The 72,089-nt window shown below is 40.6% G+C and overlaps 1 protein-coding gene across 1 annotated transcript; it reads left to right on the plus strand.

The window, feature by feature from the left end:
* The first annotated feature begins 751 nt into the window (after positions 1-751).
* TSEN15 (tRNA splicing endonuclease subunit 15) lies at positions 752-30,440 on the plus strand. The gene is made up of 5 exons (XM_047076894.1): positions 752-874; positions 3,649-3,730; positions 3,974-4,109; positions 28,456-28,597; positions 29,122-30,440. The coding sequence occupies exons 1-5, from the start codon at positions 752-754 to the stop codon at positions 29,140-29,142; spliced, it is 504 nt and encodes a 167-aa protein (XP_046932850.1). The 3' UTR covers positions 29,143-30,440.
* Positions 30,441-72,089: the final 41,649 nt, after the last annotated feature.

The raw sequence follows: 72,089 nt of genomic DNA on the forward strand, positions 1-72,089 counted from the left end.
TGCGCCCTAAGATCTATTCTCAACACCCCAGTCACAGGGATCCTGTTCAAACGTAACAGGAACTTCCAGTGTCTCCCCATTTCACTCACAGTAAAGCCATAAATGCTTAAAATGTCCTACTCTGCCTATCTGAAACTCCTCATCCTTGGCTTCCACGTCACATACTCACTGCGCTTTGCATCTTACTTTTCTGACGGCTCATTCAACAAATCTATGCTTCAGGCTCTGCTCCTCTAAACCTGAAAGGTGGATCCAGCCTAAAAACATGGCCCTTGGCAGTCTGGTCTTTCTTCTTTCCACTTTCTTCTACAGAGATCTCATCGACTTTCACACTTTAAACTTACATGACAGGGCAATGAATGAGGCTTCTCCTTTTCTCAGGAGAAGGAGCCCTGGAGCCAATGCTGAAGGCAAAGAGGCCTGAAGTATTCCCCACTTTCTCAACGGGGCTGCAAATAGCTCTGCTGTAAGGAGAATTAAGAGCTTCTGGGCTAAGGGTATTCTTGAACTTTCTTCCCCCAATCATCTGCCCAGATTTGAGTGAGCGCAGAGGGAAACTATAGAGCGCATTTGATCAGGCGCTAGCTCCGTTGGCCGGAGGGAGGGGCTGATGGAACTTTCCTCCTCTGAGGATCTGCGCCCCTCCGACAGGAGGCAGCGCACGCCGGGGAAGCGGAACCCAGCCGCGCGCGCCACTGCTTCCGGCCGGGCGCGGGGCGCGGTGCACCACCGGCTCGCCGCCCAGCCCGGCATGGAGGAGCGCGGCGGTGCCGAGCCCACGCCGGGCTGCAGCGGCCTGGGCCCAGGCGGCGTTCGCGGCGGCGGCGCCCACTCATGGGCCCCGGAGGACGCCTGGATGGGCACCCACCCTAAGGTCAGAAGGCGCGAGAGGAGCAGGGCGCCGGTCCGGGCCCCTACCCCAGGTGGAAGGCCGCGCCGCCCCTTCGGCCCTCGACTGCCTTGGGGGCCCTGGCGCCGAGTTTGCGCGCGAACCTCGCGGAGGGGGACCCGTGTGCACACTGCCTGTTGCAGCCTTTTGTTGTTTTTGTTGGTTTCAGTGAGTTGAACTATTGCTCTGACACCCCACTCCGACACACACACACACACACCCAGCCAGAGTTGAACTATTGCTCGGACACCCCACCCCCGACACACACACACACCCCAGCCATTCCAGGGCAAGACATTAAATCCAGCGCCTCTCAAGGCAGAGCCCAGTAATAACGTAGGGCTCCTCCTGAGAACGGGTCTCATTTAATCCTTGCAGTAACCCAACAACCACAGCAAAAACAGTCTGCGAGCCTTGGATGCATAAGAAGATAAAAGTTTAGGCACAGCTACGTTTGCACTTAGCATTGAGCCGAGAGTGTGCCCTTGTTGATTTTGCTGAAGTGCGAATTCCTAAGTTTTCTGATATCTTTTAAAATTTGAATACTTCCCCAAAGCAAAACTGCTTAACAATAAGGGTGTATTTTTTGGTAAAGCAGCAAAGAAGATAGAGCACTTTGCTTGCTTCTGTTTGGCAAATTGCTGCCTTGGACCAGTAATGTCCCAAACAATGAACGGACAGTGAATGGAGATGGGGGTTTTGTAGGAATCTCAGAGAGGGGTCTAGTAACTTTAGTACCATTGCAGTCTTCTGCTGGGGAGCAGTATGTCATAGATAATTATCTAAAAACAGTCAAGGGAAGAAACATTTTTGAAGATAGAAGTCTGAAAAGAGTTCACCCCTTTTCATGTTCTCTTTCTTGATTTTATCCTCCTCCTCTGTCCCCTTATTCCTGGTCAAGGTGAGAAAAACAAACATGGAGATGTTACTCAGTGCCCTAAAAAGAGACAGATATCATATGTTTTCACTCATATGTGGATCTTGAGAAACTTGAGTGGATCTTGAGAACAGAAGACTGTGGGGGAAGGGAAGGAGAAGAAATATATACAGAGAGGGAGGGAGGCAAACCATAAGAAACTCTTAAATACAGAGAACAAACCGAGGGTTGGAAAGGTGGACGATAGGGGAAAATGGGTGATGGGCATTGAGAGGGCACTTGTTGGACTAAGCACCGGGTGTTGTATGTAAGTGATGAATCACGGGAATCTACCCCCAAAACCAAGAGCACACTGTATACCTTGTATGTTAGCCATTTTGACAATAAATTATATTTAAAAAAAAAAGGAATAATCATAACACCCTTAAGAAGCATGAACCCAATAGTTCTCTGCCTGAGACTTTGAGTAACTGCCGGACTCTGAAAACCTGTTATGTCACCAGCTTTGTGATTTTTTGAGGGGGGCCAGGGGGAAGTTTTCAAATTTCATTGTTCCTCAGTTTCCTCATCTGTAAAATGGGGATAGTAATAGTACTTACTTTAGAGGGTCATTACCGGATTAAATCAGTTAATGTAAAGCACTGAACATTTAGTAAGTACTATATAGTATATATAAAATATATATAGTATGCAACATCAATTTCATTATATTGGTCTCATGCTTAGAAATCCTCAGTGTTTCTTTATGGGTAAAATTCAAACTTTTGGTTTGACTCTCAAGACCCTTGCAACCTGGTCTCCAGTCACCTTTTCATTGTCATTTTCAAACACATCTGAGGTATGAGGGGGACAACTAATAAAACCCCTGTTCTCCCGGACCTGTACACACTTAGGACAAAGCTAGTCGGAGAAAGGACTGAAAGTTTATACCCATGTGGGTCTGCCGATGCCTCACCTCTACTTTAGGCCTGCTCACCCACTGAGTCACTGGGATAGTTGGAAAACCTCAGGCTTCCCTTGCAGGCATAGCCCACTGAAGAATGCTCCCCGAGCGCTGACCAGCAAGTCTGAATGAAGCGGGAGTGGTATTTTAGCAGACTTTCTTCACAGGCAAACAGAGACCATGGAAATAGTGGCTTCCACAAACATGCTGCAACAGAAATCCTATTTAAAAAATATTTTGGGGCGCCTGCGTGGCTCAGTCGGTTCAGTGTCTGACTCTTGATTTTGACTCCCATGGTTCATGAGTTCAAGCTCCACATCAGGCTCTGCTCTAACAGAGTGGACCCTGCTTGGGATTCTGTCTCCCTCTCTCTCTGCCCCTCCTTCACTCACACTCACTCTGCCTCTCTCTCTCTCTTTTTCTCAAAATAAACATTTAATGATTTTTTTTTTAAAGTCTCTATTCTTGGCAGATAGGTTTCTTTAGAGGCCCTTGAGTATGTGTGGCTTATTCCCACCTGTGTGTGATTATTCATACTGTTACCCTGACTTCTCTATTTCCTCAAATCATATCTGCCTTTCAGGGCCCAACTTGTATCCATCTCTGCCATGAAACATTCATGAACTGATGCACCTGAGTAGAGCTCTGACTTGTGTCATGGTTTCTTTTTTATTCTACACACTGGTTTTTCATCACTTACTGTCATGAGTTCTTATTTGCCTAACAGTTGCAAGTGTGCATGTGTTTGCCTTAACAATTTCAGGGTTTTTTGTTTTTTTTTTTTTAGAGATGGGGATCAGGTATTAATTGCCTTCTAACTTGCACTATACCTAGAAGAAAGTCTTCTACTTTTTTGTATATGTGTAATGAGTAATTGATCAAGTGAAAGAAAATATTAAGACATTCTTGCCTCTCTGACAATTGCATTTTCATTTCCAGTATTTAGAAATGATGGAATTAGATATAGGAGATGCCAGCCAAGTTTACATAGCATTCTTGGTTTACCTGGACCTCATGGAGAGTAAGTTATTTGTTTTATTGTTTTGTTGTTGGGCCTGTGGTGGGGGGGCTGGAGGGTTGGGTTGGGCTATGGCATTTCTTCATTCATATACTTTGGGAATTACTGGGTAACAGAAAATACTAGAAAGTGAAGAGAAGATAATATTATGGGTGATGTTTGCTCAGCAGAGTATTAGGTGGAAGTTTAGAATTTTATCTTTTATTTTTGATTAACATTATTGTCCATTCAATGATGTACTTTCAGGTAAAAGTTGGCATGAAGTAAATTGTGTGGGCTTACCAGATCTACAGCTCATCTGCCTTGTCGGTACTGAGATAGAAGGAGAAGGATTACAGACTGTGGTGCCTACACCCATCAGTGCTTCCCTCAGCCATAACAGGTAGGCGGGTGATTTTGGTCTTTATCAGGTTGTTTCCTTTCCACCAGGAATCATTAAATTCACAGTAGTAAATATTTTTAAAGGAATATAGGGTACAGAGATCATAGCTTTACTCTGGGCTATTTGAGGACTGAGTTAAATATAAACATTTAACAAGTATTTAGCACTTATTGTATGGTCAGTACTTTTTCAGAGAAGGAATATATATGTTAGAAATACTGTCCTTAAGGAAACAGAAAATGTCTTCATTCTTTTTTTTTTTTTTTAATTTTTTTTAACGTTTATTTATTTTTGAGACAGAGAGAGACACAGCATGAACGGGGGAGGGGCAGAGAGAGAGGGAGACACAGAATCGGAAGCAAGCTCCAGGCTCCGAGCTATCAGCCCAGAGCCTGACGCGGGGCTCGAACTCGCGGACCGCGAGATCGTGACCTGAGCCGAAGTCGGACGCTCAACCGACTGAGCCACCCAGGCGCCCCGAAAATGTCTTCATTCTTATAAGGAGGCAAGACCTTACAGTTGAAACACAGATATTTTAAGATATACCATAATAATTGGTACGGGTAATATTTGCTTTAGATGTTGGGGAAGAGTGTGATTAACCTGCAAGTTGAAATCAAAGAAAGTGTCATGCATTTCTAAACCTTTTTTAAAAATCTTACTTACACATAGTTGGAAAACATATCTTTATTTCATGACACATTCTCCAAATCAACCTCCCAAAACAAAACTAGATTCTTGGCAGTAACTTAGAGCTAACTTTGTGGGTCTCCTCCTTCTCTGTTTCCCAGAAAAAGGCATATGTATATATGCCTTATATAAAGGGCATGTAATCTTTTGAGGTTGACTTTATGCACTCTATATTATACTGCTGAAATTCACCTATTGTTCTGTATGTGTATTATATTCCATCGTGTGATGGTACCATAGTTTTCACATCCACCCTCCTGATGATGGAGTGTTGTAATGTTCAACTTTAGGGGATAATTTCAAACTGTTTTCCAAAGTGGTTGCCTCACTTCACTTTCTACCTGCAATGTAAACAAGATATTTTGGAGTAGTATTGTCTCTGACATTTAGTATTGTCAGATTTTGAGATTTTTGCCAGTTGAATGAGTTATCTCTTGGTAGTGTTCATTTGCATTTTTCTGATCTCTGATAATGAACATTTATTTATATATTTATTTTTTCTTTTCTTGAGAAATTCCTGTTCATATCCTTTGCCTATTGGATTATTTGTAGTTTTCTCATTGACTTGTAGGAGTTCTTTATATATTCTTGATAATAATCATTTTGGTTGTTTCCCGGTTTTTAAATCTGTTTTCAGGTATTTTTTTGATGAATAACAGTTCTTAATTTGAATATAATCATATTACATATTTTTAATAATCAATGTCTTTGTGTCTGGGTTAAGAAATATTTCCTTTCTAGACAAATATCATATGACTTCACTCATATGAGGACTTTAAGAGACAAAACAGATGAACATAAGGGAAGGGAAACAAAAATAATATAAAAACAGGGAGGGGGACAAAACATAAGAGACTCTTAAATATGGAGAACAAACAGAGGGTTACTGGAGGAACTTTATTTTCATGTGGATAATCATTTTTTTCTACTTGCATTTGCTGAATAGTCCCTTCTTTCCTCATTATCTGACATATCACCTCTGTCATTTTCCAAAGCTCCATCTGTGCATTGACTTGTTTCTGGGCTCTCTTTATATTCCATTTGTCAATATACCTATGCTTGTGCCAGTGCCACATTTTCGCAATTTCTGCTTGAGAAGTCCTGGTATCTGGTTATCAAGTTTCCCCTTCCTGCTTTTTTTCCTTTAGAAGCTGTAGCAGGCACCTTCTAACCTGGCTTCCTGTACTCCGGTAGTCACACCCTTGTGTAATTCCCTGTCCTTTAGTGTGGTCTGTGCTTATTGACTGGCTTGTAACAAATAAAATGAGACAGAAACAACGGGATGTTACTTCTAAGATGACATTACAAATGACCATGGCTTCTATCTTGGGCACTCTGTCTCTCTTTCTTGTTCTGAGGGAAGCCAGCTGTCCTGTGAACTGTCATTCAGAAAGGCTGAAAATAGAAGAGTAAAAAAATTATTGATAGAGTAAAATTCTTAAAAAAAATTTTTTTTTAATGTTTATTTTTGAGAGAGAGAGACAGAGTGTGCAATGGGGAGGGGCCGAGAGTGGGAGACACAAATTCAAAACAGACTTCAGCCTCTGAGCTGTTAGCATAGAGCCCATCACGGGGATGGAATCCATGAACTGTGAGATCATGACCTTAAGTCGGACACTTAACCGACTGAGCCACCCAGGCACCCATCATGGAGCAAGATTCTTGAGAGATGGGAAGGGATGGATTCAAGGAAATAGTTGAGATCAATATTGAGCTAAAGGAGGAGGATCCTAGCTTCTGAGCTTGTGAGTCAGGAAGAAAGGACAAATAAAAACATAGCTATATTTGGGTAGGTGTATTAAGCATGGAAGACGGCATAGCACCTTAAATTCCAACATGAAGGACTTTGATAAATACCTGTTTTTTCTATTTCACTACGATCGAGGTAAAAAGAGCACTGGACTAAAACCTTAAGACCTGGGTTCTGGTCTTGGCACTGACACTTAATATTTTGTGTGATGGTTGGTGACATACCTAATTTCTCTGGGTTTCAGTTTCTTTGTCCTTTATTGAGGGGTCTAGATTATCCATAGATAATATGTAAGATCCCTTCCAAATCAAAGCTATTATAATTGGTTATTTTTATTGTTATATTCCATGAAACTGTACTACACTAATTTTTAGATTTCTATTAGTATTTTTGTATGGCTTTGTATAATTCGTTATGAGAATAGTGTTTTGATATATCAGGCTATTCACACCCTTCTCTTAGAGGCCCTTTATTGTGAGATTTTTGTGTGTGTTTGGATCACAAATAGTTGATAGAGTTGACATCAAATTTGATCACTGATACTTTGTATTTTTCACTAGCATGATTTCCAAGCCTTTCTATATCTAAAGGACTTAATAATTCATTCCTTAAAACTCCCCCCTGTGTCTTTTAGTTATTGCAACAAATACTATATTATCTAGTATTATTGTTATATTATTTGTTTGGACAAGGAACTACCATTTTTAATTAACCTGAACTTAATCCTAAAAAATAAAATCAGTAGTCTCTTTGAATCAAAATGATTTCATAAGTCTAGAGGTACAAATTTGAGTCCTATTAATTTCTAGTTCTTGCCAACTGATGATTATTGATTTTCCAGCTTTATTGCATAAAGCTTGTTTTCTTCTTAAATAGAATTAGTTGAAAGGATAACTTAGTAAGCCATTTTTACACTCTTGCATTTAATAACTCAGAGGGCTTAAGTCTTTGTGTATTAGTTTTTATATAAATATTCAGTTATATTATGCAGTAGAATAATAATATAGAAAATAGCATAAATGAGGCTCAGCACCTATTAGATTTATTATGCCTTTTATGGCATAAAATTTTCTCAACTCAAAGTATGCAAATAACTTTTTAACAAATAAAGATTTGTGTGTGTGAATGAGAGAATGTGTGTTTGGTATGGTTCCTCGGTCTTTAGCAGGAATGATATTTTAGGTAGTAGGCATACTTTTATCTGTTTTTACTTCCATGAATGCTTTATATATAAAATGTTATGTATCTAACAGTAATGCTGTAATTTCCGACATTTGTGGTTAATGTAGGAATTTTCCTTCATTAGTAACATAGAGGAGAAAATTGTTGGCTTTAAATCTTTGGCAGCCTCGCATAGGTAAGAAATTCATTGAGATATGTCCAAAAAGTATTTGGGTAGGGCCTTGTGAGGGTAGCTCACCATAAAAATATATATAAGAGAGCTAACAGCTCTTACTTTTCTCAATAATAAATCACTGTGTTTATTTTTAAACATCATTATTTGTCATATAATATTGCTGAGGCTTTTTAGTCTTTACTTACCAAATATTTATTAAGTGTTATGTGTCAGGCAGTGATCTAAGTACTGGGGATACCATGTTAATCAAGACAACTCCCTTTTTTGGTATAAGTGACATACAACATCATATTAGCTTTCAGAAGTACAATATAATGATTTGGTATTTGTATATATTGTGAAATGATCACAATAAGCCTAGTCAAGATCTGTCACCTTATGTAGTTTACAGAATTTGTTTTCTTGTAATGAGAACTTTCGTGATCTACTCTCTTAGCCATTTTCAAATATGCAATATAGTATTATAAACTGTGGTTGCTGTGCTATACATTATATCCCCATAATTTATTTATTTTATCAGAACCCTGTACCTTTTGACTCCCTCAACCCATTTTGTCTACTGCCTACCCCCTGCCTCTGACAACCACCAATCTGTTCTCTGTATCTAGGGACTTTTTTTTTTTTTTTTTAAGATTCCACATGTAAATGAGATCAGATGGTACTTAAGACATCTCCTTAAAAATAGTGTTCTAGCGCTAAATGTTGGCGTGGAAAATAAATTTTATTTCACTTTTTGGTAATTGTTGGATGGAATCTAATAAAAACAATTCTCCTTTGTTCTGAGATTTCATTAAATGTGTAATTTGGGACTGTCTCAACTTATTTTATTGTTAGGTAATTGAATAACAAGGATAATGGAGTACGAGTACGGAAAAGTACTTTATAGAAGGTTGTAGCAGGATCCAGAGGAAGGACAGGAAAAACCTCCTGAAGGTGGTAAGAGGCCATGTTTTAGCAGGACAGCTACAAGTAATTAAGCATGATTGCCTGGCTGTATGCATGGTGTCTGGTTCAGAGTAGATGCTTAATAATGTTGGATAAGGTAGCTGATGAACAAATGAGTAAATAGAACTCATGAGAAAATAGGGAAGTATGGGAAATGAGGTGGAAAAGGTTACCTAGATTATGAAAGCCATCACTGATTTCAATTTTTTGCTATCAAAGGTTGTACTGTAATGAAGAGCCTCATAAGTATATCTTTGTTGTCATGTATGAGAGTTTCTCTGGTGAAAGTCTAGAGGTAGAATGGCTGGGACTTCTAGCATTTACACCTTCCCTTTTACTGGTTGTTAGTAAATTGCTCCTGCATACGCTGTATGTTAGCCAACGTGACAATAAATAATATTTAAAAAAAATAAAGTTCAAAACTACAAAAAAAAGGCTATTGGTTTATAGTCTCATAATATGTAAGTTTTCATGAGTAGGAGAAGACATTTACTGACACATAACTGACAAATTCATAGTATATGAATAACTTATGTGACTCCAGGGAAAACAACCCAACAAAAAACATGGACAGAAACAGACAAGTCACAGAAAAGGAATTCAAATGGCTCAACTCCATTTGTAGCCAGGGAAAGAGAAACCTAAAATGTGCTCATTGGAGGTTTGTCTTAACTATGCAGAAGCTTTTCAGACAGTGCACATTGTTACTGTTTGACAAAAAAGAAGGTATTAACTTATGGGGGAGTCTTTGAATAGGGCTACACCTAGCTCAGAGAGTGCCTTTGAATTAGAGATACTCCTCCTGGACTGACAAAAGTCTCTTCACCAGGACTTAAGGCTTGGCAAGCAGCATAAGCCGGATTTCAGACCTGCTTGCATCAGGCATTCTTGTGCAAGGCACAATCTGTGCAATGTACATGAGTCCCTGACCCTGAAGCATGTCTGTTGAGTCCTAGGTTCCACAAAGAACACTGTAAAACTTGCTGCCAGATGGATGGTGTCACTGAAGGGCTTTAAGCAGGGGGAGTGATACTGTAGATTATAACTTGTGGTTGTAAGAGTATTTTGCATTGTAGACATTACAATATTTCAAAGTATATTCCTAAGTATACTCTCATTTCATCAGTATTAAAATTCTAAATAGTATATAGAGAACGTATTTTATCCCAATTTCACATATAAAAAGCTGAGGTTAAAAATGTATCTTTAGGGGCGCCTGGGTGGCGCAGTCGGTTAAGCGTCCGACTTCAGCCAGGTCACGATCTCGCGGTCCGGGAGTTCGAGCCCCGCGTCAGGCTCTGGGCTGGCTGATGGCTCAGAGCCTGGAGCCTGTTTCCGATTCTGTGTCTCCCTCTCTCTCTGCCCCTCCCCCGTTCATGCTCTGTCTCTCTCTGTCCCAAAAATAAATAAACGTTGGAAAAAAAAAAAAGTATCTTTATTTATACTCTGCTGTTTCCAAAAGATAATGAAGGATTAAGTGAGTTGAACCAAGGTTTCATAGTAGGCAGCGAAGTCTCATAGCTATTAGAGTTCTTTCTATTTTATTGGTGTTTTTTTTTTTATTGAAGTATAGTACATATAGTATTATGTTAGTATAACGTAGTGATTTGACAGTTATATACATTATAAGATGTTCACCACGATAAGTGTAGTTACCATGTGTCACCATACAAAGTTATATAATTATTGACTGTATTCTTGATGTTACACTTTTCATCCTCATGGCTTATTTATTTTATTACTGGAAGTTTGTAATCCCTTTCACCTATTTTGCCTACCCTCCACCCATTTCTCTCTGGCAACCACCAGTTTGTTCTCTACTTATGAGTCTATTTCTGGGTTTATGTCTGTTTGTTGTTTTGTTTTTTAGATTCTACATTTAAGTGAATTCATGTGGTTTTTATCTTTTTCTGACTTGCTTCATTTAGCATAATATCTTCTGGGTTCATCCATGTTGTTGTGAATGCCAATATTTCATTCTTTTTTTTATGGCTGAGTAATGTTCCATCATTTATATTACATATATATGATGTATGTATACACACACACACACACACACACATCTTTACCCATTCAGCTATTGATGGACACTTGGGTTACCCCATATCTTGGCTATTGTAAATAATGCTGCAGTAAACCTAGGGGTGCATATATCTTTTTGAATTAGTATTTTCATTTTCTTTGGGTAAATACCCAGTAGTGGAATTACTGGGTCATATGGTATTTATTTTTAATTTTTTGAGGAACCTCCATACTGTCTTCCATACTGTTTGCACCAGTTTACATTCCCACCAACAGTGCACAAGTGTTCCCTTTCCTCCATATCCCTGCCAACACATTGTTTCTTGTCTTAAATCTTTGTTGTAAAATAAAACCAGATACAGAAAACTGCACAATAAAAATGTATAGATTGAGTTATATAGCAAACATCTTGAATCCTTGTAACTACCATCAAGCAAAGAAATAGAACTCTTTTCAGCTATCCCCAAACCCCTTCCATGTGCTTTGTTCCAAGCATAACCCTCTCCTTCCCACAAAAGTAGCTGTTATTCATAGTTTTATAGTAATAATTTCTTTGTGTTTCCCTGTAGTATAGTTGTGCCTTTTTTTAAGTCAATCTTACTGAGGTAAAATTTATATATTGTAAAAATCACTCATTTTATGGAAATAGACCTGTGAGTTTTTAATGAATGTATAGTCATGTAACCAATACACAATTCTCCCCAAACTTCCCTCATGTTCCTCTGTCATCAATCCCTACGGTTTTGTCTTTTCCAGAATGTCATATCAATGGAATCATAACCTTTGTGTCATGCGTCAGTCCCTTAGCATAATGCTTTGGAGATTCTTCCATGCTGTTGCCTAAAGTAGTGTGCCCCTTTTTATTGCTGAGTAGTGTTCCATTATGTGGATGCACCACCATTTGTTTATCCAGGTGCCAGTTGTTGGGCATTTGGATTGTTTCTAGTTTGGGGCTTTTATGGATGAAAACACTGTACATATTCTCATATAGGTCTTTGTGTAGACATATGCTTTCAGTTTTCTGGAGTAAACATTTAGGCATTGAATTACTAACTAGTTCATATGGTAAATATATTTTTAATTTTATGAGAAACTGCCAAACTATTTTCCAAAGTGACTGTGTTACTTTCTATACTCACCAGCAAAGTATAAAAGTTCCAGTTGGGTGATCATTTTGGATGATCAGTTTATTTAGTTTTAACCATTTGGATGATCAGTTTATTTAACTTTAGCCATTCAGTTAAGTAGTGATATCTCATTGTGGCTTTAAATTTGTATTTCCCTAATGACTAACGATGCTGAGCATCTTTTCATGTACATATTTGCCACCCATACCTCTTCTTTGTCAAGTATCAGCTCAAATCTATTGCTTAAATTTTAAAGGTTGTATTGTGTTCTTCATAAATTGTAAGAGTTCTTTATGTGTTCTAGATGCAATTCTTTTATCAAATATTTTTTTGAAAATATTTTCTTTTAGTCTATGACTTTTACTAATTTCTTTAGAGGAACAGAGGTTTTAATTTTGATTGATGTTCAATTTAATCTTTTTATTTTCTTTTACAGTTTGTCATTTTTGGGTTCTGTGTAAGAAGTGTGTGCTTATTAACCCACAGTCATAAAATTTTCAATTATGTTTTCTTTTGAAATTTTACAGTTTTAGTTTTTACTTTTAGGTCCGTGGTTAATTTTGAGTTGAATTTTATATGTGGTGTGAGCTAAGAGTCAAGATTCTTTTTTTCTTTTTTTGTTTTTGCAAATGCATGTCCCGTTGTTCAGTGTGATTTAATTACTGTGACACCTGTGTTGAAACTCAGTTGACCGTGTGTGTGCTTCTCTTTCTGGACTCTCTAGTCTGTGCTATGCTCTGTGTGTCTGTCCTTATGTCAGTGTCACACTGTCTTGATTACTGTAGCTTTATAGGAAGACTTGAAATCAGGTAGTGTAAGTCTTTCAACTTTGTTCTTTTTCAAAGTTGTTTTTTTTTTTTGCTATACTAGTCCTTTTATTTTCCATATAAAATTTAAAATCAACTTTATCTCTGCAAATAAATTTGTAGAGTTCTTTGTGAATTTTGCCCATTAAATTTTTTTGTCGTATCTTATAAATCTCCATTAATCTGCAGTAGAGATTGGCACACTTTTTCCATAAAGCTCTGGATAGCAAAGGCTGTTTGTTTCACAGGCTCTTTTGTCTCTGTCACAACTCATCAGCTCTGCCATGTTAGTGTGAAAGCAGCCATGGACAATACATAAACAAGTGGGTGTGGCCGTGTTCTTATATAACTTTATTTACAAAAACAGAAGTTCAGATTTGGCTCACAGACCAGTAGCTTACTAGCCCTGATGTATTGGTTCTGCCTCTATCCCTTTCTTAGCAATTTTCCTGTTAAAAGAATCTGGGCAGTTGGACCTGTGTACTTTCCCATAGTCTGGGTTTGCTAATTGCTCACTCATGGTGCATTGCAACATGTTTCCCTGTCCTCTGTGTTTGCTGCAAAGTGGCAGCTGCAACCAGAGGGTTTATAGATTTAATTTGATCACATTAGTAAGACTATAGCTGGTGGTCTGTTCTTTCATTGGTAGGCATATAATGTCTGGTTATGTCTCTGTGTGATCTTAGTAACTATCGATACTTAGTGCTTAGCTTTTGCTGGTGGTTTTAACCTTTGTTATTATAGTTGTTTTGACTCACTATTCCAGTTCACTTTTGTTGGATTGCTGCATAGACACATAGTATTAGTATTATAGGCTTTGGTCCTGTATTGTTCCCAGGACTTCTTGATGCTGACTTCTCTCTTTCACTCTCACTTAGGAAAGCATGGTGGAATGTAAATGGATGAGAATGATGATTATTTAATTTTATATTGAATCATAACCTGCCAACTTTGGTACTTTATTGTTAGAAACAAATTACTTGTCACACATTGCACAATCAACCTGAGCACACCCAATTGTAAATCACTATCCTAAACTATGCTGCTTAGCTGCTTGATTGATGGTATGCATGCATGCATGTATGCGTGTGTGTGTATGTGTGTATGCTCTGTATCCCTCAAAAACATTAAATCACATTTTTATTACTAGGGAATCTGGGTAGTATACAAAGCATGAGAGCCAGAGGAGTTAGTAATTTGCTGGAGGTGTAAGCCCATGCTGTCTACAAATGACATATAGCATAGAAGGCATGATAAGCTGTCTCCTTTATTTACATCCTAAATTTTGGAGTCTGTTGTTTGTAAAACTGGCCCAAAGTCTATCATTTACATAGGTAACGACAACTTAGTTATAAAGCATTTCCCCAGTGATGATAATGAACAATCTCACTGTATCTCTTAAAATCACTTCAGTAGGTACTTTGCTCCCTAACCACTGAGTGCAGAGTAGCATGGGTATTTGCATAGCTTATTCTTTCCATTATTTATTTTTGGTGTATATATATATTTACTGACACCTTAAAAGTTAACAGTTCTAGTCAATATCTAATGTTTTATCTGTGTGAATTTATAAGAATGCCTGAACAGTTTTTTTATCCATTTCCTAATTGTTTTCCCAGGCTTTGGACATGATTTAATTTACACAGTTTCTTGCAAGAGTGAATGTGTATTTGAGTAGAAGTGGGTAAATGCATTACTTTGAGCAAAAGTACACTTTGCGACCTGTAATTTCTGTAAAGCAGTTATATATGATATATGTCTATAGTTAAAACACTTTGATGTATATTTCAAGTCTCAGAAGGTCTTGTGTATAATAGTCCCTTGTGAAAATATTGATTCAATACTAATTGCTGATCTCCAGTGGGGAAGTAGAATTGGTAAAGTGCCCGCATCCGACTATGTAGTGGGAAAATTATGCTGATGGAGTAGGAGGTTGTTTGTGTCTCTTTCAGGAAAGGACACATCTCCTTTTTCTCTCATCTAAAAATACCTCTTAAAGCTACTGTAGAATGATTTTTAGCTTACATTTTAAAATACTATATTAAGTTATATATTTGGATGGTATATGCAAATGGGAAGTACTCCATGTTATTTCTTACTAAAGTGAAGCTAGGAATCCATGTAGCAAGATTGGTAAATGACAGCAAATGTTCTGAGTAGAGTTTCCACAGACTCAGCAATGGTATAAAATCATATTAATGAATTCACTGAGGTCAAAGAGATCTGATGAATTTAAAGATGAGGTAACCAGAGGAATCCTAATGAAAGCCAGAGACCTTTTTCAGTGCTACGGTAGCAAATGAAGTCGAATAGTTTGATTAGCTTCTCTTTGGCCACTGATATTTGTTGAATGTTCCTAAATGGGAGAAGTATATTATAACAAAGTTAGGACAATGGTATGACAGGTTTCTGTAGTAGTATTATAGGTAGCTGTAAATGTGAAACTAGCTTTTCTTTTTTAAATGTTTATTTATTTTTGAGCAAGAGAGACAGAGCACGAGCAGAGGAGGGGCAGAGAGAGAGGGAGACACAGAATCCAAAACTGGCTCCAGGCTCTGAGCTGTCAGCACAGAGCCCGGCGCAGGGCTCAAACCCGTGAACTCTGGGATCATGACCTGACCCAAAGTCAGACACTTAACCGACTAAACCACCCAGGTGCCCCAGTGTGAAAGTATCTTGATTAATTTACACCAGGACACATAGCAAATTATGAGGAAAAATTTTTTTTCAAGTTTTTTTTTTTTTTTTTTTTAAAGTAAGCTCTATATCCAGTGTGGGGCTTGAACTCACAACCCCACATGCTCTACTGACTGAGCCAGCCAGGTGCCTGTTTTTTTGTTTTTGAACTATGAGTTTTCTTTTCTGAGAGAGCCTGTGTCATCTCCCAATTTCAATGTCAATTTAGTTTCTTCAGTAAAATATGAGAGATGTGCTGAAAACTGAAACCACAGTTGCCATATTTTATGCTTATCTGTGTTTATGGATATTATAAGTTTAAAAAAAAGCTGAGTGAAGTATTTTGTGCAATTATGAAAACCAAGGATAGTTAAGATACTGTTTTTTGAAACGATCTGTAGATTTCTTATATTACAAAGAATTGTAATTCCTTGCTTAGTAATATGAATTAATCATTCATCCTTTGAAACCTGACTAAATTATAAACGGTCCTCTCCTCTTGGTCCAGGGGATAGTGGATAGCTCGTGTGAGGATAGATTTTCCAGCGGCCATTTCATCCCTCCACTCCCACAAATTAGTGGCATTTATTTTGATTTATGGTGATTGATAACCTCTCTAAAATGGGTACCGTCAGCCATTTTATCTGAGAGAAAATGTTTCTGAATGTTCTCTTTCTTAGTACCTTCCAATCTGAATATTACTCTAGAAACTTAGAAGAAGGTTCAACATTCCATATACCAAATTGGGCATCTGCTAGTTCAGCAGCTGTAAGGCTAACAGTCTAAGAACTGTAGTCATTTGGTTTCATCAACACTCTTCCGTCAAGATCCTTGATCCTGGTACACTTAAGGGAATTTATGTGGTAAGAGAGGTGAAAACAATTCATTACACATAGAAATGAGTGTCAGAGCCAAAATTAGGATTTGTAGTCTGTGATTTTTTTAAATTTGATGCTCAGCTTATTAAGCCCTATCAACCTGTTTAGTACAACATTATTTTCTTTTTAAAAATATTTTTAAAAAAATCTTTATTTTTGAGAGAGAGAGAAAGAGAGAGAGAGAGAGATTGTGAGAGGGAGAGGGCAGAGAGAGAGAGGGAGACACAGAATCTGAAGCAGGCGCCAGGCTTGAGCTGTGAGCACAGAGCCCAATGCGGGGCTCGAACTCACGAGCCATGAGATCATGACCTGAGCCAAAGTCGGACCCTCAACCGGCTGAGCCACCCGGGGGGGCCCCTACATTGTTTTCAAAAGAATGCACTCACCTTTCTTCCAACATTGAATCAAAAAAGCTGCAGTTCTTTTTTCTCTGTTAGAATTAATACAGCTTTTAAATAATTCTGTTTAAAAACTATTGATAGTAATTTTCTCTTTTTAAAGAACATGATTACTTTAGAAATATTAGCTGTTTATGTGTTTTCACAGCAGTAACCCAGATAATAAAAATGGACCAAACATTTATATTTAAATATGTTATGTCAGTGTTTTTTTTTGGGAGAAGAAAAAGAACCCATATTTTAAAACACTGAGATGTGTAGGGAAAAATTAATATTTTATTTATTGTTCTTATACCAAAATAATGTACCTTTTAGTAAAAATGTTAAAAATGTATATAATTATAGTTTTATTTAACATTAAGTATAATGAACATAAATGTAATTGTAGACTAGAGCAAAGTAGAAGCAGGTTTTGCCTTTAGAGGTACTTAAAAAGGCAGTATTTTCTAGGTTTTCTATTCATTTACCAGGTGCCTGTTATGTATTGGACGTAAGGGGTACAAAATATCACAGACCTTGCCCTCATAATGCTCACAGTCTAGAGCTGAGATGGACAGGCGTTTATATCCAGTGTGAGAGATGTAATGAGAGATGTGTACATGGCACTGAGGAAGACTGCAGAGGGAGAAGATCCAGCCTCAGCTGGTGGTGTGGGAGGTGGGGGAGTCTGAGAACGTTCTTGCAAGACCAGTTGTTTGAAATATGTGTAGGCGTGTCATATGGAATGGGGATAGGAATGCAAGTTCCTGGCAGAAGTAACATCATGAGCCAGGTATTGAAGACCGAGAGCCTGAAAATTGCAAATGGTTTATTATGACAGAGTATTAGTAACGGCAGAAGGAGTACCTGTCTGCAACTGGTGAGAAAGCCCTAGAACAAGGGTGTGCGTGCGTGTGTATTTGTGTATGTGTGTGATGTGAGAGAGATGAGGGTTGGAAGAATGAGGAAGAAGTGGGGGGGAAGGAGAGACAGACAGAATATGAGAAAAGTAACCACCCTCCAGGTAAGCAGTAGTAGATCAAGGGAGGCAGAATGGAATCCAAAGACAAGAGAAAGTTAGAGCAGGGGTTTTGCCTCTTTGAGGCCTTTGAGAGACACAGGTATATCCTGACACAAAGGTGGGAAATTATTTGAATGAGAATATTAGGAATTGTAATGTTTGTTTCCATTCTCTCTAAAGACTCCAATTAAAATACACACATCTGAAGAGATAGGAAATGATAGGCTATTAGTGCAGAATATAACTTGGGGATTTGAGGAGGTTAATAACTCTCTATCACTTGCCATTTCTTTGCCTCCTGTGCTGAACTTTTTCAGGTTTCTAGCCTCTACATGTTAAAATGCTCTAAGGCTTAGATCTCTGAGCTTTTCTCTTCCTCATACTCACTCCCTAGAAAACCTCATCTGGTTCCAGTTTTAAATATCATTGATATACTGAGGACCCCCAAATTTATGTCTCCAATTCAAACTCTCCATGTTTGACTGCCTTTTTGATATCACCACTGAGATCTAAAAGGTACCTCAAATAACATGTCCAGAAAGAACTCAGTTTGTCACCTAGACTGGTCCTTCTGCAGTTTTCCCCAAGTCTGTCAATGGCAACTCTATTCATTCTGAAGCTCAGGCCAAAACCCTTGGAGCTGTTCTCTGTATAGATAGACTTTAGTTTTGAGAATAATTTTAGATTTACAGAACAATTGAACAGATAGTGCAGAGGTTTCCCATATAAGCCCCAGCCCAATGCAGTGTTTATTAGTGTTATTTTTAACATCTTGCATTAGTGTGGTGCATTTGTTATAGTTAATGAACCCATATTGATACATTATTTTAACTAAATCCCATGGTTTACATTAGGGTTTACTCTTTATTGAACACTTCTATTGATTTTGACACATTCATAATGCCATGTGTCCACCATTACATACAGAGTAGTTTCACCACCCTAAAAATCCCCTATGTTCCATGTATTCATCCCTTGGACCCTACCCTGAACCCCTGGCAGCCCCTGAACTTTTAATTTCTCAATGGTTTTGCCTTTCCCAGAATGCTGTATAGGTGAAATTACACAGTATGTAGCCTTTTCCTATTGGCTTCTTTCACTTAGCAATATGCATCCTTGCCACCATGGCATTTTTTGTGTTTTGAGTTTTAGCTATGCTCATAGGTGCATAAGTAGTATCTTGTGTTTTTAAATTTGCAGTTTCCCAATGACATATGATGTTGAGCATCTTTCATATGTTTATGTGCCACCTGTGTATCTTTTTTGGTGAAATGCCTGTTTAGATCTTTTGCCCACTTTTTTTTTTTTTATTTGGTCTGGTTGTTTTTCTTTTTGTTGAGTTTTAAGGGTTTATGTATGTTGGATACGAGTCCTTTTGTCAAACACGTGTTTTGCAAATATTTTCTCCCACCGTGTGGCTTGTTTTTTCATTTTTTTAATAGTGTCTTTTGCATAACAGAAGTTTTAAATTTTAACAGAGCCCAACTAAGTAATTTTTTCTTTTGTGGGTCACACTTTTGGTGTTGTATCTAAAAACTCATCACCAGGGGCTCAGTTGGTATGGGTGGTTCAGTTGGTTGAGTGTCCAACTCTTAATTTTGGTTCAGGTCATGATCTCATGGTTCGTGAGTTCAAGCCCCGCTAATAGTGCAGAGCCTGCTTGGGATTCTGTTTCCCTCTCTCTCTGCCCCTCCCCTTCTTGTTCTCTATCTCTCTCTCAAAATAAATAAAAATAAAATTTAAAATAAAATTTTAAAAAACTCATTGCAAATTCCAAGGTCACTTAGATTCCCTCTTATATTGTCTTCTACAAGTTTTATGATTTAGTGTTCTACATTTAGATCTATGATCATCTTTGAGTTAATTTTGGTGAAAAGTGTAAGGAGCGTATCTAGATTCATTTTCTTTCTATGTTGATAGTCAATTGTTCCAGCACCATTTGTTGAAAAGACCGTTCTTTCTCTATTGACTTGCTTTTTGCTCCTTTGTCAAAGATCAGTTGACTGGATTTTTGTGGGTCAGTTCTGGGCTCTTTATTCTAGTCCATTAACCTATTTGTCTATTCCTTCACCTATACCACATGGTCTTAATTTACTTAATTTACTATAACTTTATAACTCTTGAAGTTGGGTAAGTCAGTCCTCTCACTTTGATCTTCTTCAGTCTTATGTTATTCTGGGTCTTTTGCCTTTCCATATAAACTTTAGAAACAGTTTGTCCATATCCACAAAATAATTTGTTAAAGCTTTGTTTGGGCTTGAGATCTGTAGCTCTCTTTGGGAAGAATTGGCATGTTAACAATATTGAGCCTTCCTATCCAGGAACATAGACTGTCTATTTATTTAGATTTCCTTTGATTTCTTTCATCAGAGTTTTATAGTTTTCCTTATATAGATCCTGTACATATTTTTGTTAGGTTTATGCCTATTTTATGCAAGTATAAATGATGTTGTCTTTTTTATTTCAGATTATAGTTGTTCATTGCTGGTATATAAGAAAGCACTTACTTGACTTTTCTATATTAACTTTGTATCCTGTAACCTTGCTATAATCTCTTACTAGTTTTAGTCCACCTAATTCTCATACCCCAAATTAATACATCAACAAATTCTGGCAGTTCTGTCTTAAAAGTATATTCCAAATCTGTCATTTCTCCCCACTTGTGCTACACTGTCCTTACTCTGGTGTAATCTATCACCCGCTCTACAATTGCAGCCGATAAAGTAGTCCTCCTTTAGAACACTTACCACATTTATTGCTACTCAATATATTATATATTTGGTAGTCTTTGATTGTTTCCTATCTTCCTTCCTCCACTAGAAAATAACATCCATGAAAGCAGGAACTTTGCTCTTTTTGTTGCTATTGCCCCAGTGTCTAGGTAGTACTTGGTCTTAATTAAGTATTTGTTGAATGCGTGAATGAATGAATGAATGAATGAACTCTCAGACTACTCAGTTCCTGCAGCAGAGACTTGCTAAGTAACATTATAAAGAACATAAAGATACGCTACAAGCAACCTTCCAAGAGTTTCCAAAGAAAATTAGAATGTCTGAAAAATCCATCCATTTGCAAGGTTTATTACTGTTTCCCACACTTTATACTGTAACTATAATATGCATCTGCAAATAGAGAACACTCACAGGTCTGAAGAGGCACTCAGCCAGTGCTATGAATAGCTTCCTTACTTCTTGGTTAAATTCTTTTTCATTTATATCCTCATTGCGCACCAACCACCTTTCAACCCTTCTTTTTCCTTAGTGTCTTGAGGAAAGGACTTACATTAATGGTGGAGTAAAAGGTTACTAAAAATAATTGAGTTCCTTTTTTAGGATGTTTGAAAAGATGTTCTTAGTTATAAGATTTAATCCTAAAGTGCTACATATGTCACTGAAGGATACTCCATTATTTCCCTGTAATCAAAAAATATTTCTTCTCTCCAAAAGTATATACTTTATTACAAATGCATTTAATGACCATTATTTTATTTGAGGCCTGAAGTCTAATAACTGATAAAACAATTTCTGTCATTTGGTTCCCTGCATATCAAAATGTGTGTCCTCATACTGCCTCTGCTGGAAATCTGTTGCTGGAAACCCCCAATTCCAGCAGTGTCTTTCAACTGACACAGCATTTTTTCTCTTAGCCTCAAAAAAAAAAAAAAAAAAAAAAAAAGAGCTTGAAGTTTATTTTAGCAGAATGGCTTCCCACTGGGGTGAATGGCCACACAGGAACTTAATTATTCAATAATCCAACCTTGGGACTTAAGCTGCCTTGATTTTTTTTTTTTTTTTAAACTAAGAAGACATTGGCATCATTCCCAAGGAAGTGGTCTGTTATCCTTGAAACTTTTCATCAAGGTCGAGCCTGTGAATGAATAAGGCTTCTTTGGTACCCTTGGGCACCAATTTAATTTTGTATTGTGTTTCAGAGTTGCATTATGACGTGTTGTTCCAGTAACGAGGCAGATCAAGGAGTATGGCTTGATACAGTTACAGTATGTACCAGTTTGGCCACCTTGAAGAGGACAGGACACACTGCTTTCTGTGGATTGAAATTAATAATAATTTTAACCTGTTATACATTCTATTTTACAACATTTGAGCTAAAAAAACGTTTTCAACTTGTTTGTCCTACGTACAGATCTTCAGAGATCACTCAGTCTCTGTTAAGGAATCGTCACAGAAAAATGAATGCTAAGATTTACAGAAGGCATTTACATACCTTGGAGGAAGGGCAGTAGCCAGATAACGTTACCTATGTGTTTGCCTCAGACTTTTTCAAGTGAGCTCTTATGAAACTGCAGAATTACTCTGTGTCCAGTATGTTTAGCTCTTCTCTGAAGTTATGAGAAGGAAAACCTGTCATAAACCTCAGCTTCTGTTACTGCTGATCAACAACTGTCATTATTACTTATTTCTTTCTTTAGGTTTTTCCTTTGAAATACAGTGAACTTGAGACCGGGAACTTCTTATTATGAATGCATAGGTTATGTTTTTCATATGTGGATTTCTACGAAATAAGAACTATAAATAATTTTCTTATCTGAATTATTTTAGATTTGTGTGATGACACATCTCCCCAATATATTTCCAAAGAACTGAGCTTTAAAAATTTTCACATATAGGAAACTTTGTTCTGAGCTTTCTGAGTTAAGATTTCAGGCTGCAAACTTGTTAGAAGTCAAGTGAGATTATAGTATTTTAGTGCAGCTTCATTGTTCTCAGCATCTTTACAACTGTGTGTGATTTTTAAAGTAGAACTTTGGAACCTTTTGTTATATTGTTGCTGTTAGATTGAGAGAGTGCAGTCTGTTGACTTAAAGGCAAAGTAACATTTTTAGGAGTTTATCAGGGTCCCATAAAGGAGACAAACAATGAAGATCTCCAGTAGGGAAAAATGATAGCGTTGCTTTGATGGCGTTGCTTTAAACATTTGCTAAAAACAGACCAGAAGAGATCCTGAACAAGAATCTTTGTAAGACTTCCCTTCAATGCTTTTAGTTTTATTCTGTTACTACTGAGAAAATTCACTGGTAGTTTTCCCCCAACACACAAACAAGTAGGATAAACAGAGCTCTGAGATGGGAACTTCCATTTCATTTTTGACAGTGATTTCCCTCAACTCTGAAGACAAAACCCCTTTTACAACTCTGAGCTAATTTTCACATGTTAGGTTTCCCACATAGGTGTTTTGAGTAAATTTGAAAATGTTTTGCTGTTTATATTAAAGAACTCTGGAAACAAATATGAATGAGATGGAAATTTCTATCCTAAAGTTTAGTATATGGGCTAGAATTCGCAAACAGTTTGCCTTAGGAAAAAGCCACACGCATACATGCACGTGCACATGTACATGCACACATGTATATGTTTCTGATTCAAACGATACCATATCTTAAGAAATGGAAACTATGTAAAAATTGCCTTAATAGGTTGTTTTTTTTCCCCCTTCCATCTGTGTCCCATCCTTGTCATACTCTGCCAATTAGGGATATTTAAAGAAAATTAATTTTTTTGGTTTGTATTTTAATTCCTGTTAGTTAACATATATTAGTTTCAGGTATAAATATAGTGATTTAACACTTCCATATATCTCCCAGTGCTCATCACAAGTGCACTCCTTACTCCCCGCCACCTATTTAACCCATCCCCCTACTCTCCTTCCCTCTTGTAACCACCAGTTTGTTCTCTATAGTTAAGAGTCTGTTTCTTGGTTGGTTTTTTTTTTCTCTCTCTCTCTTTTTTTTTTTTCCTTTGCTTGTTTGTTTTGTTTCTTAAATTCCCCAAATGAGTGGTATCATATGGTATTTGCTTTCTCTGACTTATTTTGCTTAGTATTATACTCTCTAGCTCCATCCATGTATTGCAAGTGGCAAGATTTCATTCTTTTTTATGTCTGAATATTATTTCACTGTATATATATATATATATACCAAATCATCTATTCGTCAGTCAGTGGACACGTCAGCTGCTTCATATCTTGGCTATTATAAATAATGCTATGATAAACATAGTGGTGCATGTATCCTTTTAAGTTAGTGTCTTTGTATTCTTTGGGTAAACACCCAGTTGTATGATTGCTGGTTCATAAGATAGTTCTATTTTTAACTCTTTGAAGATCCTCCATACTATATTCTTCAGTGGCTGCGCCAGTTAGCATTCCTAACAACAGTGCAAGAGTGTTCTTTTTTCTCCACACCCTTGCCAATACCTGTTGTTTCTTGTGTTGTTTCAAGGTACCCGCATGGTCTTGTTCTGGTGGAGGTCCTCTTCCTGTTTCAAAGCCAGCATCTTCTCACTGTGTCCTCACATGGTGAGGGGCAAGGGATCTTCATGGGGTCTCTTTTACAAGGCACTAATTCCTTTATGAGGGCTCTACCCTCGTGACTTGGCCTCCCAAAGGTCCCACCTCCTAATATCATCATCATTGGGGTTAGGATTTCAGCATAGGAAATTTGGGGGACACATTTAGAATCTAGCAGTATAGAAGAAGTAGCTGAAACGTTTCCAAAATTGGTGAAGATCCTTTGCCCCTTGTTCCAGGACAAGACCATGCTGGTACCTTGATCTTGGGCTTTCTAGCCTCCAACTATGAGAAATAAATTTCTGTTGTTTATAAGCTACCTAATGTTGATACTTTGTTATAGCAGCTTGAACAGATTAAGGCATATGCCATTCTCTTTCCTTCTGTAATTCTATTTACACATATGTTAGACTGATACTGTACCAAAGTCCTCTCATGTATTTTTTTAATTCTTATTTCTCTTTGTACTTTAATTCAGTTTCTTGTGACCTGTTTTCAGCTTTACTAACTCCTTTAGTTAGCCGTATGTAGTCTACCACTAAGCCTAGTTGATACTTTGAAAAAACATATATATTTTAATTTTAGAATGTCTATTTTCTTCAGAATTTTCATTTTTCTACTTAAATTTTTTTATCTTACCCATTTTGTTGGTGTTTTTCCCTCAATAGTGTAACATTTTTATAATGGTTATTTTAAGAGTCTTTAGCTATTCATTCCAACCAACATCTGAGTTTTTCAACAACCTTAGTTTTCTGAAGGTCTTCTTATATTGACTTTTTGTGCTTGATTATTAGATACATTGTTTTTTTTTAATTAAAAAAATTTTTTAATGTTTATTTATTTTTGGGGGAGAGAGAGAGAGAGAGAGACAGAGTGCAAGCATGGGAGGGGCAAAGAGAGGGACACAGAATCAGAAGCAGGCTCCAAGCTCTGAGCTGTCAACACAGAGCCCGATGTGGAGCTCAAACTCACAGATCATGAAATCATGGCCTGTGCTGAAGTCGGACACTTAACTGACTGAGCCACCCAGGCACCCCTATTAGATACATTTTCTTGCTTCTTCACATAGCTTAGAATTGTTCACTGTGTCTGGACATTGTGTATAAATAAGAGACCCATGTTGTCTACTCCATGCCCCCAAGGAGCTCATCCTTTCCTCTATCTGGCAAGTAGAGTCAGGGCCTGATTTAGTCAATGTAGTCGGAAGTCAAGATTAGTCATGGCTGAGTTACAACTTTAGTTATCTCCATTCTCTTCTAGTTTCCGATGTCTTGAGAATGGAATCAGACCTCTCTCTTCCTGAGGCCTTTGTGATTAGAGCTTGCTTGCTATTTTCCAGTCCCTTCCCTAACTTCTCATGCTGTCCCCTAAATGCAGCATTAGTCCTATAAAGGAGAGTTGGTGAATTGGAGGGACTGGTGTCCCTACAGACTTCAGTCCACCATGCTAGGTCATGTGTGGCTCTTACAGGTATTGATGGCTTCTCTTGTCAAAGTGAAGTTGCTCGCCTGTGACTGGCTTCCTCATCTAGCCACTGTGCCCACACTTTGCAATTGCCCTCAGGGATGGAAGTGGCTTATCTCATGTTCTCTACTTACCTGAGAAGGACTCAGTTCTCATTAAAGTGTATTTCCTCTAAACTCTGTGTTCACATTTCTTTTATGCCTTTAAAGAAAAATGTGATATTTTTAAAAAATTCAGGTGTTTTTTCTTTGTTATGGTAGGAATGGCCATTTTTTGAGGTCTTCTACATTCTAATTAGAAGTAGAGCCTCCTTCTGCTCTTCCTTTTGAATAAATAGTTTTGAAAAAAAGTACACTGCCCTGATGGTCATTTCTTACAATTCGTATTTTTAACCTTTTTCATAATATACAGTAGGGGTCAGCAAATCTTTTCTGAAAGGGCCAAGTAGGAAATATTTAGGCTTTGTGGACAAAGTAGCAAAATCGTGGCTATTGTGTAGATACTTATATGACCATTTATTTTTAAAAAAAATTTTTTTTAACGTTTATTTATTTTTGAGACAGAGACACAGCATGAACGGGGGAGGGTCAGAGAGAGAGGGAGACACAGAATCGGAAGCAGGCTCCAGGCTCTGAGCCATCAGCCCAGAGCCCGACGCGGGGCTCGAACTCACGGACCGCGAGATCGTGACCTGAGCTGAAGTCGGACGCTTAACCGACTGAGCCACCCAGGCGCCCCAATGACCATTTAAAATGTACCATTTAAAGACAGAGGTCATTCCTAGCTCATTGGCCATGAAGAAACAGATGACTATAGTTGGCCAAGTTCTGGTGTGGAGACAAGTGATAAAATAATTAGAATGTTTTGATGAATAAAAAGCAAGCAAATAGCAGATACTTTCAAGAAATTCTAGGGAGTTCTTTGATACACCATCTACCATGGTATCTACAGTAGTAAGTACCAAAAATGATCGTGATCTTTCAAGACCAGGTAAACTTTTATTTAGTACAATAGAATTGCATAGTAAACTTTAGAAAAGTATTTGTCAGAAATATATTTAGCCATATGAAATCTTTGTTCAAAGTTTCATTCATTCATTCTGCCCAGATATTCTACTACAATATTGGGCATTGGGCTAATGTGTTTATCTTCAGCACTGAAAATGGGTACAGTCCAATGGAAAACAGACACTGAGAGGTATAAATACAAGGTAGCAATTACAGTAGTATAGGTTTGCACAAGGTGCGTCTGTAGGGTAAGATACATGACTTTGCCTAGATGTTGGGGAAAGGTGACAGGGAAGACTTAAGAGAGAAGATGATGTTTTGCTAATTCCTGAAAAGGAATTAAGATTTTGCCAAGTAGACAGATTTTATATATCCAATAAATGTTGCCTGACAGTTATGCTTAACAACTCAAGTATTACCATATTGTTGACTTGACTCACTCAAGGTCGTTTTAGAAATGGCTTGACTCTGAGGAAAAAAAGTTAGAAACACATTCCCTCCTTATATCATTACATGCCTGTGAACACTTAAATGAGAGGTAGTAGGTAAGCACCCTTTAGCAACTGTTTTCACAAACCACTTATCACTGGGTGACATAAAGTGATTAAGTGATATTTTAGCAAGAATAATTTAGTTCCAGCTTTCTAAAAGTTTATTGCTGTTTTTAAATCACTAAATTCTCCAGTCTCTATAATGTTTTTTTTTTAAATTATAATTATTGTAGTAAGAATGCTTCAAAGCAGAGACTTTTCTTTTTAGATTGTTTATAGATTTAATAGCTAATAAGATGAGTGAAGAGTGACCATAAGAATTTTTACTTAGGGATGGGAAGTAGAACTTAAGGGGATAAATTACACTTGTGCTAAAGAACACAAGAGTATTGAGTTATTTATGTATTCACTTGTAGCATGTTAATATGCCAGTAAATCTTTTTCCAATTTCTGGAGAATTGGTTAGCTTAATGAAAAAAACAACTGATCATTTTTTATTTGCCTTTTTAAGAAAGCTCCTCTGGAGGATGCATTTTACTGAATTATTGAACATAGGCTTTATTGAGTAGGTAATAAGGATTTTTAGTTTGTGGTAAACAAAAGCTAATAGAACTTTGAAGACCTAGATATTCGATTTGGTACATTATTTTCCATAGCAGGCAAACTGAAATCCTTTATAAAATTGATGCTTGATATATAACCTTATAAGAAAAAAGTTTTATTCCTCTCTATATTTTTCTCTTAGCTTCTGTTAAGTATCAGAATACATATTGAGAACCATAAAAATATTTATATTCATATATAATAATTCCAATCCTTGGAAAGACCCAACAGAAACAACTAACCTCATAACCACATCTTTGTTAGTACCCTCCTCCCCCTAAAAGGCCTCAAAGAACTTTATAGAAATAGGGGGATGATTGGGTAAATTTTGAGTCAACAGATACTATATAGCCATTTAAAGGTAGAAATGATTAATACCATGTAGAAACTTGGAAATGTTTATTATAACCTTTTTTTTTTTTTTAAAGCAAACCTGAATACCACATTGTTCTGCCATATGATACCAAGTTGGAAAATTGGACAATGAATGCCCAGGATCCCTAGACAATGTAGACTCACCGAACACTGTTAGTACCCTATTCTGTAGGTTCCAGAATGCAGTAATTCTCTCATGTACGATGATCAGGAGAGACGGGTAAATACAAAAGGGACTGAAAGATGGCTTTCAGTAAATGGCTCTTAGTTAGAGGATTTTCTGTATGAGATGGCAACTTTAGATGTTTATATTTGAGCTTTCAGACATTTCCTGAGTCAGCACTGTGGATATAATGTTATTGACTCTCTCTTCCCCAAGATTTTACAGTGTTTGATCTTATTATTAATTGAGTGACTATGAATCCTAAACGTATTATGGCTTTATTTTCAGGATAAGGGAGATCTTGAAGGCATCTCGAAAATTGCAAGGTGATCCAGATTTGCCAATGTCTTTTACTTTGGCCATAGTGGAGTCCGATTCCACAATAGTCTATTATAAACTTACTGATGGATTTATGCTGCCAGACCCTCAGGTCAGTTTTGAGGCAACTATCAGTAAACAGTGGAAAAAAAAAAAAAGAAAATTATGACATGTTTTGAAGTGTGAATCAAGCCATTCAACTTCCTTTGCAATATGAAAATTCAAGGAAAAAATGACCTGATTTTCACACCTCAGAAAACTGGCTGTTTTGTTTAAAGTAATATGTTCCTAGGTTTCACAAAAATAATTAGATTTACTTATTCTTTGGAGAATTTCATCATTTCCTAGAGTACTTTATAAAGTCATGATATTATTTGATAATTAACTAATGTGGAATATAAAGGCTTATAAAAGTTTCAGCCAAAAGAATACATCTTTAGAAAATGTTAAATGGGTTGGCATTTTGATAGGAATATTTTAATAAAGTAAATATGTTGTATATGGTTTCTTTATATATTTTGTTGGTGTAATTGGGATAATTACATTAAATATCTATCTGATTTTGCTTTTAAGTTACCTTCCATATTGGGGAAAAGGTCCATCCTGATCTTTTTTTTTTTTTTTTTTTAATTGCAGAATATTTCCCTTAGAAGATGACACCTATTCTTCCTGATGCTTACTTTGGGATTGGATTTGAGATCCGTCAACCTGATTCATCCTTTATCTCAGAGATAGTTAGGGTTGACTTAGCTGGTCCCATTCCATAAGTTTTTCTTTTTGAGGAATAAAACTTTCCCAGATAGAAGAATTTTTTGTTGTTGTTCCTAGGTATAGGATAGTTGCTCTAGAACTTTCTTATCTGGAGACAGTTTAATTATAGTTATATACAAATTTATGCTTAGGATGTGTTCAGAGGGGTAGAACACATGTGTTTCTTCTGTTTCCCCCACTCATAGCTGCCTCACTGTTCGTTGCTGCCACTGCTTACACGTTGTTGAGACTGTCACCTTTTTCTTATTCAACGCACTTAGTGCCTTTTGGCCACTACAGCTAGCCTGGAATGGCATTTCATGGACACCTTGACATCTGGAGAGTTTGCTCAGTTTACTTTTAAATCCCCAAGTTTTCTTCCAGTTGGTTTTTATGTGGCAATTACTGTTGACTTTACACCAAAAGTAAAAATATGCTCATTCCAACCGTAAAAGTACATGCACAGGTGGATTAATAGGGACCAGAGAAGTGCTACCTATGAAAGTACGGGGCCGTGCTTTCCATTCTTATTACCATTGCCATTATTGTATCCTGGCTAGAATGTTAGAGAGATGGTGAGGGACAGTGCCAGCCGTAGAAACATCTTTGTTAAGTAGACCCAGTTATTCCACTTTTGTTTAATACCTCCCAATTATGTTGCCTAGAGTATACAAAATTATATGCACAAAGATATTCTAAGTGGTATTAGTTGTAATAACCCAAATTGTAAACCACTTAAAAGTTTAAGGCAGCGGTCAGCAAACTTTTACTGTAAATGGCCAGAAGAGAAATATTTTAGGCTTTGCAGACCAGATAGTCTCTCTTCAAACTTCTCAAATGTGCTCTTTGTAGTACGAAAATAACCATAGACTGTATGTAAGTAAGTGGGCATGGCTGTGTTCCAATAAAACTTTATTTACAAATGTAGAGCCATAGTTTGCCAACCTCTGGTATAGGGAAATAGTCATTAAACAGATACAGATAGCCAATGTATCCAATGAATGGTACGTTATGTACTCATTAAACATTAGTAGTGAATATAATGAAAAACATGAGAAAATATATAATTAATGAAACAAGATATGGAAGTGTATGAATGGGTAGGACCATGGATGTAAATAACACAACAAGCATATAAAGAAAGGGTGACAAATTACTAACTGCACTTACAGTAGGGTGACAGAGCAATAAATGGATGACTTTGTCTTCTGTTTTTCTTGTATCACTTTTATAATAACAATGTTTTAAAATAAAATATCTTGAGATCAATATTAGTCATCTATCATTGCATAATAATAGTACCACAAACTTAGCAACCTACAATAACATACATTTAATATCTCAAAGTTGGGTTCTTTGTAAGGCTGCATTCAGGCCAGTCTCATCTGAGGCTTGACTGGGCAAGGCTTCCTTGCCTTCCTCGTGTGGTTGTTAGCAGCTTTCGATTCCCTGTGGGCTGTTGGACTGATGGTCTCAGTCCCTAGTGGGCTGCTGGCAAGAGGCCACCCTCAGCTCTTTTCCACATGGGCCTTGCCAGCACAGCTGGTTGTTTTCCTCAAAGCCAGCAAGGGAGAAAGTCTCAGCAAGATGGATCTCATAATTTTACCATGTAATCAGTGTAATGTTACAATAAATCCTGTCACGTTGGGCATGTTCTGATGGTGAGAAGCAAGTCACAGCTAACTACACTAAAAGACAACAGGAGCAAGAATGCAAAAGTGGCAAAAAGGAGGAACGTTATAAAATAGTGTAAAGCATCATTCTTGGTCTGTAGTCATTCCTGACTACTTTCCTTTGATGATATTTGAATTTCACTTTTATTCTTGATGGAAAGTCTTGACAACTCCTTCAGACTCCCTCTGCTTTCCCAGAAGGTCTGAAAATGCACCCGTTCAAAACAATGTGTGTTTCTGTGACTCCAGTTGGCAATTTGTAGACCTAAGGATCCTAAGACAGTTTATGATCTATTCTTAGGGTCTCTACCACTTGATTCCGTTTGAGCCTTCTCATCACAGTGCTACAAAAACAGTCTGCATTTTCAGAAAGAAATGTGAGGCTTAATGAATGTTAGATTTGTATGTCAGATCTGGTAACCAGTGAGCTCTTAGGTGTCCACAAGACCAGAAGTATCTTCTGGGGTTAACTCAAAGGAGCATTCCCACAGAAACCTTTCAAACTAGGCCTTGATCATTATAATAGAGGATGGCTTCTCTATTTCAGAATGTCCCCTTCACCAAAGGGGTACAAAGGTTGTACTTCAAAGACTCTTCTATCCAAAGCCTGCCAGATACCTGCTAACATGAATAATGGTTGAGAACAGTTTGGAAAGGGAAACAACCCAGATGTGTCAGTCTCATTTGACTGAGAAACTAGGTAAAGGGTTTTCTTCTGTATGATCAAATTAACTGTGTGATTGCAGCCGCTTTCTCTTGTTAGATTTTGGGCCCCGTAAGAACACAACAAGGAACCGTGTCTTTTTTTCTTTTACATCTGTGTATCTCATCTCCTTCCACAAACTCGCATGTACTAGGCTCTCCGTAAATATTTAGTGAAAAATGAATGCAGATTGTAGGCTAGTTTAATTATAGAGAGGCTTACTGTTTTGCCTCAAGGCAAACTAAAGGGATCCATTTGGACACCAGAGGGCAGTGCTCAATAAGCACCAAATTTTCAGGCGCTGGGAGTAGGTTAGCTTCAGAAGTGGTGCTCTTGAAAATTTCTTTTCAATCTGTGGGGAGTAGACATAAATAAAAAATATAAATAAGTTTTACGTGCTTACATCCCCCCTTTTCCTTTCTGGCCTGCCTGTAAAATTATACTCTACTGACATTAAATATGTGACTTGATTCATGCTTTGTGCAAAATGTAGATCTATATTGAAAAATAAAAGCTTGTTTGGGACAAGGGTGGGGAGGTGGGTGTTTTTCCTAGACTATGGTTTTATTCATAACCATATGAAGTGACACATTTCATTTTTTCCTTGCAAAAGCTTAATTTATTAAGTAAACTTCAAGGTCCCATCACATAGCAAGAGACCCCAGCTCTGAAACACTCACTGAACTGGCTAATAATGTTGGTAAAAGACATAAATTGCTGCCCTAATAAACACAGACTTTCCCTATAAGAGGGTCCTCTCTATGTGGGAGCAGGAACGGGGAAAGGGCATTGCTGACTTCTCTCCAGTGCTGTCTTGGCCTTTGTTCTTTGGAGTCCCTAGTCTGAGCCCTCTGTGCTGGGATGGATCAGTGGAACATTGGCGAATCTAGATCCAGTGACTCCAGACTAACCTATTTTGCTTTCCAGGGCGTGGGCCTCTCTAGATGAATGTGTTCCTAAAGGTGAAGAACATGAGGGCAGAGGCACTTTGGAATTCTAAGCTCTGATGAGAATAGCAATCTCTTACCAACTTCATGTGACCTGCATTATTTTTTAACTGAAACTTTTATATGCCTGGAACCAAATGACTTAACCAAAAACTTCTGATGTGTCATCTTTTTCTGAGCATTTCTATTCTGAACTCCTCTGTGAGGTCATGTTTTCCATTGCAGCCCCAGCAGGAAGCTTTTCACTAGTGCAGCACAGTGGGTCTTGCCAGAGCTTATAGCTCCTCTATATAGAAGCCCTTTATTCCTCCACCGCACTCTGTTTACTGTGCAGAATGGTGTTGTATCTGAACAGTTAGTACAATTTTCCTTTCTTTCCAGACTGATAGCTGTTCCATTCCTTACCACTCTCACTCTTGCAACCTAATCCTTTTAATGATCTTTGAATAAGAACTGCTTGTGCTCGCTAAGGACAGAGGATGGAAAAATCATGTGACTTACTGGGCAGGTGGACTTTTAAAATGTTTTGGTGGATTCTGCGAAATTGAAAGCCAGTTTAACCAAAATCAAACAAAAGTTGGCTTTTTAGGTTTCGGGGTGACTGAATGGAGGTAATATTAGGAAGTATTTCCTTAAAGTCACTCCATGCATTTATTAATTTATCTTCATACATTAGCTGGGCTCCTTCTGTGTGTCTGCAACACTAAGGTAAATGTGGGATACAAAGGTTAATGACATATGACCTGTTCCCTCAAGGAACTCAGATAACCAATTACAACTCTCCTTAACCAAAATTCTGAAAGGATGTCAGTAAGGGAGGAATATCTGTCATGCAGTGTATGAAGTTTATGCATTTGACTTGATGGTGAAGGGGTTCAACAACTTTTGGTGAATTGAACAGTTTTCAAACAATCATTGTATGTATATTATTTGTCCCAAAGGACAGAACGTCCCAAAGGTAGCATACAAAGAGATCTTACACAGTGCACCTCTAAGGACTTACTGTCTGGCCAGAGAGGAGAAAATCCATGTGTACAAGATAATCTGAGAGCATTCCAAGGCAGTATTCTATATAAAGGCTAAGTTTCAATTGCGTAGCACTTTATTTATGACCAAAGGCTTCTGTATTCTTTATTTTGATTCTCCCAGCAGAGCTGATGTTACGTACTTGTTGTTATTAACTTAGTATCCTCACTTACTAGGAGGAGAAGTTAGTGCATCCAATAGCTAAGCAATGGCTTCGTGTAGTAGTAGCAAGTGAGTGGGCAGTGAGGGCGAGAACCAGGTGTCCCAACACCCAGCTCACTGTTCTTTTCAGGATGCCATGCTGCCTGTTTCTTGTGTGGTGCAGAGACATGTATTAATGTCAAAAAAACCTCTGGGGGAGAAAACTAGTGAGTCCTGGAGGGAGTTGGGAAGAGATTTAGGGATCACTTATATTAACTTCTTGTGCTCTTGAACAAGAGTGTCAAATGTCAAGCTATTTGTGGATAATTTGGAAAACCATATTCAGAGGCAATATATTTACAAAGTTTTATTCCAGAGAATAAATACATTCATGCCCACACTGTTTTGCAGGCAAACTTAAAACAGTATTTAGTGTTAAGTGAGAAAGAGCTCAGGAATGTTCCCTGCTTGTTGGAGCTAACTTTTGTGTTGGTACAGAGTAGACTCTAGGAACTTTTAAATGATCGTTTCACACTCAGTGAGAAAGGGTCTTGCACCTTAAATATCCCCCAGATCTGCTTGCTGTTGCTTGAACGCCTATTGTAATTCTACTTCGTAATCATGAAGCTTTGATCCAACTTGACAAACATTTTTCTAGTACCCCATGGGTGAGGCACAATGCTAAGATTTTGAGAGACTGTAAGCCCAAATATCTTATTATTAGATTGAACAGATAAAATTAATCAGATAAATTGCTATAAGAATTTCTAAATGTTTATTCTTAGTATCTGTACTCACTTCATTGCAAACCGGCCATATTTTATGGATACCATAAGTGTGCACACCACACTTTGAGTAGCATGTGTTCGAGCTCAGGTGAGTGATGAGAGCCTGAAGCTCAACAGGAACCCAAGTGTATGAGTCAGGATAAGCTAGATTATGATGCTGTTGGTTCACGGCCGAAGGATTTCCCGGGGTGAAATGCAAAACTGGCCCCCATACACACTGGGCAGGGAGAGAACAGAGAGAGGCAGAGCACTCCAGATTGGTAGATGGCAGTTTTAATAAGCAAGGGACCTTAAATCCAAGGCTTATCTTGGGTGGCTGCAAGATAAGTAGATCTCCTCTCCCACTCTGCGAAAATCGTAACTGGCTTCAGTCACATGTATCGTTCGGATGGTTTCAACAACACATTGCTCTGTCAAACCTGCATCCTTGAAAATGGCTTCCCTGGTAGGAATGGTGGGCAGAGTGTTCATGCCAAGGATAGGGGAGAGGGTGAGGAGCCTCTGATTACCTGGTCCAGCTCTTGGGTCAACCAGTGGTCATGCCCTCTTGATGACATGCAGTAATAACCAGTGAATTAGTTAAAAAATGTTTATTTCTTGGTCACATTACACACCCATTGGACACAGACTTGGAGTCCTTACTCTGAGAATCAGGTCAGCAGAGCCTCTGCCATCTGAAATGTTGCCGGTTCCAGCGGCCGGAAAAAAGTGTTGTAGTCTCACATATTGCAATTAACCACTTCCACCAAAAGCAACATGTCACCTCTGCCCAGCTTTCATTGGCCAAAGGGTCACATGGCTGGCCAAGATCAGCCTCAAGGAGGAGAGGAAGTGCAATTCTGCCATGTTCCTGGACTGAGATAGAGAACAGCATTTCCATGTAACGGAAAGGGGAGGAGAGATAGCGACAAGGTAGGTTTAACAACTGATTGGCTGTGGAAACAGGGGAGGAGGAGGGGTTAACCTCATGCTGTTCTAAGTTCCTTAACCTGAATGTGAATGAGTTTCAGGTTGCAGTGGGAAGACGGGGACATTGCAAGAAGCACTGGACACCAGGCATCACGAAAGTGGGAAAAGGGGCAACTTAGAAGGCTGACAAGGAGAGGAGAGCTTGGAAGACACTTTCCCCACCATTCTGCTCAGGTTCTAGATTTAGAATCTGAGCTAAGAAGGGAGATATTGTAGGTATCAGGAACCTAGGATCACTCTAGACCTACTCTTCTCTTGCGATGTCTCATGGGCTGTTACACAGGACATGTTGCCCGGTCTTCTCTTTATTTCTTAAGAATGAAAAAACAATGTGCCTACCATGTCAGGAGTATAGTTGAACCCTGTGAGAATTTTTCTGAAGGAAGCTGGTTAAGCGTGGATGTATAGATGGGGCTGGGTTTGTGAGAGAGAACCCAAGGGGGCTTCTTTTCTGGGATGGATAATTATCAGGAGGAATCATGAACCTGATGTATTTGTACAGATCTAGGGAGCTGTCAGAGTGCATTAGCATGGGATGGGGAGAGAGAGTTGGGGGGTAGATAACCAGTCCTCAGGGTTTCTTATCAGTCCATGCTGCCATCTGCTGTGCTGCTCACATCACACTACAGTGACTGTGTCCCACACAAGTTACCACTGTGTCCTCCCAGCCCCGGGCCACAAGATCTTTCAGTTCTGAGTCTGTCCCATCTATTCCTCTTGGGCACTTGGAAAATATTTTGTTCTGTCCCTGAACTCCATGGGCATATGGGGGTAACTTGCAGGCTGTTTTGGGTCCTCTTCATCTAGATACACGTCCTCAGCCAGGCAGTCTCTGCCGTGTCCCCAAAATGCGGGGTAAGTGACCCTAAGGGCCTGGGGTCTGTGAGGCTTTCCCTGAGCCTGGAGGCAGCAGCCAGAAATGAGAGGCTGGGTGCTGGCCACAGATTGCCCTCACAAAATGAGGGATTTGCCCAGTTTCCTGGACTATCTATTGTGTCTCCTCTACACCAGGAACTCAGTCCAATGAGGTCAGGGCAGAGGAGACAAACATAAGCCTCTTTAGTGACCCATTCAAGTGTCTACCTTTTCTGCTTTTACTCTCCCTGCCATTCCCCACCCCCCACCCCCCAGTTTTATCTTATCTTAGGATTAGAAAAAAAACTATAACCATTTCCAGATCTATTTTTCTTCCAAACATGGTGTTTTTACCAAGATTTCAGGTTTTGAAATTCAAAAGGCAAGGATTTGCCTCCTTTGTTCTGTAGTCTAATCCTATCCCTGAGGCAGTGTGCCAAGAAATCCTGTGTGGGAAAAGGTTCACAGGTAACAAGAATTACTGAGAAGGGAAAACATATCATTTAATATATCAAAATATTATCCTGTGACATTCACAAACAGAAGGTGTTCATTATCATTAACACACGTATTTATACTCACAAGAACTATTTAACTTTCCGAGTGTACATCTTATTTTACCCATCAAACCACATCCTACCTGTCAGTAGTGCAGTACTTGGCACAGAGTAGGAGCTCAATAAATGTTTTGTTTGACGACGTTCAAATGTTCAGAGAGGGACTGCTCATCATCCAGTCCTATTCCTGCCCATTCTAATGACAGGACATGTATTGGAAGCCTCTCTGCCCTGTGAACCCCATGTAGAAAGAGGAGCCCTAAGTTCCTTGGGCCATCAGAGATCTCATCGCATGCTATATGCTCATGTAAACATGCTTATGCTATGAGATCCGTTATATTTTGATCCCTTGCCTTAGTTAATTTTAGGGATCAAGACGGGGATTTCTAAACAAAATATATCTGCCTGAAAAGCTTACTTAATATTTTATTACACATTCTGTTCTATGCTAAAGCTGTTCATTTTCATTTAACCATTCTGGAGGGGAATGAAGACATGCGAACACTGCTGAATTTAGAAATCCCTCTTAGAAATGGTAATTTCCTACTCAACTATAAAATTATGGTGATGATACTTCTGTTGATGATTTTAGAGGGGGATACTGCAGTTTTAAATGCTTTTTTTTTAACATTCATTTTTGAGAGAGAGAGACAGGGCATGAGCAGGGGAGGGGCAGGGAGAGAGGAAGACACAGAATCTGAAGCAGGCTCCAGCCTCCGAGCTGTCAGCACAGAGCCCAATGCGGGGCTCGAACCCACAAACTGTGAGATCATGACCTGAGCTGAAGTCAGATGCTTAACGGACTAAGCCACCCAGGCGCCCCTGTGATTTTATAAAGGGGCAAAAACTGGTTACCTCTTCTCTCATCTCCTATTAGAAAATCTGGTTCCTGTAAATATAATCACGTAGGTGTGCTTTTCCTGGACTGTAGGTTGTAATCTTAATTCTTCAGGCTTAAATGAGTATAATTCCTCCACATTGGGCCTTGCCATTGCCCTTCTGCCAGATGAAGGCATCAGTGCAGGCACTACCTGAGATACGGTCTGTCTCTGCATTTTGGTGCACCTGTAATTGAGAAGTCTGGCTGCATGGACCCTGTGTCATCAATACCTACATCACTTGCTCCCACCTCTGCCCATTTTTTAAAAAACGCCCTCCATTCTGGGCTTTAGATAATCCATCATCAGAAATGTGTTCCTTTGAATTTTTGAGGCTCAGGAGGATTGGAAGGCAGAGCTGACTTCAGACCATCCAGTGGGAGATGGTGATGTGGGAGGGTTACGTAATCTCCTTGAGCCTCAGTTTTCTCATCTGGAAAATGATGGACAAAGTATGTCCTTTTAGGTTGTGTTTTCCTCACACATTGAGAGGATTGTGTGGGGATAAGGGTAGCCTGGTGCATAATAAGCTATTAGTGTTCCTCACCCACCCCGCTTTGTGGTCTCCAAGCCCTTCCCATTGAGGTGCACCTTGCCACCTTAGGAGGGAATACATGATAACCAGTTGCGGGCCAGGCCTCCAAGAAATGGAACCTAGATGTGCAGGAGTGTAAGAAGGAGGTACCAGATGAAGTAAGAAGACACTAAAGATAAACTCTGTCTTTGGAAATTTTTATCAGCCCTAACCCTGCTGCTGCTGTAGCTGCTGCTGCTGCTGCTGATGGTGATGACAACGACAATTATGATGATGATAAAAATTTTTGGTCCCATTTTGGGAACCCCTTTGAACTTACATAAATTGCACAGGAATAAGACTCGCTATGTAGCTGGAAGCTTACAACAAGTAAGGGAAATTTCCACTGCAGGGAAATTGTATCGGGACAATTCATGGAGTTTCAAACAACCAAGTTAAACTTAGCTCAACACAGCACAAAAGCACATTGAAAAATTCCCTCTAAAGAGAAGCTGGACTGTTCAGGGTGGGTTTAAGTCATGGGACCTGGCATGGAGCCTTCTGTTGATGGTGAGGATTGGGCCTCTTCTGAAAGGATGAATAAGTAAAGAAACATGAAATAATAGCTAACAACATATCTATATAGCATGCTTACATTAGAGTGCAGGATGTAGGGTGTATTTTGCTCCCTTCTGTGTTCCCAAAGCTTGTAGGAAGGACAGTGCCTGACACATAGTGGGGGTTCCAAAAATATTTGTGGCAGGAAATAAAAAAATGAATACATCTAAAATAACGTCAAGTGATGGTAATACTTGAAGAAAGTAAAGCAGAGTAAGGGAACGGAGTGCAACCAGAATACAACCTCAGGTGGGATAGTCAGGAATGGCTTTTCTCTGCAGACAGCATTGGAGCGGAGACCAGAATGCAGTGAAGGAATGAGCCCAGCGAGTAACTGGGAGATTAGCCTTATAGACAAAGGGAGAGCAAGTGCAAATGTCCTGAAGTGAGATCATGATGGATTTTGCATTTCTAATAAGCTCTCAGTTGTTGCCAGTGTAGCTGGTCCACGAACCACACTTTCAGTAGCAAGTGTTCAAACTACAGCTTGACCCTGGAGTCAGTAACTAAAGTGAGGAGGTCATGGAACTGAGAAATGAGGTCACTGCATGAGAAAAAGAGGATGAAAAGCTGCATGTGCAAAATAACCCCATTTATGTAAAAAATATATGCAAAAATGGATATTAAAAATATTAATAGTGTTTTCCTCAGTGAGATCACATTTTAGGTAATTTAAATTCTCTTCTTTTTAGACTATTGCAAAATTTCTACCATGTGTATTTATCACTTTTGTATTCAGAAAAAAAATTTATTTTGGGGATGCTTGTGTGGCTCAGTTGGTTGTCCAACTCTTGATTTTGGCTCAGGTCATGATCTCATGGTTTGTGAGATCATGCCCCACATCGGGTGCTAACTAGAGCCTGCTTAGGATTCTCTATTTACTCTCTCTCTCTGCCCCTCCCCCCCCACTCTCTCTTTCTCTCTCAAAATAAATAAATTTTTTTTTTTTTTTTTTTTTTAGAAAGAGAGCGTGAGCAGGGCAGAGATGCAGAGGGAGAGAGAGAGAGAGAGAGAGAGGAGAATCCCAATCAGTCTCCGTGCTCAGTGCAGAGCCTGACCAGGGATTGATCCCATGACCCTGGGATCATGACCTGAGCCAAAATCAAAAGTCAGTCACTCAACTGACTGAGCCACCCAGGCGCCCGAGGGAAAAATATATATATTTATTTATTTTTAAAAAATGTTTTTTAATGTTTATTTTTGAGAGAGAGAGACAGATCATGAGCGGCAGAGAGAGAGAAGGAGACACAGAATCTGAAACAGGCTCCAGGTTCTGAGCTGTCAGCACAGAGCCCGACACCAGGCTTGAATTTGGGAACAGCGAGATCATGATCTGAGCCAAGGTCGGACGATTAACCAACTGAGCCACCCAGGGGCCCGTGAAAAAACTTTATTTTTAAATTAAAAACAGGACATATGTCTTTAGTTAAAACTCTGATTTCAAAATGTACACAAAATTTTCTAAATTAAAAATATTAGTATAGACATATGAGAATTGGCTGGGGTTTGTTAGGAAAGTCTTCACAGAGGGGATGATTTTGAACCAAATCTTGATATCTAAGTAAGTGAAACCTAAGTGTGAGCTCTTAACAACTTCCTTTCTTATTTTCCTTTCCTAATGTGGGAGTGGGGAGGGTATGTGGGGTGCGAGTAGTGTATTAGTTATTTCTTGCTGTGTAACAAATTATTCCAAAACTCATCTGCTGAAGACAGCTAACATTAATTACCTTACAGTTTCTGTGATTTAGAAATTTGGGATCTGCTTAACTGGGTGGCTTTGGCTCAGGATCTCTCATGAAATTATCATGAAGACATTGGCTGGAACTGTCGTCCTCTGAAGGCTTGACTAGGGCTGGCCAGGGGATCCAAGATGCTTGGCAGGATGCCTCAGTACCTCGTCATGTGGAACTCTCCATAGGCCTGTGTGATTCTCTAGAAAGAGATGTGGCAGCTGGCTGCACTCAGGGTGAATGATGTGAGAGAGAGGGAATGGAGGAAAGAGAATGCCTTTTATAACACATGTGACACTTTGGCTTTATTCTATTCATTCATAGAAGCATGTCACTAAGTACAGTCCAAAATGCAGGGGAGAAAAATTAGAGTCTACCTTTTGAAAGGAGACTGTGCATATATTTTTAAACCACCACAGGTGGAATGGGCTGTGATAGTTCAAGGGCATTCTAATTTTCATTTAAAATGAACTGTATAAGATTATAGAATACGGTGGCCTGCTTTGTTAGTCATTTGGCATGCCTGATGTTAGCAGAGTACCAGGTGGAAAAGATGAAGGGTAGAAAGACGTGGTGAGGGAAACATCTAGAAGATAATGTGAACCACAATGTAATTTTAAGTTTTCTAGTAGCCACATTGGAAGATATCAAAAGAAACAGATACAATTAATTTTAATAATGTGTTGCTAGCCCAGCATATGCAAAATATTCTTTTACATGTACTCGATATAAAAGTTATTAATAAGATATTTTACATTCTTTTTTGTCTTACTAGCCCTTTGAAATCTGAGATGTATTTTGTATTTATAGCCCCCCTCAATTTGGATTAGCACTGTTTCAAGTGCTCAATAGCAACATGTGGTTAATGGTCACCATATTGGACAATTTAAGTCTTGAGAGGTAGGCCAGGAACCAGTCACTGAGAAAGTACTTTGGGCAGAATCCATCATGCAAATAGCGGGCCCAATAAAGGACTTAAGCTGAAGAGTAATATGATCAGACTTCCTTCTGTTTTAGAAATCACTCTGACTGCCTATGTTTAGGACCTGGTGGGATAGAGTAGGCATGACTGGCCTAAGAGACTATTAGAATATTCTGGGGCGCCTAGGTGGCTCAGTAGGTTGGGCGTCCAACCTCGTATCAGGTCATGATCTCACGGCTCGTGAGTTCGAGCCCCATGTCAGGCTCTGTGCTGACAGCTCAGAGCCTGGAGCCTGCTTTGGATTCTGTGTCTCCCTCTGTCTCTACCCCTCCTCCGCTCATGCTCTGTCTCTCTCTGTCTCAAAAATAAATAAACATTACAAAAAATTTTTAAAAGAGACTACTGGAATATTCTGTGTGAGAGTTTGGATGAGGCTGGTTACAATGAAGATGGGGAAAAAAAGATATAGATAGCAAGGAGGTGGTTTCTAATTGGTTCAGTGATTTCTTGGATGGAGGGAAGTAGGTGGTCAGAAGAGAGAGAAGCCTAGAATGATTCCAAGGTTTGAGTGGTTGACAGGATATAAAAAGGAAACACAGGACACAACATATTTTGTCCTGGGAAGGTGGCAAAGGAAGATTACAAATGTAGATTTGGAAAAGTTTTGGTTGAAAAAATTGTGCAGGCGAGAGGTAGAGATATCTCACAGACAACTGGATGGATAAATCTGGAGCTTAGCAGAAAAAAAAGAAAACAAAACCCAGCTTCAAGTAGAATCATTACAGAACTTATTAGAACCTTCTATGTAAAATTACTATGAAATTACAGAGCAGTTTGGGAAGTTCCAGGCTCTCAGTTTCTTGCTGTGGAGGCAGACTTAGCTGAGAGGAAGGAGCAGAGCCGCCTCATGTATCGGCCTCTGAACAGTGGGCACCAGGCTGGGGGTCCTGCTTTCCTAGCCCAGTGACCTGGTTGCTTGGGAGCAGGAGAGATGCTATGGGAGCCACGCCGAGTGGTCATCTTAGAGGGAGGCAGGAGCCCCTGGGCCTAAACATTGTGTTGTGTCATTGAGGAGGAATGGAGGAAGCGGAAGTGTCTGATAAGGCATCAGAAGTTAAGAATTCCTGTCCTGGAATGTGGTCGTTTACCTCATATGTTGTCTCCACCTCTGATAGTACCTGTCCTGTGAGTGAAGTGTGACTCGTAACCTCTTCCTCTTCATGACTAGAGATGGTGCCTTAACTCAAGGGTTGCAGACTGAAATGCCTACAAGGGCCAAGCGGGGCACCTGTAGGAGTGAAGTGAATGCAGAGGGCGCACAGTGTGCTCGGCCAACGGGAGCAGCTGAGGCTCAGCTCCCGGAGATTTTCGTGAAGTGGCAGCAGGAGCCTAGTTGCCAGATATTTTGATTTTTTGTGCATGCAGATTTTTTTTGTGAACTTTTCAGACTTTTAAATATTGGATGAATTGTATTTAAGCATTGCAAACCAAACAAAATATGTCTGTGGGCTCTAATCGGCCCACAATCCACCAGTTTTTGACATCGGTCTATTTATGCCATTATATATCATGCTTGTTTGTATTTTTCTACTTAGGTTTCCTACTGTAACCACCATTGTTCATATGGGTTGTTTCTGTTTGCTTTGCTTGCTCGTTTGTTTTTATTCCCCTTCTATAATGGGTCAGACCCTATTTGTTGATTAATTTCGTATTTGGAAGGTGGACAGAACTACGGGAGGTGCTAAGACCTTTCACTCTTTTAGGACCTAAAACAGCAGACCGTATGGAAAATGACATATTCCCCTGGCAGATTCAGGCCTCACAATTGGGGTAGGAGAGGAGTAGCTAAAGACGCAACTGGCCATGTTTTGGTGATGACTCTCCTAATAAACTGAAGATTATTTAAAGTAGATCCGTATTTAATAACAAGATGAAACATCAAAGTCATTTATGAGGGTAGTAGGTCTTGTGATGAGAAAATGTTACGTTTTCCAGGGCTCAAAACTAAACATTTATTTTTAAAAATTGAAGGAAGAATGAAATGAAATAGAAAGTACAAGAAGAAAACAAGTGAGGGAAAATGGGAGAGAAATATGTAAGATAAAATGGATGTACTATGCATTACCCATGGATGTTATCGAGCTATATGCTTTAAGTTTGTAGAAGAGAGGGGATGCTCTTTCATCATACTTCTTATCCCTCCTCCCTCTTTCCTATCTATGCACAGAGTTGCTATAGATCAGTGACATTCTAGGACACTGGACCATGTTTCCCAGTAAGTCCATTAAAAGGTCATGGGCTGTTCATTAAAAGTTCGTGCACAATGTCCACACAAAGACTTATACACAAGTGCGCATAGCAGTTTTATTCATAATAGCCAAAACCTGGAAACAACTTGAATGTCTATCAGTAGGTGAATGGATAGATGAACTGTAGTGTATCCATACAATGGAATACTACTCAGGAATAAGAAGGAACAAAAATTATGATACACACAACAAGATGAATGACTCATGAAACATTCTGTTGAACAGAAGTCAGAGCCCAAAGAGTTCATACTATATGATTCAATTAAAAACATTTTTTTAATGTTTGTTTTTGTTTGTTTGTTTACTTATTTATTTATTTAGAGAGGAGAGTGGGGGAGGGGCAGAAAGAGAGGGAGAGAGGGCATGGAGCCCAATGCCGGGCTCAATTTCACAACCATGAGATCGTGATTTGAACCAAAATCGAGGGCTGATTAATCGACTGAGCCATCCAGGCACCCCTTATGTGACTCAATTTATATGAAACCCTTAAACCCAGGCAAATCTAATCTATGGTAACAGAAAATGTATCTATGATTGCTTGGGGCTTGGGGTGGGGGCCATGGAATAAAAAAAAAAGCATGAAGGAATTTTTGGTAGGGTTGGGTGATAGAAATTCTTTGTATCTTGATCGTGGAGGTTACACGTGTGGTTATATGTTTCAAAACTCCTCAAACTTACACTTAAAGTAAGTGTATATTGTTCTATGTGAATTATACCTCAGTACAGTTGATTTAGACAAAAAGGTCATGTACAAAGGTATAGCTCTCTCTGCTGCTCGCCGGTACCTTTCTCACCTGTGCTAAAGAAGCAGTTATTAGATCTAGCTCTCCTTTCTGCTTCCAAATGGCATAAATGGGGAGAAAGCCAGGGCCTTTCTGCTTGGGACATGTCCAGCTAACCTGTGGGTCTCACCTTGCATCATCAAGCATTTTTACCTGTTTGGTTTTCTATCTCCGTTGATGGCAGATGAGATGTGGTGAAATCCTGAAGTTGGGTTTGGGCTTATGGGGAGAAAAGGTGTTCCTGCTCCGAGCATTCAGGCTTACTCAGGTGCTTGCCCTAGCCCAACCTACGAAGGCTCTGCATCAATAGGTGTGTGGATAAATGGTGTAGGAGCCCAACTTCAGCTGAGAACAGGACTTACTTTGCTTTTCTTTACAATTGTTCTATAGGTAGATAGCTCCCTCAGTGGAATTTTGAAGAGGGGTAGCTAAGGTTGAGGACATGATTTGGGTATTCCTAGGAACTTGGGTAAATACCATCTAAACATCATAATTATTTCTAAGATAAGTCTTCCATAGACCTACCACGCTCATTCAGGCCTCAGTACCTTTGCACATATTATGGCTTCCACCAGTCTGCCATACTCTCTGGCTGGCCAAATGCTTACTTTTCAAGGTCCAGCTTGAGTCATTGTCCCTAATCCTTTCCAGTGACCAGTCTCAAAGCAGATCTATGTATTTCTTGCTACATGATACAAAAGAAGGGAAAAGGGCTTGAGTGTCATACAAGTCTGGGTTCACATCTTGACCTGCCACTTGCTATGTGACTTTGAACAAGTTATTTATCCCCTTTGAGCCCCAGTAGTATGTGTGTGTGTGTGTGTGTGTGTGTGTGTGTGTGTGTGTATAGGCTATAGGCACTAAGGCTTAGTGATATATTTATGTATTTTTTATCTCTAAAATAATGATAATTCCTAGTTTTTAGCATTGTTGTACATATTAGATGAGATAATTAAAGTATATAATTTGCAAAATGAAGATGCGTAATATATTCTAGCTACGATGATTATTAGACTCTGGTGGCAATAACACCTATAAGGCTGTTCTTGCATATAGGTGTGGACATGTGACATGGAAACAATAGAATATGACTGCTGTGTGTCACTCCTGGAGTGAGAATTTTAGGAGAGGGTATGTACCTTCTCCACCATCTCTGTCACCAGCAACACCTACTTTGCAAGGAACAAGCTTATTTTATGTTAGGTCCCTGACATCCTAGGGTTTATTTATTATATCAAGCTAGTGTTAATTACTCCAGTGAATTTAGAAATTGGCACTTTGAGGTGAAGGGTTAATGGCAGAGAAACCTAACATACATTGTGTTGACTGTAGTTGGATGGTGGGTGGCTCAGACACTGATATGGAAGGCTGGGAAGATGGAGACCCATGGAAGAGAGGGCAAAGAATTTGGTAAATCTGTTGCTAGTGATAATTTATAAGGTAGGCCAGGTGCCAGACAAGCTTTTTGTCTCCAGATCCTGGTTGTCACTTACTGTGTTTAGTGAGATAGATATGCTCAGGCAAGATTTGGTGTATTTGAGAATGAAATGAAAAGGGATTAGATACAGTCCAAAAATGTGATGCTTTTCTGGGACTGGAAAAGAAAATACTTATTGACCCCAACTAGTCAAAGATATGCCTGAAAAAGGCTTTGAGCAACAGAGGTCCACTTAAAAATCGCAGTTTAGTAGATGCCATGTTAGCCTCCAGAAAGGTTATAAAATAACTAGGGATTGTTCTCTACCTTCAAAGAGTTTATAATTTACTAAAAAATTTTTTAAAAAGACATGTACAAATAACTGTGGTGGGAGACAGTTAATTATCACAGCATGCTGCTTTAAATAATGGAAGAATTACAACCTTCTGGAAGAGCCCAGAGTAGGGTTCTCATGGGGAATGAGGAGCTTGGACCTTGGTAACGTATCAAACCTTCAGACCCATGAATGAATGAACCTCAGTTATCTTTCAAACTCATTTTCATCTTTTTGAAATGTGAGGGTTCAAATTTGGTCTGTGGGGTAGTAGCATTGAGGCGATGCCGCCAGCAAGCCCATGACTTCTCCACTGATGTTCTTTCCTGACTTTACAAGTCATTTGGACTAAAACTTGAAAAGGTTCCCCCTCTTCAAGTCTCATTTCCGTAAAGGCAGAAGAGGACCCTGTTTGCCTCATCCTTTTTCAACCACTCCAAGAGTATGAGATGCCCCAGACTTTAAAGCACACAGATTGCTTGTTTTTATTGTCTCTTGTTTTCTAATAGTCATTCTCTGGGCAAAGGGAATTTGCAGCTTCTTATTGTTTCCCGGCATGAGTCTAGTACCTTGTTAGCTTGTTTTTATTGTCTCTTTGGCTCTGCAAGGCATTTATCTAAATATAGAATGGTACAACACTATGGACAGGATTGGAATAAGATAAAATTCTTTCCAATCAATTCCCTTGCATTTTCTAGTGAACAGTAGGTACTGTTCTTTTCTCCGAGTGGCAAGAGTGGGCAGCAAAAAGAAATTATATTGAGCTGTGGCACTTTCCACCCCAGAAGTCAATCACTCCAAGACCTTCCAAGGTAGGAAGTCCAGAGTGGTCAATGCTCTGGACGCTGGCTCTCCTGTGACCTTAGGCAGACCACACAATGATGGTCAGCAGCACATACCTGCCCATTGGGGCAATGTGTGGAAGGGGCACAGGCATCAACAGTCCCAGACTGGATCTCTTGCCTGGCCACTTATTTCAGTGGGACCTTGGGTAAGCTAGTCAACCCCATCTATAAAATTGGTGATCCTAATGAAACCTATCTCTAGAGTTCTTATGGGGGTTAAATGAGATGGATATATGTAAATTATTCAGTAGATTTTCAAGAAATGGTAGCTATTATGTTTTGTAGCCTGATATTTTATAGCATTAATGTTTCAAATGAGACCATATCTTTAATTTTGTTTCTGGGAGAAATAATCTATATAAATTTATTTATGATATTAATAAAAAGCAGCTCTCACCTACCTTGTGAATCAGATACAAGTCTCTTATTCCCTTCATTCTGATGAGAGGATTTCATTACTGGAGGCAGTGCTGTATAGTGGTTAGAGCAGGGACTCTGGCACTAGTCTTTGGGGCTCGAATCCTAGTGTGTGATCTTGAGCAGGTGGCTTAACTTCTCTGGGACATAATCCTTTATCTGCAATTCTAAAATGATACTTTTCATGTGCATTACCACACAGTATAGATCTTCCTATTTTTGGTGCAGAAATATTGTGACTGAGTCTAGAGGACTCCCTTAGACCCTGATGGGGCTTCTGCCATATATGTTACGTGCATCCTGTTATCTTTATGAAATCTGAATTCTGAATTCCAAAACTCATCTGGTTCCAAGGGTTTTGGGTAAGAGAACTGTGATACACCCTCCTAAGATTATTTTGAGTTACATTAACTTCATGTGAGCCCCTTGGAGCCTGATTAGCTATTACTGTCATCCTTGGAACAATCCTTTGAGAGAGTAATTATTATCCCATTTTATAGATGAGGAAACCAAGATACAGAGAAGTTTAGCTGCATGGCTCATATGTGGTAGAGCTGGAATCCAAACAAGGCCTTTCTGACTCCAAACCCCAGGCATTCTATTGAAACAGATCAATTCCCAGGGCCCTGTACATGCCCCCACAGAGCCAACCCTAGTTAAGATCCCACTCAGAGGGGCGCCTGGGTGGCGCAGTCGGTTGGGCGTCCGACTTCAGCCAGGTCACGATCTCGCGGTCTGTGAGTTCGAGCCCCGCGTCAGGCTCTGGGCTGATGGCTCAGAGCCTGGAGCCTGTTTCCGATTCTGTGTCTCCCTCTCTCTCTGCCCCTCCCCCGTTCATGCTCTGTCTCTCTCTGTCCCAAAAATAAATAAAAAACGTTGAAAAAAAAAATTAAAAAAAAAAAAGATCCCACTCAGAGAATTAGGGTCTATGGTTAAGGAAACACCATAAACCGGGCCTGCCCTCTCCAGACACCTTCACAGGCAGACCAGCGCTCTTGTGGGCTCTCCACCCCCTTTCCACAGCCATACAGAGGAGGGAGGAGTAGAGAGCTGCCAACCACACGGCATCATGGGAGAGCCAGCCCTGCACACGCTGGCCAGCTGCGCTCCTGTGTCAACTTGGGTCTCTCCAGAAGCTGACAATAAGAAAAGGACTTTAGTGCTAACAGCTGATTTGTGAAACACAGGAAACATCATTTGCCATTCGGCAGTGGAGAAGTGATCCAGAGAAGGGAAGGCAGCCAGTAGTAGGTATGTTATTATGCTATTTCTCACAGTGAACGACTGAAACTCCACAGGGAAATGTGAGTCACGGAGTAAAACACATGTCTCAGAATGATCCCACCCAGGGGATGAGAGAACTGAGGTATTTATACTCCATCTCTGGAGAGTCCTTAATTGAGGGCGACTCCCAGGGATGTCCTTGGCAGGCAACCAGAAACAGCGTGGCCTTCCTCATTCTGAAATGTGAGGTCTAAGTGATGTGAGTGAAGCACTGACAGGGTCTGTGACACACCCTTTAGCACAGTTCTGTGCAGTAGCAGGAATAGCTTTATTTGTGAAAAGCCCAGGGTGGATGATGTCTCACTCACTGTGAGTTTGATATCCACAGACAGACCTACCTACCCTCACAAAAATTCCCACTGTGCTGCCTGCCATGGTGCCTGAAATTTGTGTCACAAGTTCCTAGTTCTCTAGAGGCCACCAATAAAATGTCGGTACACTACCCAGGAGAATTAACAAATGAGCTATGACCTTTCCTTTCCTAGCTAAGAGACCTGCCTCTAGAGAATGGGACTTGGAGCAAAGAGGTTTTAATGGAAGAAATATTAAAAAAAAAAAAAAGTTCTGGATAGGGGTGGGAGTAAAGGAAGAACATTAAGAAATGAGTCACCACCATTGAAGACCTTACGTAATCTGTGGTGCTAGCTACCAGGTCACAGATGAACACAAAAGGGAGCCTCTAAGGACAGTGGGACCAAAGGGGGACCAGAAGGGTCTCTCAGACAAGGAAGGGGCCCAAAGGGACATTTTCTTGTTCCCCAGTTTTACCCAGATCAGGGCCTGGGAAGGAAGACTCCCTTCACTGCTGCTGTGACAGTGAGCTCCGGAAAGACAGTGACCGTGTCTTCTTGTCTGTGTCCCCAGAGCTCAGCACAGTGACTTACCTCACCAAGTAGACCTGCCACGAATTCACTTCCCTGCTCTCGTTTCACCTGCTTGTTCCTTTCAGATGTTTCTATAAGCAACCCTACATTCATACCAATGAACTTTCCATATCACCATTTCGCCTTCCGTGAAAAAAGCAACACCACCACCAACTTATTTATTGGCAGTGAGACCTTGGACAAATTACTTAACCTTCAGTTTACTAGACAATAAAAAGGAGAGAATGCCCCTGACTTCCTGAGCTCATAGTGTGGAATCAGTGGGGTTGTTATGAACAGAATTGAGCCCCCCCTACCCCCCCCAGCAAATTCGTATGGTGAAACTCTAACCCCATTTTTGACTATTTGAAGTCAGGGCCTATAAGGAGGTAATCAAGTTAAAATGAGGTTGTAGGGTTAGGCCTTAACCCAATAGGACCTGTGTCTTTATAAAAACAGGAAGAGACTCTGGAGATCTCTTTCTGTCTCCTTGGGTGCACAGAGGGAAAGCCCTGTGGGGACCCAGTGAGAAGGTGGCCGTCTGCAAGCCAGGAAGAGAGGCCTCAAAATAAACCAGATTTTCTGGCACCTTGGTCTTAGACTTCTAGCTGCCAAAACTGTCAGAAAATTGATTTCTGTTGCTTAAGCCACCCAGGCTGTGGCTTTTGTTATGGAAACCCTAACAGACTAATATGGAGGTAACTCATCTAAAGGGCTTTGCTACAGAGCCTGACACAAGGTGGGGATTCATTAAGTGCAGCTGTTGTCATTACTTATTGCATCCAATAAGAATACCTTTCTAGAAGAGAAAGAGAATCTGGAAATGCTGATACCAAACAGTTTGAAAATCCCCTTTAAGCTCCTGACGAGAAATTGAGGACATCAGAAAGAAGGCAAACCATACTCACTGAAGTTTTCCAATCCTATTTCTGCGTATAAGGCATAATGGTTTGTGTCAAATAATATGCCTGCATCTTTCCTCTGAGGAATTTTACGTGCTCATGCCAACAACTTATACATCAGGCAAATGTCTGTGCCCTGAGGATGAGCTAAGGGAATGTCTGAGATGGCCCGGTGCCTGAGGCCAGGACCGTGCGCAGAGGGGCACTAATAAAATAATTGTGTTTGCTTCACTCTCTCTGTAGTTTAGGCTGTGCAGTCTGGAAGCAGGCCAGGCTGGTCTGTTTTAGGAATTGCAGCGTTGAGTTTACAGTATAAGACAGATTTTACTTCAAGCAGGCCTTAACTAATAATGGCCTTTTAGAAGTACAGCTAGCTGTGACTCATGGGCACATCAGGGTGAGGGACCTCCCAAAACTCTATTCTTTCACTAAAACTCTGAGGTTCTGGTTTCTTAATGTTGTTTACATTTCTCAGGATACCTCTGTTGGCCCCTCCACGTGGACTTCTGGGCTACGGACCTCCTGTGAGCAGGTGGGGGAGGGGGAAGAAGAGGCCTCTCAAGCAACTACAGTTCTTTTTGTTTGTATTTTCAATCCAAATTCATGCGTTGGATATGGTACTAAAATCCATAAATCCATTTGGGAAAACAGAACCATCTGGGCTCATTGGTCAGAGTTCTAAATGGTGTAGAAAGAGGGAAAAAAATGTGACTTCTCATAAATGGGAAGGGGGTTGCCTTGGCTTAATTGAAAGCAGTTGAAAGGATTCTTTTGTCTGTTTTTTTCCCCTTAAGTTTTTCTTTAAATCAATGTTGTCCAATTGTCCTCAGAGACGACATAAGGCACAGTTGAAACTTCTATTGTCCTTTGCTGTCACTGCCTCTCCATCAACCTGGCTTCACAGGGTATGATGTTGTGGCCTATAGGATTTCTTGCCATTTATTCCTCTCTTGCAGATGAATGAAGTGCTAAAATATGGTTCATTAAACTCACTTCTTTTTGTATCTCCCAGACACTAAGTATTCTTTGATTCAATGTTGATTCAACATATTCATTAAACCCAAACATTTACTCAACACTCACCAGGTTCCAGGCCCTTTTAAAGGCAGTGGGGATGCTAAGGCAAATGAGACACAGATCCTGCCTTCAAAGAGCTCCTGTTTAATGGGAGAGCAGAGAATTCATTCCTAACACATGACCACAGAGGAGGACAGAGCATGGAGAAAGTCTTTGAAGAGAGTACCAAAGGATTTGGCAGTGACCTTCCATGAGGGAAGAAAAAGAGAGGAGCATTAGTGGGAAGAAAGATGAAATGAGGAAAAAGAAGCAATATGCAGGTTGTTTTCGAGAGAATCAGTCATTCTGATGTATGGATGAAGGCAGCTGGTGATGTCAGTGTATATTGCAGACAAGTTTAGTTTGAACACCATGAAGGTAGCCTCAGTAGGTGAAAGCCTGAACGGAACAATCTTTCTCATCTTGAGCTGCACTAAATAGTAATTTAGCAAAGGAAGGAAGGGTGGAAAGAAGGAAGGAAGGAAGGGTGGAAGGGTGGAAGGGTGGAAGGAAGGAAGGAAGGAAGGAAGGAAGGAAGGAAGGAAGGGTGGAAGGGTGGAAGGAAGGAAGGAAGGAAGGAAGGAAGGAAGGAAGGAAAGAAGGATGGAAAGGAGGGAGGGAAGAAGGGAGGGAGGGAGGAAAGGAAATCACCTTATATGCTTGGTAAAAAATCGTATATGAATCTGTCTGCCTCCGTTCCATAATTCCAACCCCCCTTCCCAGAAAGAGTTGAGAGATTGGCCCACCAGAGTTTCTCTTTAAGAGAAACTTATAAGATACAACTAATAAACACCAAATTCATTGTTTGCCTGGTTTCTCAGAAGATTGGGGAATGGTCTCACCTTGCCTTAAACCCATGAGAAGTGCACTATCTTAAGAAAAGCAACGGGGCATCTGGGTGGCTCAGTCGGTTGAACGTCCGACTTAGGCTCAGGTCATGATCTCACAGTTCATGAGTTCGAGCCCCGCGTCAGGCTCTGTGCTGACAGCTCAGAGCCTGGAGCCTCCTTCGGATTCTGTGTCTCCCTCTCTCTCTGCCCCTTCCCCACTCATGCTCTGTCTCTCAAAGATGAATAAACGTTAAAAAATTTTTAAAAAAAGCAATGACAGTATGATATCTTTTATTACATAGGGTGATATAAAGATGGATAAAATTAAATATATATTATGATGTGGTTTGAACATTGTAGTAAATTAGCATGTAGCTTTGAATTTGTTATGCTCGTGGCCAAAATCTGTTATAAACAAGTTGGAATGCTGCTCAGATTGTGTCAAAAATAAGTTTCCAGAAAGGAGCCCTAGCATATGCCTACACAAATGTAGTACCGCTCATAAGGAACAGGGAAGTGAGGGGCAAGAGAGAGATCTACTAGCTACTAATTAAAGCTGAATTTAAGGATTGCTATGGGATTTTCAAATGGACTGGGGTCAATGGTGAATCTTATTTAAAGGCCATTTGGGGAGGAAGAAGGGCCAGCAGGAGCAGGAAGACTTCAGGAAAGCACCTGTACCCCTTCAGAAATACATGTCTTTGGTTTCTTCCTTTCATCCCACTCACTCATTGGGCTTAACTGGTGAGATCTGGTTTTGATTCTATCTGCATAGCTATTTTGTACATATGTGGACACCCCAGATAGTGGTAGTAAAGAAGTTCACTCAAACTTGCTCAGTCCAGAGATCAGGTGATGGAAATCATGTTCACCTGTGCATTCCGAGTACCCAACATAGATGTTCAATATGTTCAGTGTCTAAATTAACAGGCTCCTTGCTCTATTAGTTGTACTACTGGAAAATCTGTTTCTCTAAAAAATATTTACTAATTATCTACTCCTTGGCAGGTATTATATAAAGCACTAGGGATATAAGTGTGAGCAAGAGAGGCATGACCCTGTCTTCCTGGAGCTTGTTGCTCATAAAGAGAGGCAACAATGAAATCAGAAATTATAAGAAGTTATGATAACATCGTAATATGGTAAGTGGGGTGCTGATGAGGTCAGTGCCAGGGAGACCATGTCTGCTGGGAAGGTAGATCAAGGAATGCTTCCTGGGATAAGTGACTCAGATGAAGTTAGTCAGAGTTCTCAGCCCTAATGGGATTTATAATCTATTTGGAGAAGGAACACTGTCACACATGCAAAAGTAAGGAACAGTGTGATATAAGATGCTCCAGGTTCAGTGTTAGAACATGGATTATAGATGGTAGAAAGGGCAAAACCAGAGGACAGAAGTGGGCATGGAGGTTTTCCAGGAGGGAGGGGCCCATGACTGTCCTTGAGAAATGGGGAGGACAGTGGAATAGAACAAGAGGAAAAAAGGCTGAGATGAGAATTGCACCAGCTGGGGAAGGGAAGCCTAAGATGCGTGGTAGCAGGAAATAGGCTGCATTATGCAGGACCTGGAAAGTCAGGCAGAAATGGAAGTAGAGACATAACTATATTATAGTTATTATTTTAAATAATATGATAAAAGCTACTACCTTTCATGTCCCAGTCTGGGGTTAGGTGCTGGGCAGGAAATGTTTAGCAATAAGCCTGCGATCCTTCCTCTCTCTTTAGCAGGGGGAGGCCTATGGGAAAGGAAGAAGGAAGGTAACAGTCAAATCTTCATGTAAACACACTAATGATGTATGGCTAGCGCAGGTTCTTATCTATGAAATGCTTTTGGAAGGAGGTACCTGTCCTGCCTGGGTTGCTCATCTGTGGCAAACCTGGAATCTATGGATGTAGAGAGCATGGGTCCTGGGAAAAGGTAACGTGAGTTATGCACCTATCTGAATATAATGTGAAGATACTTGATGATGGCTCTTTTCTGTATAGGTGATGTGGCCACGTACATGGCTTAAAGGTTTTCTGTTGATCTGGGTAAGAGAGTGTCTTGATGTGGCATGAAAGGCCTGAAGATTTGCATGAGTCCTGGACCCCTGGCTGCTTTACCTGGGTTTTGTGATTGTTTACTTCATTGAAATTATTAGTAAAGCTTGATGCTGGTCAAGGTCTCTATTTTTATGAGTCTGCTTTAACACTCTGATCCTTTGTGTTGCCTTAGACACATTACGTATATTGTCTCATATCAACTGTATATGGTAGGTGCTCAGAGAAACTGGTTAATTTGTCCAATATCATACAATGAGGAAACAGCAGCCTCCAATTTCAACCCAGATCGGACTCCGCAGCCCACACTCTTCCCACTGTTCTGCATTGTTCCCCTTTTTAAACTTGAACAGAACAGAACAGAAAAGAACAGCTCATGGGGCCCCAGGGAAGCCCAGAAGCCCTTTGAAAGCCACTTCCCCAAAGTACAGTTTTAATGGGAAAAGTCTTTCTGGTGTAAAACCTGATTCATTCGAGATCCGAAAGGTAGTGTTTGTGTCACATTTTCCATGGAAATTCCCATTTTCACCGGAGGCTTACATCCCCACTGGGACTCTGCGACTCATGGAGCATTTGTGTGCTATCGGGGGAATAATACCATAGTCTTTGAATGCTGAGAGAATGGCCAAAAGACTCTGCCCTTGATCAGAATCAGATGATATAAATTGGAGTTTCTAGTTCCATCTTTAGCTCGAAAGCAAGCTGGGCCTTGTGGGAAGACTCACTATTCCCCGATGGGTTGGATCAGCCATATTTCACATGGGCTTCAGTTTATGAGGACATTTGTACGCATTCATTCACAGCTCTGAGGGGTTTTTTTTCCGTCTGTTTTGTTTTGTTTTGTTTTGTTTTGTTTTCACATGAATTTTTACAAAGCATTGGATCCATTTCCTGTTAGGAACTCGAGGTTCTCTTAAAAAAAAAAAAAACTGGCATATGAATGTGAGGAAAGGGGGTAGGCCATATCGAAGAATCCACTTTTTCTTTTCTGGAGAAGTGGTTTAATTCTAGTTGCCTCAGGTCAAGGAGTCCCATTCTTAGAGGCCAGCTGACTAGTATAGCACCTTGGTTCCTGTTAAAACCACCACGGGATACCCATAACTGGGATGTGGCATATTGCCTTATGCCTGGAGCTCTCTCAGGGCTGCCGACATCATTAGTGGACAGATGGAGCCATCTTCCCTTCCCTGGCTGTGCCTGTTTAATCATCTCTGGAGGTAGCTATTGTACCACCAGCTAACACAAGTGCTTAATAAACATCTAAATTGCAATACCCCCAGAAAGGTGTTCACCTTGATAGAAAAATCTGACGAAAGAGCACCAGAATCTTTATTTCAACAATCAAAGCAGACCCACACATATCCGGTATCTATTTACAGCAATATGCTGAGGAGCACTTTACCTTGGGTCTTTACAAGAAAAGTAAGGGGCGCCTGGGTGGCTCAGTCGGTTAAGCGGCCGACTTCGGCTCAGGTCATGATCTCGCGGTCTGTGAGTTCGAGCCCCGTGTCAGGCTCTGTGCTGACAGCTCAGAGCCTGGAGCCTGTTTCGGATTCCGTCTCCCTCTATCTGACCCTCCCCCGTTCATGCTCTGTCTCTGTCTCAAAAATAAATAAACGTTAAAAAAAAGAAAAGTAAAAATTTAGTTGAGAATTACCGAAACCCAGTAATTACTGAGCTTAGTTGAGAGAAGGCAGTGGTCTGATGTAGACTTGAAGTTTCTCTTTTTCTGGATTCCATTGATCCCCTTCTTCGCCTACACTTAGCATCCCACTGTGGTCTCTCTCCCCTGGGCAATTGCTTTCTTGCTTCTGGACTCTTCCCATCTTCAGGGTCTTTGGTCTTTGTTTATGCTCTTATCCGATCTTCCTTTTATACACAACCTTTCTAAGTCATGAAGGAGACCTTGATTTGTTCTAATGCATGGCAGAATACTGGCTATTCACTTTGTTGAGTTGCCAGCCTATTTGCTGATGGTCCTGTGATTTTCCAGACTCAGCACTTGATGTTCTTTATGTCTTGGTGCCCTGCTCCTTATATTCTTTCTTTGGCCTTCCATGTAATAAGAAAAAAAAGAATAAATACCTCTTTGCTTGTGAAGGGAAGAGTAAACTACAACTGAATATGGATTTCCTGCAATGTTACAAAGATAGACATACAACTGTCTTTGTAACACCACCATCCATCGAATCATCTGATATGGTAAACAGAATATCTAACTAACTACTGGCTTAAACAGGGAGCTGTTTCTAGGCATAATTAATACAGTAACAAGGTTGTCAGGATTCCAGATTGACTTATCTGTCATTCTTTGTCTTCATACTACAAATCCAAAGAAAGACAGGGAGAAAGCTCATCTCATTAGAGTTCTCTCTTTTCAAAAAAAATAAAATGGAGGGAAATCTTTTCCAGAATATATACCCCACCTCTAGCAAGTTTCCCTTTAATACTATGGGTCAGGATAGGGGCACTGCCTATGCTGCCTGTAATGCAACTAAGAGAGTCACTGGTCTCTTTACTGGAAGTGGACTTTGTGTGTAAAGAAGGAGGGGAAAGGCTCTTGGGTAGCCAACCACTGTCACAGACAAATTCATATGTTGAAACCCTACCCTTCAATGTGATGGTGTTAGGAGATGAGGCCTTTTGGAGGCAATGAGAATGAGATAGGATCCCTTGAAAAGGATGGAACCCTTGAAAATCATGAGAGAGCTTGCTTCCTCTCTCTGCTTTTTCCACCATGAGGAGAAATCTGCAACCCAGAGCAGGACCTGACCATGGTTGCACCCTGGTCTCAGACTCCCAGCCTCCGGAACAGTGAAAAAATACATTTCTGTTGTTTATAAGCCATCCAGTCTATGGTATGCTGTTAGAGCAATTCCAACAGACTAAGACAACCACAGCCATTCAATACTCACCTAAAGTGAAACAGCCCAGGGATGGATTATATTTAATCATTTCACGCTTGCTGTCACATGAGCCACACAAACAGTTACTATGGAGTCATAAAAGAAGAGACCTCAAAAGTTGGGAAGTCCTGAGTCTCTGGCAAGCTTTTATTTTTTACAAAAGCTCCCTTACCTGGTTGTGGTTTAATATCTACTGAAACCCCGAGGATATCACACACGCACATGCACACATGCATGCACGCATATCTGACACCTTTATGTAGACTTGGTCACAGCTATGCACATTACTGAATCATTTCTAAAATCAGAACAGGAGCTTACCAGAAAATAATCTAACAAGTCTAGGAATTGTAACAAAATCTTGGGTACAGCAAGGGCTAGATGCAGCTTAGCCTCTGAGTATTGCTGATTAAGTTACTAAAAAAGAATTTAGCAACTAGGATTTTCTAATGATGAAATTTTTTTCTTGTGTAATTGACAGTAGCAAGTTTAACAGAAGAAACGCTGAGGAATGGTGATTAGAGATGCATCCCAACCTAATTTTTCTTCCCCAGTCTATAATAAAAGGCATGGAGCTCAAACCCCTGGGGAAAGCAAGAAAGCCAGGTCTGTATACTTTTGGTAAAGACAAGTTCCCTTCTTAGGATGATGTGTCTGCAGAATCATCTGGAGAAGCAGATGTGAGGGAGGTTAATCCGCTTACTTAAAATATCCTGAAATAGCAGGAAAAGCTATTTGAATCTCAGAAAGTCTGTGAGGTAGTTGAATGGGTTAATCAATATTTCATTTGATGAACTGGCTTGCTGAGGGGCTTTAGGGGACGCCTTTTCCCTTCCTCTGAAGAAATAACAAAGCGGTTGGGTGAATCAAGGGTCACACCCAGGGCACCTGGAAGGGAACCTCTGTGGAACTCTCTTGGGTTTGATTGTGGAGTTTTGTTTGTTTGTATGCTTGCTTTTTAATGTTTATTCATTTTTAAGAAAGAGAGAAAGGGGCGCCTGGGTGGCGCAGTCGGTTAAGCGTCCGACTTCAGCCAGGTCACGATCTCGCGGTCCGTGAGTTCGAGCCCCGCGTCAGGCTCTGGGCTGATGGCTCGGAGCCTGGAGCCTGTTTCCGATTCTGTGTCTCCCTCTCTCTCTGCCCCTCCCCCGTTCATGCTCTGTCTCTCTCTGTCCCAAAATAAATAAACATTGAAAAAAAAAAAATTTAAGAAAGAGAGAAAGAGAGAGCGGGGGAGGGGCAGAGAGAGACACACAGAATCTAAAGCAGGCTCCAGGCTCTGAGCGGTCAGCACAGAGCCTGGGGTGGGGCTCAAACTCACAAACCTCAAGATCATGACCTGAGCCAAAGTCCGACGCTTAATCGACTGAGTCACCCAGGTGCCCCAATGTTTTTTTTTTTTAAGTTTATTTATTCATTTTGAGAGAGACGGAGACAGCATGAGTAGGGGAGAGGCGGAGAGAGAGAATCCTAAGCAGGCTCCGTGCTGCCAGCTGTGGAGCCAGATGCAGGGCTTGAGCTCACGAACGGTGAGATCATGATCTGAGCCCAAACCAAGAGTCATTCACTTAACCGACTGAGCCACCCAGGCACCCCCTTGATTATGTCTTTAAGGGTTTGGAAAAATTAAGAAATGTTAGGCCTGTTTCTGATTAGTTTCTGAAACACTCACCTGGTGGTGTAACAATGTTTATTGAAGAAATTGTATATTGTGTGTACAGCAGTTTTGACAGGAGTCCTGACCCTGCGGGTGAGGAGGAGCCCGTAAGTAGCACAGCACGATCTCCAATCAGAAGAAAGAACATGCGGGGGCTCCTGGGTGGCTCAGTCAGTTGGGCGTCCGACTTCTGCTCAGGTCACGACCTCATGGTTTTTGAGTTCGAGTCCCACGTCAGGCTCTGTGCTGACAGCTCGGAGCCCGGAGCCTGCTTCAGATTCTGTGTCTCCCCCCTCTCTTTGCCCCTCCCCTGCTCTGTCTCTCTCTCTCAAGAATAAATAAGCATTAAGAAAATTAAAAAATAGTAATTAAAAAGAAGAAAGGACATGCTGGGACACATGCCTTTAGAAAGGAAGCATTTGATCCTTGAGGAGACAAGGGGACAGAAAATTCTTTTAAAAATCTAGCCTATGGGAAAAAAAAGGGCAAAGAGACATTTAGAGTAGGTTGAAAATAAGAATGTTAAGAAAATTAACATCTTCTCTTTGATAAGAGTAAGTAGACAGTTATGGTCTTTTTATTCCATTTAGAAGTTCTAGAACCAGTGCAGTCTCACTGGGGAACTGCAGACAGGCCGGGCACTTTCACAATTTTCATACATGTATTCACTCACTCTTTCAGGCATCGTTCATTAATCATCCATCCCCAGTCATTACGAGGGGGCTCCTCTATTTCAGGCAGCAGAGCCACCATGATGAACAAGAAGTTCTTCATCTGGAGGACTGCGGCTCGGCTGGAGGGAGGTGTATATAAACAGCTAGTAGGTTTAACACAGTAAGTGCTGCACTAGACCTAACAGCAGGTCACTGTGGGCGCACAGGAAGGAGAACCCCTGACTCCTCTTGGGTGGCTGGGAAAGGCTTCACAGAAAGGGACGTTAGAAGTGGGCCTGGGAGGACGAATGGGAATTGGTCAGGTGAAAAGAACGAGGAGGAAACCCCACTGAGGGAAGGGTCTGTGTGAAAGCCCTGGGGTGTGACTGGGCTCGCTGACAAGAGGAGACAGCAGTAAGGGTAGGGGTGAGGCCCGCCTCCAGAAGGTGCGGGAGAGGTGACCAGGGCGAGCTGAAACAGGAGCCCTGGTGTGGGGGAGGCCCTCCACCTCAGGGGCCGGAAAGTACCAGTGCACCCCACGGGGCCCAGGCCCTCCCACCACACACACACACACCCCACACACACATCACACACATCACACACACCACACACATACACACACACCCTCCACACACACACAGGAACTGTTGTTTCGGTTAGCCCCCTCCTGAGAATACAGTTGAGTCTCTCAGTTGTGCCCTCCAGAGCCCAGCATTCTGGGAACGCTCTAAGGTGCTTTGGTAGAGAGGACCCAACAATGGTTTTTAAGCATGGGAATGACACACACACACTGGATCTCTAGGCTGGAAGTTCATTGAGTCAGGACTAGATGTGACTCGTGAGCAACTCGGTCTCCTGTGAAGACTTGGCATGTAGAAGGTCCTTCCTAAGTATCTCCTACTTCGTTAAATGAACTCAATGAATCAGGCGGAGTGGAGAATGGACTAGCGAGGAAGGAGAGTACGATCAGCCCAACTGAGAGGCTGAGACATAAGAATCCAGGTGAACTATCACAGTAGGGTTAGAGAGGACGGGCCAGTATTTAGACCAGCACTGTCCAATAGAACTTTCTACAGTGATGGAATTGCTGTTCGGCACTGTCCATAACACCAGCCACTAACCACATGTGGCTCTTGAATACTTGAAGTGTGGCTAGTGAGAGTCAGGAACTGAACTTTTAATTTTAGTTAATTTAAATGTAAATAGCCACATGTGAACAGCCACACTGAACAGCACAAAACTAGAGTTTTCTGTGGCAGAATCAAAAGAACTTGTAACACATTGGATATATTCATTCATTAGTTCAACGAACAAAGATTTATTGATCATTTTCCGGGTTCTGGAGGAGAAAATGGGGGCCAATTTGTGGCAACTGTATGTACCATGCTAAAGTGTTCAGAGTTTGTAATAACGAGGGGAGGAGAATGGACAGGCTATTTCAGCAGGATTGGTCAGGGAAACCATCTCTGCGTGACAAGTCGAGAGTTGGATGATGAGAAAGTTATGCAGCTTAAGAAAAACAAAAACAAAGACTCCAAATAAGAACTAGATCAATCATTGATGAAAGAGAGCAATAAAATTCAGCATGAAACACTCAGAGCAAGAAGGGACCTGCACCATCTGTAAGTCTAACTCACTCTTCCTTTCTCTAGGAAGGCAACAGAAGCCCAGAGAGGTAAACTGACTTACCTAAGGCCACACAGCTACTTAATAACACATTTGAGAACAGACTCAGTCTCCTGACTTCCAACTCCACTACTTACTGGGTAAGTCTATCTTAGCATCTATCTTAGCATCTCAGCATTTTCCTGATTACTGCAAAGGGTTATTGCGAGAAATGAAAAATGTAACAGAGACAAGGTGTTAAAAATGGTAGCTATTTTCATTACTGGAGTTGCTTTAATCTTACAGGGTCCTCTCAAGTAATTATGTTAGTAATAATAACTGTGTCATTCTTTTAGCAATACAAAAGCATAATGCAAAAAATTTAGTAATTTAATAATACAAAAAGCATTAAGAGAGGCAATGAGCATTCAACTCCTAATTTGTTTTAGTTGTTGTTTGGGGTGACTCTCAGCCTTGGTCCTGTGCAGCCAACAACAAGTACTACCTGCCATTTGCCTAGAGGCAGCACAAGAATTACGAAATTCTGGAATTCTCTGTAAGGGAAGAAATAACCAGCCTCGACACGGCCGCCCTTACAACCCACCTTGTTAAGTGGTGGCAAGTATCACAGTCCTCAGATGCTTCTGAAGACAGAAAAATGAGGCTTTGGTTTTCCCGACAGGCACAGCTGTCATCAAGTTCCTTGTGGAAAACTGCTGTAGACAGAGGCTGAACGGAAGTGAGGGCTTTAACAGGATGTGAACGTTGAAATGATGAAGTGTGTGCTAAAAGCATATGGCACAGGGAAAGATTTTCTGCCTTCAGGATTAGGCACCACATCTGTGCCCTGTGAGCTTATAGTTTTGTAAATATTCAGACAAGGCAAACAGTACGATAAACAGGGTCATGCCTTTGCCAGAGTGACAGTCGGTGTGGAAATATACGTGGTGGCTCTCTCTGACTTCTCCGGGTCATTTGGTGTTCAACCCAGGAACTAGCCCACGCTCAATCCATTCTGTTGTGTGGCGTCCGAGCTTAGTGAGCCACCGGTGCAATTATGGGGCCACCCATATGGAGCCACCGGTGCAATTATCACTAATCAGTAGTTGGATACGCTGCCTGAGTAACATGAGCAACGAGGCACTGAACAACTGCAGGCCGTTGTGAAAGAGGGGCTGAGAGCCATGTCTGAGGCTCGCTGCCCATCGCCTCACCGCTCCAGCCCCACCTGGTGAAGCCAGGATCCTCTGCCCAGACCGTAGGGCCGTCACCTCCTCCCATCATTCCTGAGCAGCAGGGACCTATCAAGATAATGCCTCTGCACCTTCAGTGCTCCCAGTGTACCTCCCAGTAGACACCGTGACATAGTCAGAGCCATAGAGGCAGAGGGTCCAAACCCTTGGCCTGAATCTAGCAGGTCTGGATCCCAGACCTCTTTGTACCACACAGTTCAGCTTGGGGCAGTTACTTAATTTCTCAGAACCTCTATGTTCTCAAATGTGGAACTGGAATAATGTCTACCTCATAGGCTTATGTGAATCAAAAAACTTATTATTGTATGGGAAAATGCTTTGAAAAATAGAAAGCACTACTCAAATGAGAGCAAGGTATTATTTAGTAGTCTACACCACATGGTATATTTTTGTGGAAAAAAATAAAGCCTCCTGAATATTACATTATATTCATATCACTTCATTCATCCATTCATCCACCTCTTCATTCATTCAGCACAGTTTTATGAGACAAGGAATCTAGGCCCAGTGCTGTGGTGTATACTAGGTAGGTATCAGATCATGAACAGCTCAGATTACTATTCCTCGTGGAGCTTACAGTCTATTTAGGAGAGGGGGACACTGTAAACCAATAATTATGCAAATGCATTTAAAATTACAAAGCGCGCTAGGTGCTGTGAAGAAAAAGTGCGTACGGCCATGAGCGAGGCTAATAGTGGAGGTACCTAAATATGAGACTCAGTTGAGTTGACTGACTTGAGACAAGGGACTTCAAGGCAGCAGAAAGAGTATGGGGGAAGCCTTTGAGAAAGCAGAGCATTTGGTAAATTCAAAGACCGAGAGGCCCATGTGGCTGGAACCCAGGAAAGAAGGATCGTGTCGCCAAATTCGTGCAGACAGAGCAAGGGTAGCAGATGCCTCCTAGGATTCTGTTGTCAGAGAGCTGCGAAGTTTGAGCCCTAGTGGAGAAAGGACAGAGCAGTTACAAGACTGGGAAAATGAACTCACTAGAGAAATGTGGTAATATAGTTGTGTGATCCATTTAACTTGAGATAAGATAAACTCATAAAGATTCTAATCTCTTGGTTGGGAGATTTCTTTTATAGCAGTGTTCAGCACTTAGATGCAGTCACATAAATTAATTTTGACATTGTTAGTTGTGGCTTTCCACTCTGTACTATTCTACGTAAACATTTCTACATGTTTGTAGTCCATAAACTTGTTATGCGTAATGGCTGTATAGTGTTCCATCACGCTTTCCATCGGGACATTTTGGGCCCTTCCACACACTGGTGTGGTTTTTAGTTCTGTATAGATCCCCCCCCACCCTTAAAAATAGTGCTGCTGGGAATCTTTTTGTTTTCTTCTGAGTTATTTTCTTGGGTTACATTCCCTCATGGGTCACTTCTCTGCATGTCAGATGGCTGCTCTGATGCTCACGGTCTTGTTTTCTCATGCTTTATTTGTCTGGATGTGAGCAAATTCCCTGGGTACCAGCTGCCTTAGGGAGTTGCACGGGAGGGGCAGGGGCAGGCAGGAAGAGGGTCATCCTCATTAGAAAGACGGAGAGTACCAGCTCTTGCCTTAATGTGTTTTATCCTCTAGGATGTCACCTGTGTTGGGGGTTTGCTCTACACTCAGAACCTCCATGGCCGTTAGCCTGACGGCTAGTTCATTCACCTCTCTCACTTTGCAATCTCCCCCAAGGGACTGTTAAGTTCCTGGGGAACGCTGTATGTGGAATAAAATGCAAGGTATGGCAATGACTTGACTTGTTAGCAGGAAGTGATTGTGAGAAGAGACCTAAAATCTCTCTGAATGTAATTCACTCAAAGTGATAATTCTATCATCTAAGGCAGATGGTTCCCTGAGTATCAACCTTTTAATTTCTTTCTTTAATATTTCATTCAGAATTTCTAGATGTTGTTTAGAAATTGGTCAGGGACCAACTAAACCAAATCGAGCACATTATCAGGGAAATTCAGACAACAAACATCTTTTTCTTGCCTGATCATGGCTCACCCACTCATTTGATCCAGTGTATCTCTTAAGCATTTGCTTTTAACATTAGTCAAAAAGTTAACGGAACAAAACAGAGTAGCTGAACTCATTTGATTTGGGATAGAATATAGCACTCTGTCCTCTGGGGAAAAAGTTCTATTCCCTGAGTCAAACATAACACCACATAATAATGATTCAGTCTAGAGTTTTTGAAAAGTGGAAAAAAAGTCCCAAAAGGTTTCTCTATTTTATTAAAAGAAAACAAAACAAAAAGACAAAAATGGAATATAATAACTATTTTGTCCTCTTACCCAAAAAGGGTGCATAGGAGAAGACAAAATCATAGCCTTTTTGATCAGAACCACCATCACTGACTGTCAGTGATACCTACTGTTAATAATAATGGCACAAAACAGCTATGGGGCATTCACTGTGTGTCAAGCACGGTGCTTTACATTTTGCCCTCATCTCACCTCCGCGAGGTAGATTTTCTCAAAGTCACACAGCTAATGAATGATGGACTCAGGATTCAAAGTGTGACCCCAAAGCTAGTGCCCTTCACCTCCTCTCTGCCCTTGGGGCTACAGTGACTGGAGGCAGTGTGTGGTAACAAAACAAACCCATGCCAGGGGTTCCAGAGCATGGGTGTCACCTCCATGTTAGCCTCCAAATTCACCTGTTAGGTGAATTTAGGTAAGTCGCTCAAACCTCCTTGCGATTCCACTTTCAATGAAGCAGCGTGGACTCCTATTTTTTTGTAACTCCCAATGTGAGGTCATGCTAGGTGATAGCTGTGAAAGTTCTCTGATAACCAACCATAAAGTCCTATAGAAATAGAAGGACTTATTAATGTGTATTGTGATTGCTCTGATGATGTGGCAAGATTCTCATATTTAAAATGTGAGGCACGCAATAGCCGCTGTGGGGTAAGGTGGCTCGGTGGGGTCAAATTTGAATGTCACATCCAGTGAGCTTGTGATTCAAAATTAATCATCTCATACCCTGACGTGCCAGGGAATCAGAGAATACCCAGCCAGGAGGCAGCTGGGGTCATGTATGTTGTGTATATGACTTGACTGATGTGATGACAGATGTATTCAAAGCATCACCAGGGTCTCTAAGCAGACCTCCTTCTTGGAAAACTGATGGGCATGGGAGGCTTCCTCCAGTGGCCGCAGGTTGGGAATGGATCGTACCAGATCTAGATCATGAGGTCGAGTTCTAGAACAAGACTGAGGGGTGGAGAAGGAATCGGGCATTCTTCAGAGCGGTCTTGTTGGCCTTGTTCCGACCCAGGCTCCATGCCTTGAGCAATCAGCACATCTCAGGTCTTGGGTTTCTAGATGATGGAATATGTTCCGTCACTGATCAGGACATGGAGGCCAAGGCAGAAATTTCATCTGTACTTCTTGTAAACCCAGCAGACTAGTGGGTCTCAAACTTCAGGGAGACTAAAATCTCTTAGAAAATTTGTTCAAAGGCAGATTTCTGGGATCCATTCCTAGGGGGTCAGGATTTCCTTGGTCTTAGGTGGTAGCCAGGATTCTGCCTTCAAACAAACTCTTAAGTAACTTTGATGCAGATACATACAATTTCTATTTTTAGGGGAGAAATGTAGAGGAAGAGAAGAGAGCTAGTGTGCTAAAAGTTAAAAAGCATTTATTGACCACTTACTTTCAACCAGGCAGTCTTCTATACATAAATTACCATAAGACATAAAGTGCTACATAAAGTAACTCCGTGAACCCTCACCACAGTCCCCTGAGATATACAATATTTCCTCCACTTTACAAATAGGATGACAGAGGCACAGATTACTTGAAAAGACACTGGCACCTGGTTTCATGGTAGGATGTAAAAATGTTGATATCTCAGAAGAACTTTCCAGGAAAGGGATAGATTGCTCAAATCCCATCCAGAGGGAGAGCCATTACTCCTACTGCTTGATTCTAACATTAAAAATTCATGCCAGCCCAGGGGCACCTGGGTGGATCAGTCGGTTAAGTGGCCAACTTCAGCTCAGGTCATGATCTCACCGGTTCGTGGATTCAAGCCCCACATCAGGCTCTGTGCAGACAGCTCAGAGCCTGGAGCCTGCTTCAGATTCTGGTCTCCCTCTCTCTGCCCCTCCCCCACTCACACTCTGTCTCTCTCAAAAATAAATCAACATTAAAAAATTTTTTTTTAAATTCATGCCAGGTAGGAATGGAGGTTGGGTGAAATTGCTTGCCCTAGAATCTGTTTCACCAGATGCAAACTTTGAGACTGGGGGCCATGAAGCTCCCATAGTTCCAGCTTTGTTCATAGGGCCCAGCCTCTCATGAAGAAGTTGCCTTTCTCCCAACCAACTTTTTTCTCAGCAGCCTCCTAATTGAAATGTTGCAGGCCTCATACTTGCCTATCAGGTTTATAGAAATAGGAGTTTTAAGCCTCTTCTAATTAAAAGTATAATGCTAACCATCTATGGTCAGTTAGCTCATTTGGTGAGAGTCAATTTAGAGTAAGGGTGAACTCACTGGATTTGCTCTGTTATAATAGAATTCACTGGAATTTCTTTCATGTCTTTGCCTAAGAAAAACAAAGAGGCAGGGAACTCAAGGGACCCCCTTAACCATCCCTAGTTACTAGGACAATTCAGGCAGCCCAGAGAGGAGGTAGTACTTGAATGGTTGGTTAGAAGTGCTCTCTTCTGATTTCATTATTCATATACTATGATTTTAATAACATTGAAGTTGGCTGAAGGTTGTTTAAAAATTTGAAGCTCCCAAGTTCCAGACCCACATTTCTGTCTGACTGTTAAGTTCCATTTGGTGGCTCTGCCAGCATCCCATCCCCAAAACGTGTCCCAAACCAAATCCATCATGTTCCCCACCAAGTCCCTCTTCTCTGGATGACACTGTTTCTGTTCACGATCACACCATTCTCTCAGTCTAGACCCAGAACCACAGCCATCTTTGAATGTACCCTCCCTAGTGGGCTATGAGAGACAGTCACAGGTTCTCCCAGCTCTGCTTTTATTCTTCCAATACTGCCATCACTATCGGTAGCACAGTCCAGATCCCTTTTCACCTCCTGGTGTCTGGACCACATTCTGGAACCTTCCTGACTAACGTCTTCTTCCTTTGTTCGTCCTATGGCTTTTTCATACAGTGGCGCTGGGATATTGAAACCATATTATTCTTTAGCTCAGAATCTCTCATGATTTTTATTGCCTACTAAAAAGCTTTGCACTCAGTTGCAGTGTGTGTGTGTGTGTGTGTGTGTGTGTGTGTGTGTGTGGTGTGGGTATGTGTGGGTGTGTGTGTAGGGGGCAGCGGAGTTCTTACTCACACCACCAGTTCTCTGACACCAGCTGGGTGTCCTCTACTTCAACTCGTTTCGGACACTGTCCATCCAGAGATAGTGTCAGATTCCACAGGTTGAGGACGCAGTCCCTCAAGACTGTCCCCCACTTCAGATGCCAGTTGCAAGTCCAGGTTGTCATCTAAACCTCTCACAGACTGGCTATACATCAGAGGTCCCCATGACTCCCAACTTGGTTTGATTAGTTTGCTGGAACAGCTTACAGAACTCACAAAACCAGTTTACTCACTAGTTCACCACTTTAACGACAAAGGATATTAAAGGATACCGATCAGGGGCGCCTGGGTGGCTCAGTTGGTTAAGCATCTGACTTCCGCTCAGGTCATGATCTCATGTTCCTTGAGTCTGAGCCCCACATCAAGCTCTGTGCTGCAGCTTGGAGCCTGGAGCCTCCTTGGAATTCTCTCTTTGGCCCTCCCCCACTCATGTTCTGTCTCTGTCTCTCAGAAATGGATAAACGGTAAAAAAAAATTAAAAAGTTAAAAAAGGATACCAATCAACAGCCAGATGAAAAGATTCAAAGCGCAAGGTCCCAAACAAAGGAGCCTCTGTCCTTGGGGAGTTTGGGGCCAGCCACTGGCGCTTGGAAGTGTGCTGGTTCATCAACCTATCTCTGAACCCCATCCTTTCCATTTTTTATGAGACTTCATTATATAGGCCTGACTGATTAAATCATTGGCCATTGGCAGTTGAACTCAATCTCTGGCCCCTCTCCCCTCCCTGGAGGAGGTCAAAACGGGGCTGAAAGTTTCAGCCTTCTAATCTTGTGGTTGGCTCCTCTGGCAACCCCTTCTATCCTTTGGATACCTAGGGCTTTCCAAAAGTTACCTCATTAGCATAACAAAAGCACCATTATCACATCCATCACTAAGGAAATTCCAAGGGTTTCAGGAAATCTGTGCCAGAAACACGGAGGAAGACCAAATATATATATTTCCTATTATAAATTACAATATCACACCTTCTAATGTTCAAATGCATAATATTCAAAGTAAGATGTACAAGACCTTCCATAATCTTATTCCATATTATTTGTCTAGCCTTGCTACCTAATAATCTTTAAAAACGTTTTGCTATTCACAGGGTTGACTTATCCATTAGGAACAGGAGGCACAATGCCTAGGGCCCACAGTGCTTTTGGGGTCCATAAAATGTTTAATTTATTTCAAATCAGAACAAAAAATATTTTCCACCTTGGATTATGTTCATATGTATACCAACATAGTTATAAAACATAATTTGAAATATATCCTATGGAAGAAGGAGCCAATGAAAGCAAAAGTACCCAGGGATCTTGAAAATCTTAATTGCAGCCTTGTCTCCTCATTCATTCAACGACTGAAAATTAATTAAGCTCCTACTATTTTTCAGGCACTGAGCAAACAGATATGGTTTCTGCCATCAGAAACTTTAGTTGCAGGGGGCACGTGGGTGGCTCAGTCAGTTAAGTGTCTGACTTTGGTTCAGGTCATGATCTTGTAGTTCGTGAGTTCGAGCCCCCTTTCAGATCCTCTGTCCTCCCTTTCTCTCTGCCCCTCCCCTGCTCACTCTCTCTCTTTAAAAAATAAACTTTAAAAAAAAAGAAAAGAAACTTTAGAGGCAACTGTTAGAGACAGACAAGTAAATGTATCAACATAATGACTATAAACTATGGTACATGTTACCACTTAAAAGAAGGGGCACTGAAGGAGGTAACATTTGTCAGGAAGGAGTCCAATTTGTACATGTGGTGGTCAGAGAAGGTCATTTTTGAGGAGGTGACATAGAATCTCAGAGTTGAAGGATGAGAAGGAGCTAGTCCTACTGACAGAATTGGGAAGCACATTTCTGCAGAGTTTCTGGGTAAGACTTGGAAATCATGCTGTTCCTCTGTTTTCTGGGTGCTTCAAATGAAGGAGCCTCTGGGACTTGAAGATGTCCTGTCCTTGTCAAATGACAAAAGAAAATTTAGGAATGAGTTTGATGTCCTTTATTCAAGAGAAGACAGTCCACAGATTGGGGCAGTGCAGTGCCTCACAAGCAGTGGAGACTCTTTCCAAGGGATTGTGGGCGAGAGTGAGCATTATAGAGCTTTAGAAGAAGCAACTCAGAAATAGGGCATGATTGACTAGGATTTGGGGAATTCCCTGATAAGGCTACCAGGTCTGATTTTCTAGGGTAAAGTAAGCTAGCTAAAGCTGAGTCATAGGATGGTGATTGGAGTATGTTAGGTTTCCTTGACAGGTATTTCCCATAAGACCAGGCTGACCTGGGTTTAGATTTGGGACGTGGGCAGAGTCCCAGGGTGGCTTCCATTTTGTAGGTCCCCATATACAAATTAACTTTATCATCCTCAAATACAAGCTAAGTTCTTCTGCTTCCATGGTTTCGTTCATACTGCTTCCTCCCCTTAAAATTCTTTCTCCTCTGCCTTCCTTTCTCTGTTTTTAAAAACCTTACTCATCCTTCAAGTCCCAGTTCAAATGCCACCACCAAGCCACCGTCTCCATGAGACCTCCTCTGACTATTCCAGCTGAAGTGATCTTGCACTCTTTTGAAGCCCCAACTCACTCAGGTACCTGTCATCTGCTACCTATTTCTTTCATATCTCTCTGATGTCCGCCGCTTGCTGAGGAATCCCTTGAAGGTAGAGAGTTTTGTATCTCAGCATTTTTGGAAGCACCTCCATGGTGACCTTCACAAATTAGTTAGTGACTTACCACAAATTTTCTGGCTGCATGGAAAATGAATGGCTAATTCCAAGGCAGACTGTCGTAATGTTGTATTCCTGCAATATTTCCTTTATTTCCTCCCGCAGACCACGACAGCTATGACTGTAATGAGACCTTGCATATTTAACGTGAGGCTGAGAGAGGAGGAGGCATGATGAATGAGCTCAGGAAAACGTGCGGCTTCTGCAGTGACACTAATAAATGAAATGTAGAATCCAACTCCAACATTTGGGACTGGAAACTAACTACAAACAAGCAAGCAGAAAAATGAACGGGTTGGGGGGTGGAGTGGGCAGCATATGCGATAAATGAAGAAGATAAAAAGCTACATGCTGCTGACAGGACAGAAATGTCGGGTTTTACATTAGGATTGTTCTATTTTTCTTTTTCTTGCCTTTAAAAAAAAATTAATGGGAAACCAGTCTCCAAAAATTTTTACACACTCTGGGAGTCTGTGGGTAAGACAAAGAGCCTGACATTGTAGGTGGTCCCCCAGCAGGCCTTGGATCTAAATCGGAGCTGTTACAGCGAACTGTCAGGCCGCTGTAAACACCACATCCACGGGAGTCGGGTGGAGCATCTGAGTGCAATAGGGACACAAGAAAACCATTCTCCCACTAAAACATGTGTTTAAAAAATATTTTAGTCATGCTTTTGGTGGCTGGATTCTTACAAGACGGCAAGTGAGAGACAGTCCCTTCTTTCAGTCGGAAATGCAAAAGAACAGAGCCCAATTCTAAAGACCAAAAAAAAAAAAAGCAATTTTAGAATAGCAGGAGCTGAGTGAATGGTGTGATTCCCAGGAGGCGTTCTTGACCGACTGGTTTTAAGATTGAGCTTTAGCAAGATGTTAAGATAGGGTGAAAATATGGTCTGGGCTCCAAAGGATCGGAGTCACTTACTGAAACACACTGGTGTGAAACGCTGTGGGGTATTGCTGACGGGGTGGGCATGGGGGTGTGAGGGGACAGAGCTCCTGGGTGTAGACAGGGATTCAGGTTAAGGGGTCTCTAGAGCTACGCTCTGGGTGTCCTGGCTTGAGCTCCACTGCTTTTCCTGTTCTCTGGTTGTCAGCTGTTCATTCATGCAACAGATATTTATCGCTGGCCTGCTAAATGACAGATACTGTCACAGACTCTGGGTGAACAGCTGTGAATAAACACCAAAAATATCTGCCCTCATGGAACTTATATTCTAAAGGGTTGAGAATATAGGAATATGTTCTTTCGGATTCTAAAGACAGTCTCTAGATAGATGATCAATGAAAGACAGACAATTACAAAGATAAAAAGGGAAAATGCATACATAGTATGTCAGGTGGTAATA

Source organism: Lynx rufus, unplaced genomic scaffold, assembly GCF_022079265.1.
Source record: "Lynx rufus isolate CCGP_SWC_20201006 ecotype Redwood Valley unplaced genomic scaffold, mLynRuf1.p SCAF_15, whole genome shotgun sequence".
Lineage (NCBI taxonomy): Eukaryota > Metazoa > Chordata > Mammalia > Carnivora > Felidae > Lynx > Lynx rufus.

Coding starts and splice junctions, on each gene's coding strand:
- TSEN15 (XM_047076894.1), top strand. CDS start 752: ATGGAGGAGCGCGGCGGTGCCGAGCCCACGCCGGGCTGCAGCGGCCTG. Junction 3,731..3,973: donor TTACCTGGACCTCATGGAGA/GTAAGTTATTTG, acceptor ATGTACTTTCAG/GTAAAAGTTGGCATGAAGTA. Junction 28,598..29,121: donor TTATGCTGCCAGACCCTCAG/GTCAGTTTTGAG, acceptor TTTTAATTGCAG/AATATTTCCCTTAGAAGATG.